At 42.4% G+C, this 72,089-nt stretch overlaps 4 protein-coding genes across 4 annotated transcripts; all 4 read right to left on the bottom strand.

The window, feature by feature from the left end:
- Positions 1-16,865: 16,865 nt before the first annotated feature.
- On the bottom strand, positions 16,866-30,549 carry LOC135484944 (uncharacterized). The gene is made up of 2 exons (XM_064766654.1): positions 30,474-30,549; positions 16,866-19,918 (listed from the first exon to the last, which is right to left on the bottom strand). Exon 2 carries the CDS (start codon positions 19,904-19,906, stop codon positions 18,362-18,364), a length of 1,545 nt encoding a protein of 514 aa, XP_064622724.1. The 5' UTR covers positions 19,907-19,918; positions 30,474-30,549; the 3' UTR covers positions 16,866-18,361.
- Positions 30,550-38,501: 7,952 nt separating this feature from the next.
- LOC135484762 (uncharacterized) lies at positions 38,502-66,056 on the bottom strand. Its single transcript, XM_064766439.1, has 4 exons — positions 66,002-66,056; positions 41,900-42,056; positions 39,522-39,693; positions 38,502-38,766 (listed from the first exon to the last, which is right to left on the bottom strand). Exons 1-4 carry the CDS (start codon positions 66,054-66,056, stop codon positions 38,581-38,583), a joined length of 570 nt encoding a protein of 189 aa, XP_064622509.1. The 3' UTR covers positions 38,502-38,580.
- LOC135484902 (uncharacterized) lies at positions 47,339-71,085 on the bottom strand. The gene is made up of 2 exons (XM_064766600.1): positions 71,001-71,085; positions 47,339-50,093 (listed from the first exon to the last, which is right to left on the bottom strand). Exon 2 carries the CDS (start codon positions 50,079-50,081, stop codon positions 48,543-48,545), a length of 1,539 nt encoding a protein of 512 aa, XP_064622670.1. The 5' UTR covers positions 50,082-50,093; positions 71,001-71,085; the 3' UTR covers positions 47,339-48,542.
- On the bottom strand, positions 55,137-56,320 carry LOC135484274 (uncharacterized). Its single transcript, XM_064765589.1, has 2 exons — positions 55,619-56,320; positions 55,137-55,423 (listed from the first exon to the last, which is right to left on the bottom strand). The coding sequence occupies exons 1-2, from the start codon at positions 56,064-56,066 to the stop codon at positions 55,137-55,139; spliced, it is 735 nt and encodes a 244-aa protein (XP_064621659.1). The 5' UTR covers positions 56,067-56,320.
- Positions 71,086-72,089: the final 1,004 nt, after the last annotated feature.

Raw genomic sequence — 72,089 nt, 5'->3', positions numbered from 1 at the left:
TGTGAAAATGGCATAGAGCTGGGACGGTATGGTCAGTTGTCAAAAAGTCAGCAACAGAGATTGGAGGCAGGTCCTCTACATCCTTTATGACAAGTGAGTACAAGAGTGATCTGTGCTGCTCGGGTATCTTCTGCAAAATGCTTCCTGTTGCATCAAAATATAGATCCAACTGGCCATTTTTGGACAAGTCACACATCAGGTCAACTTGCCTCCGGGAATACAAATGAACGTAGAATGGGTCCGCAGAAATGTTCTGAATATATCCCATACCTGGAACATCTCCATCTTCATCCAAATACACGCGTTTTAGCAACATCACCTCTTGAATGAAATCATGATGAAGGATTTCCTTCGCCACTATTTCTGACACCGCTTTGCGCAGAACGACCTGTGATGGACAGCGCGTCAGATTGCCAGCCTCCAGTTCTTCTTGAGGAGCATCAGCTAAATTTTCATAGAATTGGTTTACCACGCCAATCCGTTTTGCCTCATCCGCCACTGTTCTTCGATTTCTTCCTGTCAATGGCATTCTACTTGGTACAGTTTCGTTCATATCAAAAGGTTTCGCCCCTGTTGTTTCTTCACATTTCGCGCCAAAAGCCACCGAGCTATTTTTAGACGCGTGGACTGGGCGAAACGAGTGTGTCGCCACATCGAAGGCCGAAAAAACATGTTTGAATCAAATATCGACGATGCCAAGCAAATCGAGTCAATGACATAAACACTGTTGTTTGAAAAAATCGAAGCAACGAAATCAACACCTTTTGAGTGCTTTCCGACCCAATTTCCGTGATCACATTTGCTTCCACGGCAGTGAAGTACGGCATGGCGAGGTTGTGGGTTAGCGATGGTATTATCACCCACCCGTTGAGGAATGGCGAGGTTGTGGGTTAGCGATGGTATTATCACCCATCGGTTGAAGCATGGCGAGGTTGTGGGTTAGCGATGGTATTATCACCCACCCGTTGAAGCATGGCGAGGTTGTGGGTTAGTGATGGTATTATCACCCACCCGTTGAAGCATGGCGAGGTTGTGGGTTAGCGATGGTATTATCACCCACCCGTTGAAACATGGCGAGGTTGCGGGTTAGCGATGGTATTATCACCCACCCGTTGAAGCATGGCGAGGTTGTGGGTTAGCGATGGTATTATCACCCACCCGTTGAAGCATGGCGAGGTTGTGGGTTAGCGATGGTATTATCACCCATCCGTTGAGGAATGACGAGGTTACAGGTTAGCGATGGTATTATCACCCACCCGTTGAAGCATGGCGAGGTTGTGGGTTAGCGATGGTATTATCACCCACCCGTTGAGGAATGGCGAGGTTACAGGTTAGCTATGGTATTATCACCCACCCATTGAAGCATGGCGAGGTTGTGGGTTAGCGAGGGTATTATCACCCACCCGTTGAAGCATGGCGAGGTTGTGGGTTAGCGATGGTATTATCACCCACCCGTTGCGGAATGACGAGGTTACAGGTTAGCGATGGTATTATCACCCACCCGTTGAAGCATGGCGAGGTTGTGGGTTAGCGATGGTATTATCACCCACCCGTTGAGGAATGGCGAGGTTACAGGTTAGCGATGTAATTATCACCCACCCGTTGAAGCATGGCGAGGTTGTGGGTTAGCGATGGTATTATCACCCACCCGTTGAAGCATGGCGAGGTTGTGGGTTAGCGATGGTATTATCACCCACCCGTTGAAGCATGGCGAGGTTGTGGGTTAGCGATGGTATTATCACCCACCCGTTGAGGAATGGCGAGGTTACAGGTTAGCGATGTAATTATCACCCACCCGTTGAAGCATGGCGAGGTTGTGGGTTAGCGATGGTATTATCACCCACCCGTTGAGGAATGGCGAGGTTACAGGTTAGCGATGGTATTATCACCCACCCGTTGAGGAATGGCGAGGTTACAGGTAAGCGATGGCATTATCACCCACCCGTTGAAACATGGCGAGGTTACAGGTTAGCGATGCTATTATCATCCACCCGTTGAGGAATGGCGAGGTTACAGGTAAGCGAAGGCATTATCACCCACCCGTTGAAACATGGCGAGGTTGTGGGTTAGTGATGGTATTATCACCCACCCGTTGAGGAATGGCGAGGTTACAGGTAATCGATGGCATTATCACCCACTCGTTGAAACATGGCGAGGTTGCGGGTTAGCGATGGTATTATCACCCACCACTTGAGGAATGGCGAGGTTGCAGGTTAGCGATGGTATTATCACACACCCGATATCACGTTGAGGCTGTTGAAACATCGTGAGGTTGCGGGTTAGCGATGATATAATCACCCACCCGATATCAATTTGAGGCTGTTGGAGCATGGCGAGTTTGCGGGTTAGCGATGGGACGGGACATAAAGTTCTGTCAGGAAGATCATAAGAGATCGTTCCTGACAGAGAGGGAATAGTAACCGGGGGCCGAGAGGCGGCCGGTCCCTGGTTCTTCGCCAGAAAGCCTGGTATGAAAGCCAGGATAACCTCCCCTCCCTCTCTAAAAGCCAGCTTCTTAAAAGAAAGTGCATGGAGCTCTGATCTCCGTTGGGCGGTAGCCAAGGCTACTAGAAAGACCGTTTTGAGTGTCAGATATTTCATGGATGAAATAGACATGGGTTCAAAAGGATGCCTCCTGAGCACCTTAAGGACAACAGAAAGATCCCATTTAGGGGTGTTGTGAAACGGTCTAGGACGCTCTAATAACATTCCTCTGAAAAGATGGGTTATTTGGTCCTCCCAACGAAGATCCCAGGTGCTTAAAACACGGAGGGTAGAAGCGATGGCGGACTTGTACCCTTTTATAGCCGTGACAGATAGTTGTCTTTCCGTGAATAATTCAATAAAGAAATCAACTAATCTGTATATAGAGGGAGAGATCGGATTAACTCCGTTCTCCCTGCACCAGGAAGTGAAGGTAGACCACTTTCCTTGATACACATCAAGGGTTGACCCCCTTTGAGGTGTGGACATGCGTTTGACAGCGATGTCCGAAAAGCCTCTCTGGTGGAGATGCAACTGGATAAGTTCCAGGCGTGAAACTTGAAAAATCCAGGGTTCTGGTGGTAGCATCTCCCCAGGGGGTGCCACAGGAGGTGCTTCCAAGTAGGAAGACTCCTGGGGTGGTCTATCAGGAGCTCCAGCAAGGCTGGGAACCAGGCCTGATTTGGCCAGCAAGGTGCGATGAGAGTTATTCTCACCGGGTGGCTGGTCAAGATCTTGTTCAGGACTGGTTGGATGAGAGGAAGGGGTGGAAACGCATATGCGTTCAGCCCGACCCAAGAGGCTGTAAGGCTGTCGACTTCCAGGGTCTCTTCGTCCGGAAGTGGAGAGTAATAGATGGGAAGGCGATTGTTCAGCCTGGTGGCGAACAGATCTACCTTCGGAGATTGCCAAAGGCGACAAAGGTCGTCTACAATCTCCTGATGGAGTGTCCACTCTGTCTGGACTAGTTTGTCCTGACGGGACAGGGCGTCGGCAAGGATGTTGCGTTTGCCCGGTATGTGTCTGGCACATATCGATACTCCAAGGTCGGCACAAAGATGGTAAAGCTCCCAAGTTAGCTGGCAAAGAATGCCGGACTTTGTGCCTCCCTGTCTCCTGACATATGCTACTACTGTAGAATTGTCGGAGAACAGGGTTACTCTCCGATTCTTCAGGTGAAGGGAAAGAGCCCTCACGGCAAGAAGGACAGCCTTCATTTCCAATATATTTATTGAAAGAATGGTCTCCTCCCTTGTCCATAGACCCCTTATGGACATGTCCCCGCTGTTCAGATGTGCTCCCCACCCGAGTAGAGAAGCATCTGTGAACAGGGACACTTCTGGGGGCGGTGGAGCAAGATCTACACCGCTTTGGAGACGAGTCTCCGACTCCCAGAAGTTCCAGACGTTCTTGAGTAGGTATTGAGGTATCAATACCAACTTGTCTAATGGGTCCCTGTGGGGTTTCCATAGAGACATTAGAAACATCTGGATGGGACGCATATATAGACGGCCAAGAGGGATTTGGTCTGCTGCCGAATTCAGAAGTCCCAAAAGGCTCAAGCATCGCCTTGCGGGAGCTTGAGTCCTTCCTCTGAATTCTGCGACGAGATGAATAATTTTCTTTATCCTGTCTAGGGGGGGCAGCATTTTCCCTATGGCCGTAAGGAACCGAACTCCAACGTAAACGAAGTCTTGGGATGGTATGAATTCTGACTTTGTTTCGTTGATAATCCAACCTGCGGAAACTACTTTTTGCTTTAGAACCTGAAGTTGTTGCAGTAGTAGTTCCCGCGATTTGCAACGGAGTAGCCAATCGTCTAGGTAGTGATGGAGCTTGAACCCCATCACGTGAAAGGGAGCGACGAAGGCTGTGACTATCATCGTAAAAATTAGGGGTGCCGATGCCAGACCGAACGGCAGGGCCCTGAATTGATACGTCTTTCCTTCGTAATGGAATCGAAGGAAGTGTTGATAGTCTGGATGGATCGGTACATGTAAGTACGCATCCGTTAAATCCATCGATACCGCCCAATCGTTGGGCTGTATCGCCGTTGCTATAGACCTGGTGGTTTCCATCCTGAAATGAGGAACATTCAAGAAGGTGTTTAACTTGGAAAGGTCTATGATCAGCCTCCATGTCCCTGCTTTCTTGGGAACCAAGAAAACGTGGCTGTAAAAGCCGGGGGAACATGGATTTTGAAGGACCTGGATAGCTTGCTTCTCCAGTAATGTCGCGACCTCTGCTTGGAGGGCAGAGGCCTTGACTGGGTCCTTCGGTGGCTGAACTGGGGTTGGATATATAGTAGTCGGGGGGGTACGGTTGAAATCTAGCTTCACTCCGTACCTCAACATGTTTGGGACTGGGGACCCCTTGGGGCACCAATCGTCCCAAACGTCTGCAATTTTTTGCAGACGGCCCCCGACTACCGGAGTCGGCTCCTTTTTGCGTCCGGGAGGAGAAAGGAGGGGGGAGTCACTTCTTCCGGCCTGCACCCCTTGGACGAAAGGAGTGCCTAGTCGGACCGGATCCACCCTGGTTAGAGGAAGTATTTTTCCTCTTTCCAGTCCGGCGACCCTCCGCTTCCCGTCGGAAGGATCCAGCAGGAGCAGGCTGACTAGGCGGGGTAGGCCTAAGCAGAACCTGCCTGGCGTACGGGATTGAACCCGATGCCTGCTGGGGCCTCTCTATCTTTCTAGCGTTAGGTAGAGAGGTCTTGGCCCTCTGTGTCGCAGTGGGGGCATATAATTTGTCCCAATCTTTCTGTACTTGAGCCGCCTCTTGTACAGAATCTGCGAACAGGAAAGAACCGTCCATAGGAGCGGTTCTTAAGGCCCGTTCCAGCTGGAGGGATCTGATGACATTGAGAGAGCCCAGTGCGGCGTCTCTACGGAGTAGGACGCTATTTGCTGCGGTCTTGGCGGACAGAGCAATAGCGTGCCTAATCGAATGTGACAAGGATGTCACAAGCGATTTTGTGTCATCAGATAGTGACTCATTATCCTTTAGGGATCTGGCTAGGGCCAGGTTAGTGTGCTCTGCGTAGGAGAGCACCGCTAACGTGTTTTTGGCCAGACCCTCTTGTGCTCTAAGTTCTCGGTAAGCCGAGGAGGAGGTCACCCTAGGCACAAGTTGGTCCAGCTGTACATCGTCCTTTAATATAGAAGTCGATGCTGCAGCTGGACAGCCGGCCGAGCTGACTCGATAACAGTCAGCGCGGTACTGCCTAACGGGAGAAAGTTGTGCCGTGAACAACTTCCCCGGTTTACACCAAGCTTCCGGTCCGGCTGCCGGAAGGACAGGGACGGAAGTACGTTGGTGGGCGCCTTGGGAGTCTCTGATTGTACGCTCCAAAAGTTCAGAGACTGCTACCACCGACGGGGAGGAAGGAAGGAATTCAAGTGCCCGAGTGGAGCCCTGAGAAACCTGTGGATTGGGATCCACTTCCTGTCCCCAAAGTGAAAAGGTCGGTGTTGATAAGGCTGGCAGTTCCGGCGGGGTAGGGCACAGATCCTGCGGGAGGTATGCTCTGATCAAGGATCTGAGTGTCCTCATATCCGACAAGATACTGGCCTCCTCTGGTGACAGCTCCTCCTGATTGGGGGAGCGGTAGCCTGGCTGAGAACTCTCGTTCTCAGAAAGTTCCTCTAAAATAAAGGAGTCGGATGGTGGGTATCCGATGGGACCAGGCGCACCAGAGGAACCGGAACCCTGCTCCAGATGGCTGAGTCTATCAGTAAGACCCGCTACCATCTGGATGAGCTCGGACAGTTGCTGTCCCGACTCGGGTTCCGGACCCGACGTGCGGCTTCTCTCAACGACGGGCGGTTGAGGCGAGGGTTAGCGCATAAGCGAACCCTCGAAGCCGTATGTACGGGCGAATGGGTCTTCCGGAAGCGGAAGATGCCCATATTCTGAACCAGAGTTCAGATGTCCCCTCTGCGTAGCTCGTTCCATGGGAACGACGCCTCTGCTACGAGGAGGGGGTGGCACTTCCGGTTGGTTCCACCTAAGAGGTTGGCCAACGTAGGGAGGTGCCTGCATTTCCGGCAGGACGAAGTCCGAAACCGGAAATGCCCGTTACTCCTTCGCCGGTATGGAGCTACCGGTTGCCCTTTTAGAAGGAGGTACGGAGGGTGGAAACGCTGTTACCGAAGACGCATGGCGTTTCGGAGGTGGCGTTATAAAGTCCGTCCCTACTCTACTGTGTCCGTGAGGACTGGGGTTATTTCGCAGTAAAGACTGAGAAAAACCCCCAGTAGAGTCTTCGGTTACTGATAAACGGGAACCCGCGTCAGCAACCGGAACTGCAATCGGCGGACCGAAAGCAGGGTGCTCCCGCGGGTACAAAGGGCTTGTACTCGGGGGAGCGGACGACAGAGGAACCGGAAGGTTCCCTGAGGTCCGGGGTATATTAAACCCTTGGAGACTTACTGGATGTAAGTCTCCCTTGGGGCCACAGACATTGATAATGTCTGATCCCGCATCCTTCGCAGCCTCGGCCGGAACCGGAACTCGACTGACGGAAGGGGAGGTTTGGTAGACCTCCGGGTTATATGCCCGGAAACGGAACCGGAAGAGGGTTTAGGCGTCTTCGCGGCCCGTTTCCCGCCACCAGACGCATTCCTTTGTGGTGAGACAAAGGATACCGTCGGAGGGGTACGCCATATAAAAAATGGTACCAATGACAATAAAAATACTGGAAACCCCAAGTAGGCCAGAAAGGACGCAATTATTAATGGAAAGGAAAACATGCCCACTTGAATTAAACACTATTGTAATGGATCTGAGTCTTGTTCATTACAATAGAGCGGAGAATAGCCTACGTAAATCTACCCTACCAAGATCAAAATAATGGAGCCGGTGTGGCGGGGATAGTAGTCCTAGGGCTGATAGTCCGTGTAGCAATAGCCCGCATTGCTAAATGTTTTGGTTAGGGTTAGCGGTACAATAGATCATGCTGCTTAATTGGTCAAATACAATGCTACCGGACTATGACTCCAGGGGGACTATATCCGCTGTCACACCGGGTCGACTAAGCTAGCTAAGAAAGGTCTATAATTAAATAGACTGGACAATACTAATGCCAAGATTAGTTTGGCGGTCTACTCCGTAGGTGAATGAACCCAAAAATCGTCTAGACTTGGCTGGTTGAATTTGGTTTTAAATCGAATTCACGGCAGCTTTGAAAAAACGATGTGCTTCGTAGAAGCACAAGAGTAAAGACTGAATATGGCGGCATGAGATCGGCGCGATCTCGCGGGATCGGTCAGGGCGCCGCCTGGCGGCCGAGCTGTTAACTCAGTTCTCCCTTTAGAAAATTAAAGGGATACTCTTGTGTTTGAGCCCAAATGGAGTAACATGCAAAAGTGTTCCATAGGTAAGTTTGAATGACACAAAATGGGCGAGGATCGTGGAAGGCGTTAGAATATTACCGTGGAGAACTATGTACACGTTCATACAGGAACATTAACTTTTAAACGTATAGATAATGAGAATCGGGGATTACCGAATCCGGTTCCACTCACTTATTCATGGAAATTGAAGATTGATCTCTTGTTTTGTCAATCGCATTGGAATTGTTCATAATATTATGCAAGCACTTGTACGCTGAGGCCCGAGTTTTTGTTTAGAGTGGTGGGAAATAATGAGGATTTCAGTCAGGATAAGGCCTATTTTGTTGGCAATTTCGGTTAATTCGAAAGGTATTCAATGCAAATTAAAGATGTTCCGTAGGGTTTCTTTGGCGTTAAGAATGGATAGGCCTATGGTATAATAAGTTGTTTTTTTTTTTTTTTTGCACATTTTGATATGATGATTGTATCTATTAACAACAATTTCCTGATTTAAATAAATGTATATGTATGTATATATTTCGCAATGGGGACATTGCCTTGTGTCGACGGGGAGGGATGTTAACTAGCTGGTCGTTCCTGGTTATAAAACGCTGTAGTAATTGTTTGTTTGGGAAAACTATGTTAAAAGGATTGTTTACTGGGGCAGCAAGGGTTATGATCATTTGATAATTATAGTACTTTTAGAGACTTAGAAGCCATACGAAAGAACTAGGCCCAGACGTTAAGTATTTGGGATAGGTTCCAAGGGTCCGGGAGATCTGGGGCTCAAGAGGAACGAGGTCTTGAAGGTAGTTACGGACCTGAGAGGAATACCTGATTGGACATATTTGGGGTTGGGTTAATTAACATATGATTGTGAGGGGGTAGGGTTTTTGTTGAGTCAGTTCTCATCTTGATTTCCAAGGGTAAGCCTCGTTTAAGAGAACTCAGGTTTCGATAATAACACTTTCTTGATTATGCCAATGACTATTTTGTTCAATCTAATTAAACAGTTATTACAAAAACAATTCATTTTTAAATCTGTCTGACTCAAGTCTTCTATCGGCTTGAGTTAGGACAAGAATCCAAACATCCTCCCCCACGTTTCATGGTGACTCAGGTGGGATTCTAATTTTAAAAAAAAACAAAACTATTACAACTAAAATTACTAAAAATTTATGGCATACTCGCGAAAAGAAAGAAAGCTTATTGAGATCTCATTATAACGTACAGGCTATGTAACAATAGTCATTGAAGTCGGCAGCAGATCATGCATCTAATCTCATGTTCTGTCCCACGGTATCGCACACATAGCTATTATGAAAGTGTTTAACCTTATTCATTTGACATGATTGCTCCATTCGAGATTAGATCTTACAAAGCCGCAAACTGAATGTTTTCACTTATGCGATCAACACTAGACTGTTAACCTTCTAAAGCAAGGAAATATAACTCGTAACCTCTCTCTGACGTCATTTCTGTATTTCTTTCCACCACCGATACAATAAAGGTAAAAGTTGATACCAAAATTCATCTCCCAGAGACACTCCATTACAAAATACTGGCAATAATACCGCAGACTCCAGTACTCCTCTTGAAGGTCGTACGGCGCCAGGACTTCCGGTATCCTTATGATGACATCAAGAATTCTTAAAGGAATCGACGTTATGACGTATGCAAAGCTGACAAGGAGTAACATCCTGCTCAAGTAGGTAGTTTCTTTCTCTCGGATCTTCTGGCTCTCTTTGCTGAGGCCCATTCTAATGCTTTTCTTTGATGCCCTGTGTAACACTTTAAAAATCCAAAGGTTGCATGATACAATGATAACAAATGGTAAGATTGTTCCAATAGCTAATTGTGCTGTGGTTCCTAGCTTTTCCAGTCCAGGAGCATTCTCTACTGTCATCAGCAGTGTTCCGTGTCCTGAAAAGAACTCGCACCAATGATTATAATTCCATGAAAAAACACCACACCTTATCAACAGTCTAAATGCGCTTTTTACTGCAGGTAGCAGTAAGATGAAGAAAAAACCAAGGCTGCTTATAACGAGTCATCAGCAAAACATCAATGAAATCGCGATATGACAGAGATCATAATAATACACGCTGCATCTACATCAAATCTACACGCGAACAAACCCTACTTCACTGACACGATCAGTATCACAACTACGTTCACACTGAAGGCGAATTGAAACAGTTTTCCGGAGCGCCCTCCGGAAAACGGTTGGGTTAAATCGCTTTCTAGCCGGCCGCGTCACACTTGGCCAAATGCGCATTCAATTCGGATTAAAACGGGTTAAACCGAATGCGCAGTATAGATAAGCTACCTATTATTGCATTGTTAAACTCACTCCCGCGCTCGATCCAAGATGGATGCCACTCTAGTCTCACGAGATCCATACCAAGCGAAAAACGAGGGGTATAAAGCAAACTCGCACACTCAGTGACGAAATTTGAATTAAATTGTAAGGAACAAAATCAGCGGCTCGTTTCAAGATAGTTTTTAACCAAAAACACATAAACATAATTGTCATTAAATAAAAACGATAATTTCAAATTACATTTGCTGGGTCTGTTAGCTGATTGAATGGATGCGCCCATGATCGAGAGCAAACTGTGGCTATGGAAATGTTGGAATGGTCGCGTTTTTTTAATGAGAATTATCTTTATGTATTTTTCGTTAAATGGACAATGGTAACGTCGGAAAATGCTGAGTTCGCATCATTTGGGTGAATGTGAAAAGGCAGGAACATGAGCGGAAAAGCGGGAAGTTACGCTATGCGCAAGCTCATTGCGAATGCAATGCTTAATGCGTATTAAGGGCGTCACACTACGAATTCGAATTGGAATGCGGCTTCATTGCGGCTTCATTGCGGCTTGGTGCACAGTTCTTGGAAAGCAGTCAGAATTGCAGCCATACGTTGGCTCAAAGGTGATTCTTCTCCGTGATGTTGTTTTGAAAAACCTTTTGCTAGGCCTATATTCACCGTCTCATGTTGAGTCATGTCGATAGCATGTTTGTGGGCATTGCGAATAGATGTCAAGATCCGCACACACACAAATTACCTAAAAAATTATATTTCCCTTTATATATTATGTTCGTGCTCAGGTAAATTTCAGATTAACAGCTTTGGCCACACGTCGAGGGTACTCTTCAGGGGTGGTGCGTTGAAATTAGGCCCTGTGGTAATTCCAAGAGTCGGCCAAGACCTACTCCAGGTGGCGGTATCAATAGAGCTGCTAACAAACTTTCTGATGTTACCAGTGTGGACGCGATGTGTCATTAAAGAGTCGGCAGACGGTGAAATGAATGAGAATGCCGCTCTAGAGTCGCGGTTAACCTTTATGCAATATTAAAGCCAGGCGCGCCAAAACGAGCTGGTTTTGTCCAGAATTTAATCATCCGTCAAATGCACTAATTAAGTACCGTGTCTATCTATACAACCGATATTAAGCGAATTCTCTAGGCAAAACAAACACAAAGGAGTCGGGTGATAAAATTATGTTCCTTACCTGTATACTTGTTATGCACATATTTGAAATTAAACATTACGTAGAGATTGAGACCAAATATCACAATGAATGTCACGAAAATGGTCAACCAGGCACGGCGTGTTGTGCAGAGTCTGGGAGCAGCCATGGGAAATCTGACTATGATCAGTCTATCAATGGTCATCTCAGCAAGGTAAAAACCGGAAATGATTGCGAAAGAAAATCCGTTGTACCATACTAACCTGGTTCAAGAAGAAAACTGCTCGGAATAGACGTTTTACTCAACATACCCAGAGGTAGCCAGTGTGATTTAGACACATCTGCCGCGACGTTCACCAGCATGTTGGGCTCATGATCCCAATAATTCACGAACATAAAAATTTTCGTGACGGGCATGAATGGATAGCATTAAACACTCGTCAGATATCACCATAGTTAATCATAATTAGAGCACTTTCACTTTATAAACCCCGAAATATTGTGACGAATGACAAAATTCCGGATTAGGACCATGGCCTATAATGCATGGTATTTTGGCGGGGGGCAAAAATAATAGTAGAATCGAACTCACTGCATGTCTAGCTCGGTCGGAAAATCTGCGTTCCAAACATGGAAAAATGTTCTCCAAGCCGATTCGTTGATGAGGACAATCGTATCAGCCAATGCGAGGGCAGTCATGTAGTTACATGTTGATATTCGCCTGTTGTCCTTTTGTAGTGTTATCACAATGGACATCAAGTTCCCAAAAAGCCCAAAGGCCACGATGACTATCCAGGCGTACTTAACGGTGATGAGGTAAACCCACCGAAGAACCAGCACCTCGGCGCTGACAATCGAAGCTAAAGATGTGTTAGAGACTACTGGTGAGGCTGCCATTGTGACTGCCGCTCCGGCTTGCCCCACCATTCTTGCTGCAACCACGGCGGCAGTTTCAAATGACCATGGTTGTATGTGTTCTTTCAGTATAATGAGAATATATACGTAGTGTTGAGGAAACTGGTGCAATTAAGTGCCATCATTTCTGATGTAATGAAAATGTTGGCGGTGAAGAAATATGAGATTACTTATCGACTTTCCAGCGTTGACGCAAAGAATTAGCTTTGGCATACATGTAAATTTAAATTGGTATAAAGATAATTATATGGCGCCTCGTCTCCACCACCCTAAAATGGTTCTAGAAATTCCCCCTCCCCCAGTCAATTGCCCCCCCCCCCCCCTCCCCGATCGCGACAATTCCCCCCTGAAAATTGCCACCCGGTAACCCCCCCCCCCCCGCGTAAAATTGTCCCCAGTCAAATTGTTCCCCAGTGAAAAATCCCCCTCTGGAGCTGAACTCTTTCTTTACAAGGGTGTTTTCTCCACCGTTTGCACTCCCAAGACTCCCTCCCTCCAGCCAACTCCTATGCAAACCCATCTAAGAGAGGAAGAATTCGACCAGTCGTAGTGAACTCCATTTTTCAAAGTTGTCTGTGTATTGCTATGACTACAAGGAATCTTGAACCAATGTATGATGGAATTGGTGAAACTCAAAGATTCCTTGAATCATTGGTAAGAAACTGATCTTTCACCGCCATGAAAGGTATAATTCATTAAAATATGACGATCTTATGATTTTTTTCTAAGGGCAATATAATACTTGGGGGCAATTTCATGGGGGGGGGGGGCAATTTGGCTGGGGGCAATTTGACGTGGGCAATTTTCTAGGAGGGGTTGTCGGGGGCAATTGACGTTGGGAGATTGTCCGGGGGGAATTGTCCTGATATCCCCTAAAATGTAGTGACGGAACTGTTCTGATAATCAAGCAAGCTGTAGTAACTAAAACTCGGATCCCGTTATGTCAGTTTTCATTGATCATAATAGCCGGTGGAGACAACGTCCACTCTTATGCCCCCTCCCCCTCCCTCCCTCCCTCCAATTAATCGGGAGTTTTGCCAGCTCGTACATGACTTTTCACTTTCACAGCCCACCTCTTTTACCCAGGGGTCAGTGCGCGCTCCTCTGGTCACTTGCACTACCCCTGGTATCATGTTAAGCTGAAACATATTTGATTGGTCAACGAATAACGTTTGAAATGCAAATAAGATGTAAATAATGTTTTGACACTTGGCATATTCATTGCAAATTGAATCAGGGAAAAGGGCGACTTATCAGTCTACATAACCATTTACCCTATTGCGATCACAAATCAATTGGCGGCATAGAACTTTATGGACACGGATGATATATGAGCTAATGCTGATATAAACAATTAATCACCTCTACAAGGACATTGCGTCATTTAGTCTGGCCATGCGGAATAGAACCGGAGAAGCACGTGTTATAAATGCCATTCGCGTGCACTATGAAAATATTATTTCAAAATCCCTTTTGATAATTAATTTTTATATTTAAGTATAAGGCTTCTTTACCTGTATTCACCCTGGAATAATTGCTCAATTTTACAATTATTTGGTCGGCTACAAACGGTTGTTGGTCATGTTGAAACAGTGCTGACACGTAGTGCCCGAATAGACGGGTCATAGGTCAATCGTACTCTGTCACCCCAGATTCTGGCGGTGACTCAGCATATGACGTGCACGAGTTTCCAGGGTCTATGGTGGAGCCATTTTGAATACTAATCAAGTAGACCCCGGATATAGAAGTTGTATCACAGCTTGTATTCAGTTCAACCCATAAACGCGGCAATATTCTCGATTTAATTCTAACCAATCAGCCGGAACGATTTCGTGACACAGAAACATGGCCAGGGATGTACGACTCGGATCACTTTTCTGTTGTATCGAACTTGCGGACTAAAATGCCGCGTCGACGCAGTGTGTCACGTGTTGTCTATGACTACAAGCGTGCAGATTACAATAGGCGACATTCTACAGCGACACTCCTGGGCCGAACTCTGAGTTCTACCTGTGTCATTGGGCAATATGAATAAAAACTAGCATTTCCTTGAAGTAGAGGCAGTATTTGCTTAAAGTAGAACATTATGCTCGTTTTTGTAAACCTTTCTTATGAATGGTCTGTGCTGGTAATCTATTTCAGTTTGTGGTTTGCTTCTATAAGGGGGTCGAGCATCCTGAACTTCAGGGCCTTTCACTTGGCAACTATGACCTTTTTTTTTTTAGTTTTATGTATGCGAGAGGAGCACACGACTGACACTGGTATTCGAGGATGGGGCTCAAGAGGTCTCCTGATGAAAAGATGCGAAAGTGCTAAATGTTCTGAACGCGTTGTCACATTCTCTCGTGTCATCATCATCCGACTCATCTGTCATCTAGTCCTGCATCCGTTAAATACTCTGATACGTTATACATCATAGAGCCTCTACTGCTAAGGGAGAGCCCTTTGCAATTATTTGGAATGATTACTTTGAAAGAAAAAATAGTTCTCCACCTCGCAAGATCGAAGCAGATTTAATGAAGAAGCACTTATCATTTGGTCGTTCGTGCTCAAAGACCCATCTCGAGTATCCTCCGAGTAAATTGTAAATTTCTCCGCTACACGTGGCCTCATTAAATCGATGCAGTGAATGATATGTATCTACACGACATGGCTTTCTTCATGGCAAATACAATTTTCGTGACCAAAACGCATGAAATCAGCCATTCGGAAGATGACAAACCTTTTACTTCAACTTTCAAGTCACCTCCGGAGCAACCTTCAAAAATCGAAGCATTTCCTATCGAGTTAAAAGCCTACGCTACACTTTATTCATATGAAGACAAGCATTTGCTCCCTTTCGAACCAAACTCTAGTTACTAGAAAGTGTTTGCTTTGACTTGTGGCAATATCTTACATTTCCGAGCATTAGCTACGTAGCAAATGCTTCAAAATCGGTAGAGAAAGCAAATGCTAGTTTTTATTCATATGGCCCATTGTTTGGGGTATGATTCTCCGAGTTTGTGGACGTAATGCCAATGTTAATTTGTATTAAATGCTTTATCAATCGCTTGTGCAAAGTCGCCTGGAACATGGTGCAATAATTTTTGACACACATAACAGACGCGACCTTGACTCAATTAGCAAGTACAAAGGAGAGTCACGTGAATTCTTGGCCCCGATATACCTTATGTAAATATATTGCATATATCTTATCCCTGTCACCTCTCTAATATCGTTGGAAAATCAATGACTTGGTTTTTATGCATGATTGTTTTAATGGTGTTCTGGAGTTTGACTCGTCAGCTTTTATTAGCGAGGATTATCACAATTCCGACTCCAACTCCGACTGAAAATCCGAGAGGGAATAGTAGCCACCTTGTACTTGATACTTGTGATTTAAATTATTTGATGGACGCTGTCCCATTGATGAAACTGTAAGAATGGCGTGCGGCGGGCGTAGTGTATTTTCTCACTCCATACAGTCCAGCAAGGTATTCCTGGCTTCTCCACAAGCAGTAGTTCTTGTCCTCTCTCGAAGGTTGTCTTGGCTCTTGTGCGCTAGCTATATCTTCTAAAAATCCTACATACTCATTCTATTATACAAGTGTCTAACTAACATAGGCCTAACTCAACCACTCTAAAGCCCGTAGCACACTAGCCGCCAACTTCGGCGTTCACAGGCGTTTTTTGCCGCAAGAGTCCTGAACGCCTGAATAATCCCTAGTCTGCTACGAACGGCGTCGGCGAACGCCACTTGCCGCCACTTGCCGCCACTTGCCGCCACTTGCCGCCACTTGCCGCCACTTGCCGCCACTTGCCGCAACTTGCCGCAACTAAACGCCACTTGCCGCAACTAAACGCCAAATATCTAACATGTTTGATTTTTGACGATTGTCGCCGCGTTTGAATGCAAGAAGAGGTCAGGTGTGCTACGGATTGCCGCCTGAATTGGCGTCGGCGGCGAGGCTATGGCCAATCAGTATGCGTCTTGATGTCACATGATTTCAAAATGGCAGCCTAAAGTGGCGGAAAAGACGCTACTGGTCGCCGATTCTGGGCAGGTGTGCTCTGACCGGGATCCACTGCCGCCAACTTCGGCGTCGAGAGGCGTCAGCTAAACGATTCTTGTCGCCAAAGTTGGCGGCTAGTATGCTGCGGGCTTAAGCCCATTCAGGATAGGCCATGGTTACCATTGTAAGTTCCATTCCTGATCGTGGTTTGGTCAGTTTCAGACCAGGGCAAGCACGACCGGCCAATCCTTAAAGGGAACATTTCCCACAAAACACTGTCATAATGCGAAGAGGATTTGGCGTCTTATATCGATTGCGCGCATAAACCGCAAATATCGAAGAAGTTTTCCTATCCGTGCCAATTTCTTACGAATAGGAATACGACTTCAATATTCATGATATTAGAGCAAAATAGATTAAAGATGCTGATTCCATTCGCCACGTGTGATGGTTTTCCAGGAGTGGAAACCATCCATAAAATCATTTAAATCGCGGTCGTCCATTTTGGTGGCTACTTTTCGCTCTCGGTGTTTCAGTGGGAGTGGGGATGGTGCTAAATCCTCGCTATTGTTCCATATGCAAGAAGGGGAGACAAATTATTGTTGCGGCAACCGAGATTTTATTTTTATGTCTGTATTTATAAGTTATGTATATGTATGTATACAAGAAATAAATATGTATACAGGAAATAAATAGACTAAACTGCAGGATGTTAAAAAATACTTTAACTTTTTTAAATCTTAAAGGTGACCTGAAACGCTTCTATTAAAATTTTAAACTTGGGGTAAATAATAGGGATAACATAAGAAACACAAGCGCATAAAAATCAAACTACTCATCTTAAAGATATAGCAGTATGTAATGCAAACATTCCCGGTGGTGCAGGAAGAACAAATTAATGATGTAGATTGTGCTGTACTGAAAAAAGAGTTTTGATAGTTTCATGCTTATATTCTAATTACCTTGTCACAGGTATGAGCTTTTCATGAACATGTTTAAATGTACAATTTCAAAATATAGGCATGAAACTATAAAAGCTTTATTTCAGTACAGCACAATGTACATCATCAGTTTGTTCTTCCTGCACCACCTGGAATGTTTGAATGTTCTACCTGCCATAACTTGAAGATGGGTAGTTCGATATTTATGCGGTTTTCACCACTGTGTTTGTTATCTTATGCCCTATTCTTTTTTCCCTTAGTTAGAAAGTGTTGCAGGTGACCTTTAACTTTAAAACTTTAGAACAATGATATAGGGACACACCGTTGGATATGGAAAATAGAGGCTTTGAGAATTTTGTTAGAAAAACACCTTCATGAAACGGTCCAATAGTAATTGCCTAACAAGCCATCCAATTTACATGTCATTTTATTCAACCAGGGCAGGATCGTCAGTAAACAACAAATGTACAGTGCCATGCAATATGAAGGGAAGATATTTCATAAGTCACCAATCACTCAAAAGTCTTGCAATACGGCAAATGACATAATCCCTAAGGTATTCACGGTGACAAGATGCCATATTCTGCTGAGCAACGGATTTTTGTAGTGATTTCATTTTTTAAACCGGAGTCTATTCAACTCTAACACTCAGAGTGTGTTCTGGAGAATATGGGGTACATAATCGCACTTCAGGCCAATTGCTCCGTAATTATGTCAACAATTCCGTATGGTCCGGAACAGGGCCAACTTCAGGGAGAAGCTGAACTCAGCCCCCCATGCCGTCTTTTCCAGAATGCCGTCTTGCAATGTATTAGGGGGTCGCCAGTGGAAAATCTACCTGCTGTTTCAGAAATTGCCTATCTTTTTCAGAGGTCCATTGCATAACACCGACTTGTCACTACAATGCGCATTATACCCCCGCCCCCCCCCAAAAAAAAAATTCTTATAGCCTCTACTTTCCATATCGGAAGTTGCTTTCTGCATACTATAATTGATAAAAAAGTTATTAAGATTTCAAAAAGTAAAAAAAAATTAACACCCTGTATGAACTAAACACTTGCCTGGCGTACCACGCGATATGACACCACTTGGCTAACGTGAAGCAGAAATACAACTTGGGCCCAATGCAGCGCTTCCCCAACCACTACCACCAGTTATAAACATGTATATAACATTAACTTGAAATCGAACCCGTTTCCACGATCACATCGGTAACAGCACTACTGTTCTATTAGGAATCGCTCAAATTCGCCCTTTACCAGTGACAAGTATGTTTCCGCCAGTTCATCGCTCACAATCGTCTTATTGTACGAGATCTCCCACTGGAGCTGACCGTTAAGGCTCGTGATGTTGTGACCAAATGCCGCCGGTTCCCTAGCGCCCTTCAAAAGCTGGATTTTTTTTATGGTAACTTTTCCCTGCCCGCAATTTACGGGTATATGTCCTAAATTGGATGTGTAGAACAGTTCAGGGCATGGATCACATTCGCGGTAATACGCGTTCCGGTCGGACTGGAACCGTTTATAATCTCCTAGGAACGCCTTAACCTCTAACAGTGGTTCGTTTTCGGCTAAGCGTTCCCTTGTTTCTTTCTTGATTGAGGCAGCGAGCTTCCAGAGTACCCCACTTCTGTTTTCACTTGCGACCATTTCTGCATTGAGCTTTATGTTGTTTATAGCAAGGGCTACGTAGGCACCAGAATGCGTTGCGTGGAACCTTGGTGTCGCGTAGCGCCTGAGCTCGACAACGTACTGGGATGGCAGAGACATCGTCCCTAAATCCGCCCCTAAATCCGTCAAGAACATGTATACAGCCATCGCATGGGCAGCAGCGCAGGCCGAATTCATTGATACATTTTGCTGCGCCACTGCCCTTTCAAGTTGTGACACTTGCTTCTGATCGAAAACAAAATCGACCACTCCGGAACAATTTTGTGGGTTACTAGGCTTATGCAACTCACAGAATTTAGCCGCAAGGGCCGCTTGATTTATTTCATTTTCGATTTGAGTATGTTGTCCTTGTCCAGCTCCCTCCTGGTCTAGGATAGATTCGAACTGATCTAAAAGATGCTCGCGAGGAGGCAGGAGAGGCAGACTTTCTATGTCAAGGTCTTCTTTCTGCTCAAAGGATGCTTCCAAATAGTCCTGAAGACTGGGGTACAGACCGCTATGAATTGCGGTACCGTCAGTCAAACAGGCTTGTATGACGAAGATGAACGGGTAGAGAAATCCTTGTTCGGATTTTTCAGGTTGCAGGATCTTGCATCTCCAAAGCAACTGCCCGAAGTCGAACCCCGTTTGTTCTTCGCTGGCCATTATGGCTTTGCTATCACTGGTTTGGAGAATCTCCAAGTCGGGTGCATCGGGAACTTCTGCGAAGTGGTTTTTTCCATCCTTCAAAATGACAGCCATGCGCAGGGCTGCGTGTCGTCTCTGTAAGTTCGCAAAGGCTCTACTAATGTTCTCTGAGGACAACTCCTTCTCCGATTGAACCGACACTAACATCATGATCTGGGCCCATCCCTTGTCACGTCCCGTTTCAAAGAAGAAATCTTCATATTCCCCTAGTTTCCGTTCAATTCTAGGTTCCAACCTGCTGTAACGTACATTGTCATCATTGCCGATGAAGCTTGCGAAGAGGCGAACGGGCCGAGTGGGAGGTCTAGTAAGTGTAACAGGCAGTTTCGCGTTAGCCTGTAGCCCGAGTGGAGCCCATCTTGTGAGAGGTTTGGAACTGCCTACGACTGTGGATATCAAACGAAGCATTCTGCAGCGGTCCTGAAAATACATGTACAATTCAATTGAAAACTTAGTAAAAAGATTCACACTGAATATCTTCTGCTTGTTCCACGATAAAGACCACAAAAAGATCGTAGCCTAATACTGCCTGATAACACGAATAACATGCACTCACTAAATTGTTTGGATTCAACCTTTAAGATGAAGGCGGACTATTGTCTCCAAGAACTGGCGTCTTAAGGAGACCCGTCCTGAATATTTGACGCCAGATGGTCAGTAGACACCTAACCTTTGGTGAGGTTAGCCTCCAGAGGTCCTCGATCTTGACATGCAGTACAGTCGATAGCATCCTGCAAAGGGTCGATCCAGGCATGTCGGAAATCGGAGGATAATCGAAGGAATCGACGAGTCGCTGCGCAATGTCACTCGTGACCCTAGGGGTTTCCAAGTGACACTGTACATCTCCCATTTCACTTTGACGATAGAGTATTGGGAGGAGAAATGGCATTCGTCAACTCCCCTCTTTCCTATGTACTAGGAGTAGTACCCTCCAAACCTTTAGATGACTGACTATTTTCCTCAATACACTCCCAACACTCTCCCAATACTCAATCATCGCGAAGTGAATTTTACAAGACACGTTCGTCTAAATTTAACCAACGGGCGAATAGGCCTGAGAGACTGAAGCCCCTCTAGATAGCACCTAGGAGACTGTAAAGTCAGAGCTAAACTGAGCGAGGGGCTTCCAAGTCTCTCAGGCAGCCATGGAATATAAAATACTTTCCTCCCGGACTAGTGCCGGGGGCCGCAACAGAAACAGGTAACCCAAGAATGATGTCAGAGAGAATCACGCCTACACGAAACGTTACCATCACAAGTATCCTTCCCTACTAGATCGGTACCCTAATGCAAACATTCACCAAGCGAGGCACACAACACACAACCCATACCAAACACAGGGTCTAATACGGCCTTATTCAACGTTGTATTGTTGGGACTGTATGAATAAATCAAACTCTTAACTCTTGGTGTAAATCAACAACTTTTCTCATCAAATTAAACTCGTCTTGAATTGAACCATGTATTCTAGCTGTCCTCCATCTTGCAAGTTCACTCTCACCCAACCAGTGCTGCCACCTATGCCAACTATACTACTACAGGGTGTCAAAAAACATAAACTAAACAATATATGGGGTGTCACAACACGATAAACGTAAATCAAAGCACAGCTGGACATTAACTTGTTAAGTGATCCACGAACAATGCTCGTTGCGCACTTTGATGAAACCTCACGACTAGGATGAATTAAGATAATACGAGCATTCCAAATACTCCAGTTTCTCACTCCCAACGTCCAGCCAGATCTTTACATAGTGCACATTTCTAGGCCGGTAATGGGGGAAATTTTAGTCTTCAAGCCACTATTGCCATTGATGCTGCTGGTCAATCAATCAAGAAACTTACTTCCGTCGTGGGCTTGAACACTGGCTTGCTGCAGTGGACGTTTGGCGTGCGAAACCCGAGTATTATTAGTATACATGTATAAGGATGTGTGAACCATTTATGATAGAATTGCAAGCCGTATGTTACACTATCCCTTCTGTATAGTTCCCAAGGTATGTTCTTGTTGTGTAACTTATTTTCTGACATAGTTTTACGTCTTTCAAATTTCGTGTCAGATCTTTTTGTAATCGGTATTTTTTTACCAGCTTTAAAATCACCGAGTGCTGAGCTGGTGACAAGGACCAGTCACAAAGTCGGTTTTCTATTCATCATATATCACACATCCCCATAAATATCTAAGAAATGACAATTAAAAGGTGATTTTTGTCATGTTTTTAACAAAAAACCCTCTCGTGATGCAAAGACGTCAAGTATGACGTAATTTTTTAGTTGACGGCGATGTCATCTGTTCACATCGCGACCACATCAGGTCTCGTTAGGGAGGGATTTTCTTGGAATATCCTGTAAACGGGCCTGGTCAATTTCTGACAGCGGCCCATCATTATAAAGTGTGATTTTAGGGACATGAGATACATTATATTCATAAAACTGCATATCGTTGGAATGATAAAATTCTCAACTATGTCACTGATGCGCTTTTGATACTTGGACCTTCATGTATAAACAGAAAACGTGACAACTTTACCAGCTTCAGAACGCGTTGATATTGGCATCCCTGTGTGGTGCGTCTATGATATCCTTAAACTCTTCGTAGCACTCAGCAGGAAAAAGGTTTTCCTGGGCCGAGTAGTTAGGCTTCCTTTGCCTCTTTCCAGCTTGAACAACTTTTGCAGTTGCCATTTTGAAGCGTCTGCTCTACAGGCCCTATTATGAATACACACCAAATGCTTAGGCCTAACGCCATGTCCTGAATTGAACCCTTTCCCCATTGTGAAATGAAATTGACCAATGTGGTTTTGTGGTTTCGTAATGAACACACCATTCCAGCCAATGTTTAGCAAGCAACTAGTAAGAATGGTTCTTAGAATGGTTTTATGGAATACAATTAAGTTGCTTGCTAACAAGCAACCAACTGAGCATTTGGAATCTTGCTAAGGCCTAGTAACATACTAAGTTAGAATGCTTTTATGGAATTGGCCCCAGATGTTCAGTTGTTTCAATCTGTAGATTACGAAGGTTTCACGCATTACTATGGATTAGACCACATTTACATGAATATAACCATGCAATTACCGGGATGAGTCCAGGTGCGATTTTTATTGGAATATTCTACTTGGGTATTAAAGGATATTCAATAAGGGAGGTAGTACAGCTGGGACCATCTGGTTTCGATCAGTTCATGATTATGCACAAGAATAATTCTCATTTATATTACTTAATAGTAGGCATACCTTATGCTTTTTCGGGTGTTGTTGCAATAGATTGTATCTTAAGGCTAAAATATTAGCAACATTTTTACAACATTTCCAGTTGCAACAAATGTTGCAAAAATGTTGCGTAGTGTGTACAGAGCAAAACGCGTCTTACAACATCGATACTATAATGCGCGTTGTGGCCGCTGAATAGGAGGCGATTTTTGTTTCAAAATTGGGCCTCGGAAATGCGTCGAATTCTTGCAACTTTTGGCTTCGTAGGTGTGGATCATAAGTAAGAGTGTCACTGAGGGTGTCATACGTCGAATATCTTGGTGGTTTTGGAATTAATAACAACTTTGTGGAGATGACATCAACTGGAGAGCTCCAAGTAATCTCTTCGTCACGAAAATTGCCGAGCCACCTCCCACTTCCGCGATCAACCAATCAGATGTCCTGTTCAAATGGTCACTTCCATGCGCGCATCATCCACCAATCAAAATCGACGTCACTGACGCCAGCATGCAAGATGGCGGCGCCCATCTCTGAAGGAAAAATGAGACAAGACCACTAATGAATATTCATAGGTTGGAGGCCAGGCCTATCTATTAGACGAGTGCATGTTTTTTACTCTCAAGTACATATTTGGAGAGGTATTGAAAAAATATTTGTTGTGGCAAGTCTACAGATATAAAGAAATTATTTGATGAAAAGATTAATTTCGAATTTTGCTAATTGGGTAATAGGGGGCGTGTTTTGAGTTTTTTCTGCCAGTTGGCTGAAAAGAGTGGAAATATCAAAGTCTGTCTAATTTGTCGATTAAAAAAAATTTCCGTGGTCAATCACCATTTTATTTTTCACCATTTACTTGCCCTACTGTCCGGAATAACATAATCTAAATTTCAGATTCACAACACCACGCGTTCTTTGATGCGTCGCGGTCAAACATTGACAATTTAACTGCTAAAAGGCTTAAAAAATCAATTGTGGTCTTGTCTCAAATGAGACAAGACCACTAATGAATATTCATAGGTTGGAGGGTCGAGGCCTATCAATTAGACGAGTGCATGTTTTTGTTGTGACGATCAGTGATCGTTTGTTATTGCGATCAGCTGACTTCTCCCTTGACCCGGTTTGACCCCGTTATTGTATTATTATTTCCGCGCCAAAAAATTGTTTACCGAGATTTTGCGAGATGTTGGCGAGACTTAGGTAACACCCATGGGCACGTGTGTTCAAGACAGCACTTCGACTCCGTCCGCGATTGAGTGAGGATCGCCGCCGGTTCTGTACTATTCTATAGAAGACAACGCCCAGAAGTTCGTAGCGAGATGGTTGAAATGGTTGAAGCAGCGTTGAAATGGTGGTAACGTTTTTATGATTGATTCACGCCGTACTTTACCGATAGAATGGAAAATGCCATAATTTTACCGGTGTGAAGCCTTTCACGCTTTACGTACATTTGTATACGGCCGATGCACTGACCGTGTGTATCGTGCTGTGTTTGTAAACGTATCACCAGTTTGTGTCTTCCTCTCGCTAATGTATAGCTATCTGTGCATTTAATTGACATGGTTTTCTATAGTTTGAGAAGGGGTCTAAAAGGGGGGTGTATTAATGTTTGAAGGTGCATTCTGGTCTTTGCGGACCAGGTGCTTCGAATAGGCTCGCGTAGATCAGGTCGACCTGAGCAACTTTCCACTCCACTCTTTTAGGCCTATTTTCGATGAATGGGCTGTAATGTTGTTGATTCTCGGTTAGAATGAATCGTTATCGTTTAGTATTTTAGTCCATTGGTGTTATTGGACATACTCGAACCTGTTATATAGACTTTAAAAATTATAGACCGTGCGAACGGATTTCTGGAAAACCATTATATAAAACCCAGTTGTATTTTGGGACTAAAAAGATGTTGTGTTAACCCACGGTTTTAATCTGTGTATGTTGACTTCAGGTGACTGTTTGATAGTTATATTGTTAGAAGCCAGTGGGTGTGATTCCATCACTGTCTCTCCGCTTACGCCAGAAGCCGTGTTGACGATTTGGACGAATCCGCCCTGCAGAGATCGAGAAGGACGAGGCCTTGCTGTTGACGTCCCTCCCCGTTTATAGAATACCCGTGGCGGTATAGTATTCTTAATTTACTGGCTAGTTTATTGTTACGACCTGCCGGCTAGTTAGGACTAGTCTGTTGCCATCTGGGCAGAACCGGTTGAGTCGAAGTCATTTATATAGTCCTAGCTAGCGGTCAGGTTGCTTCAGTCAGCCTGAGTCAATGTTACAGACTGTTTGTGTTGTAGCACGCTTTGAGTTGTGAGAAGCATTTTAGTATATATCCCTTAGCGGAAAAAACTTGTATTGATATATTCCCCTTGGTGGGAAGATAATTTGATATATATGTATAATCTACTACGCCCTTCTACTGACGTTCCGGGCTGGAATACCGAAGTCTGCAATCGAACACGAGACGGAGGATAGCCTGTTGTAGATGCCGGAGAAGAGACACCGCAATCGTGTGTAAAACTAGTACGGAGCCGCTGGCTCTAGGCTGAAGCATTTACAGCTGTAGTGAATTGTAGGTATCTTATGATAGCTTGTACCATATAGATATAGAGTCCTCTTCATAAAGTAATTAACCTCTGGCATAGTTCTTATCGTCATCTTGTCAATTCGTTGATCGCCAGAACAGTTTTTAACTCTCAAGTACATATTTGGAGAGGTATTGAAAAAATATTTGTTGTGGCAAGTCTACAGATATAAAGAAATTATTTGATGAAAAAATTAATTTCGAATTTTGCTAATTGGGTAATAGGGGGCGTGTTTTGAGTTTTTTCTGCCAGTTGGCTGAAAAGAGTGGAAATATCAAAGTCTGTCTAATTTGTCGATTAAAAAAAATTTCCGTGGTCAATCACCATTTAATTTTTCACCATTTACTTGCCCTACTGTCCGGAATAACATAATCTAAATTTCAGATTCACAACACCACGCGTTCTTTGATGCGTCGCGGTCAAACATTGACAATTTAACTGCTAAAAGGCTTAAAAAATCAATTGTGGTCTTGTTTCAAATGAGACAAGACCACTAATGAATATTCATAGGTTGGAGGGTCGAGGCCTATCAATTAGACGAGTGCATGTTTTTGTTGTGACGATCAGTGATCGTTTGTTATTGCGATCAGCTGACTTCTCCCTTGACCCGGTTTGACCCCGTTATTGTATTATTATTTCCGCGCCAAAAAATTGTTTACCGAGATTTTGCGAGATGTTGGCGAGACTTAGGTAACACCCATGGGCACGTGTGTTCAAGACAGCACTTCGACTCCGTCCGCGATTGAGTGAGGATCGCCGCCGGTTCTGTACTATTCTATAGAAGACAACGCCCAGAAGTTCGTAGCGAGATGGTTGAAATGGTTGAAGCAGCGTTGAAATGGTGGTAACGTTTTTATGATTGATTCACGCCGTACTTTACCGATAGAATGGAAAATGCCATAATTTTACCGGTGTGAAGCCTTTCACGCTTTACGTACATTTGTATACGGCCGATGCACTGACCGTGTGTATCGTGCTGTGTTTGTAAACGTATCACCAGTTTGTGTCTTCCTCTCGCTAATGTATAGCTATCTGTGCATTTAATTGACATGGTTTTCTATAGTTTGAGAAGGGGTCTAAAAGGGGGGTGTATTAATGTTTGAAGGTGCATTCTGGTCTTTGCGGACCAGGTGCTTCGAATAGGCTCGCGTAGATCAGGTCGACCTGAGCAACTTTCCACTCCACTCTTTTAGGCCTATTTTCGATGAATGGGCTGTAATGTTGTTGATTCTCGGTTAGAATGAATCGTTATCGTTTAGTATTTTAGTCCATTGGTGTTATTGGACATACTCGAACCTGTTATATAGACTTTAAAAATTATAGACCGTGCGAACGGATTTCTGGAAAACCATTATATAAAACCCAGTTGTATTTTGGGACTAAAAAGATGTTGTGTTAACCCACGGTTTTAATCTGTGTATGTTGACTTCAGGTGACTGTTTGATAGTTATATTGTTAGAAGCCAGTGGGTGTGATTCCATCACTGTCTCTCCGCTTACGCCAGAAGCCGTGTTGACGATTTGGACGAATCCGCCCTGCAGAGATCGAGAAGGACGAGGCCTTGCTGTTGACGTCCCTCCCCGTTTATAGAATACCCGTGGCGGTATAGTATTCTTAATTTACTGGCTAGTTTATTGTTACGACCTGCCGGCTAGTTAGGACTAGTCTGTTGCCATCTGGGCAGAACCGGTTGAGTCGAAGTCATTTATATAGTCCTAGCTAGCGGTCAGGTTGCTTCAGTCAGCCTGAGTCAATGTTACAGACTGTTTGTGTTGTAGCACGCTTTGAGTTGTGAGAAGCATTTTAGTATATATCCCTTAGCGGAAAAAACTTGTATTGATATATTCCCCTTGGTGGGAAGATAATTTGATATATATGTATAATCTACTACGCCCTTCTACTGACGTTCCGGGCTGGAATACCAAAGTCTGCAATCGAACACGAGACGGAGGATAGCCTGTTGTAGATGCCGGAGAAGAGACACCGCAATCGTGTGTAAAACTAGTACGGAGCCGCTGGCTCTAGGCTGAAGCATTTACAGCTGTAGTGAATTGTAGGTATCTTATGATAGCTTGTACCATATAGATATAGAGTCCTCTTCATAAAGTAATTAACCTCTGGCATAGTTCTTATCGTCATCTTGTCAATTCGTTGATCGCCAGAACAGTTTTTAACTCTCAAGTACATATTTGGAGAGGTATTGAAAAAATATTTGTTGTGGCAAGTCTACAGATATAAAGAAATTATTTGATGAAAAAATTAATTTCGAATTTTGTTAATTGGGTAATAGGGGGCGTGTTTTGAGGTTTTTCTGCCAGTTGGCTGAAAAGAGTGGAAATATCAAAGTCTGTCTAATATGTCGATTATCAAAAAATTTCCGTGGTCAATCACCATTTAATTTTTCACCATTTACTTGCCCGACTGTCCGGAATAACATAATCTAAATTTCAGATTCACAACACCACGCGTTCTTTGATGCGTCGCGGTCAAACATTGACAATTTAACTGCTAAAAGGCTTAAAAAATCAATTGTGGTCTTGTCTCAAATGAGACAAGACCACTAATGAATATTCATAGGTTGGAGGGTCGAGGCCTATCAATTAGACGAGTGCATGTTTTTTACTCTCAAGTACATATTTGGAGAGGTATTGAAAAAATATTTGTTGTGGCAAGTCTACAGATATAAAGAAATTATTTGATGAAAAAATTAATTTCGAATTTTGCTAATTGGGTAATAGGGGGCGTGTTTTGAGTTTTTTCTGCCAGTTGGCTGAAAAGAGTGGAAATATCAAAGTCTGTCTAATTTGTCGATTAAAAAAAATTTCCGTGGTCAATCACCATTTTATTTTTCACCATTTACTTGCCCGACTGTCCGGAATAACATAATCTAAATTTCAGATTTACAACACCACGCGTTCTTTGATGCGTCGCGGTCAAACATTGACAATTTAACTGCTAAAAGGCTTAAAAAATCAATTGTGGTCTTGTCTCTATTTACACTACATTTTGGGTCAATATAGTGAAAAATTTGAATGTGCTCAAATCACTCTAATTCATTTAGAATATTGTATTGCTGATGATTTAAGGTCAAAACAAGCTAAAACAATGAGAAAAAAACTTAATTTGACCCAAATAAGAGTCAACCTAACCCCGGTCTAAGTTCGGTTTCATTTTTACAAGTCTTGTTGTGTTGCCATTCATTTTGTAATTTCTTTGAAACTACTTAGGCCTTGATTCTGAAAGTTGTGCCCTAAGCAGCAAAGATATTCCTAAATCACATCCTAAAGTTTCAGCTCCATAGCTTGCTTATTCTGGCCAGGGCAGGTCTTTGAATTTGGTGCTGTTGGGTGCAAAACCATGACTTTTTGTCGATTTTGTCCTCTTTCGTCGCTTTGGCACAGTTGTACCACTCTTTGAAATGTCTCTCATTTCTCCAAAAATGTCCAGATATGACTTTCCTTTGTTGGAGAGTTGTGGGATGTCATGTACATTAGTTTGAAAAAATTCTCAAAATGTTATAACCCCTGAAATGTACCTTCATTGAGACAAGACCACAAATGAATATTCATAGGTTGGAGGGTCCAGGCCTATCTATTAGACGAGTGCATGTTTTTTACTCTCAAGTACATATTTGGAGAGGTATTGAAAAAGTATTTGTTGTGGCAAGTCTACAGATATAAAGAAATTATTTGATGAAAAAATTAATTTCGAATTTTGCTAATTGGGTAATAGGGGGCGTGTTTTGAGTTTTTTCTGCCAGTTGGCTGAAAAGAGTGGAAATATCAAAGTCTGTCTAATTTGTCGATTAAAAAAAAATTTCTGTGGTCAATCACCATTTTATTTTTCACCATTTACTTGCCCGACTGTCCGGAATAACATAATCTAAATTTCAGATTCACAACACCACGCGTTCTTTGATGCGTCGCGGTCAAACATTGACAATTTAACTGCTAAAAGGCTTAAAAAATCAACTGTGGTCTTGTCTCAAATGAGACAAGACCACTAATGAATATTCATAGGTTGGAGGGTCGAGGCCTATCAATTAGACGAGGGCATGTTTTTTACTCTCAAGTACATATTTGGAGAGGTATTGAAAAAATATTTGCTATGGCAAGTCTACAGATATAAATAAATTGTTTGGTAAAAAAATAATTTTGAATTTCGACAACCTGGCCATAGGGGGGGGGGGGGTGGTTCCATACGGCCTTCTAAATGTTCAAAGATTTGGCGAAGGGGCTTTTCGGCGCCCGCCTGAAACTATCGTCTGCTGTTTCGATCACCTTGCGAAAAATCCTGAAAGGACAATTTGTACTATTAAGGGCAATATTACCCAGCTGTCGCCTGCCCAGTCACCTCCTATTCTACATAAGTAGTTCCCATCAATAGCAAATTGCACAAAAAAGGAAAAATTCAAAATGTGACTGAATTATCACACTTTTCCGATGTTGACTCCGATTTGACCCGAGTTAGCCCTCCATGCGTCGATCCTCTCTATGTGGACCGATGCACTAGTAAGGCGCTGCCTGGAGCCATGGATCTACACTGTGACGTCTTGCTGTAGATATAGATTTTCTGTGTTGCTAGGAAAATCGGGTAGAGCCCCAAACAACCTCTGTGGCGTATGATGTTACTTGTTATTGTTTGAAGACACAAAAATGCAGTCATGCGTTCACTCGAAATCTTTTCCCAACGTGGCTTCAAACAATACGTAAAAGGGGGAAAGAAAAAGTGTAATTAGCAAGGCTTCACAGCACCCAAAATCTCGGTAAAATAATAATGCCTTCATTAACCTAAGTGACCCTGTTGACGAGTTGATCAAGGTCGAAATGACATTTCAGAATTCCGCTGGCTTCGTGGAGCGGGAAAGAAATTCGCGCGCTAGAAATTCATTGACCATCTCAACGCACAAAGACTAAACAATGATACGATCATCGGGCAAATGACATTATAAGAAAGGGAAATATATGGGAATACCATCTGCTCGGACGCCAGCTCTTCAGTTGCGACGCGACTGTCTCGACTCTATTTTCCGGCTTCAGGGCGCCTGTACAAAAGGCCTATATTATGTGTAACAGGCCTAAAAGACAATGGCTGAGTAGTCTCTGCATAGTATATTCTTCGTATGAATGTATGTCAGAATGTACACGAATGAATTCAAATACCTGCTTCCAATGATATAATATAACTTACCAAAGAATGAAACGGTTTTGTAAATTGCTAAGTCGATTTAGAGCGGTTAGCACAAAGCTCAAGGTATAAAGCAGAAATGTCCATCCAAATTTATATATGTGTAGAAATGACATCAACACCTGACATCAATCATCATGATAATTTGAAATATAATCTACAAGCAATTACCCGCTCGCGTATGGCTGGCGCGAGTGGACAGAATTCAGAATTATGCCACGGCATAAATAGGAATTGTGGTGCACCATGAATTGATTAATCAAAACCTCGGATCTGAGGCAAGACCACCATTGATTTTTTAAGCCTTTTAGCAGTTCAATTGTCAATGTTTGACCGCGACTCATCAAATACTGCGTGGGGTTGTGAATCTGAAATGTTGATATGAAATCCCGGACAATCGGGCAAGTAAATGGTGAAAAGTAAACTGGTAGTTGACCACGGAAATTTTTTGATAATCGACAAATTGGACAGACATTGATATTTCCACTCTTTTCAGCCAACTGGCAGAAAAATCTCAAAACACGCCCCCTATTACCAAATTAGCAAAATTCCAAATTAATTTTTTCATCAAATAATTTTTTTATATCTGTAGACTTACCACAGCAAATATTTTTTCAATACCTCTCCAAATATGAAATTGAGAGTTAAAGACATGCACTCGTCTAATTGATAGGCCTGGACCCTCCAACCTATGAATATTCATTGGTGGTATTGTCGCATCTCGAGAATTATGCCGCGGCTTAAATAGGAATTGTGGACGGAAGTGTCATTTATGGAGGACGGAAGTAAATCGGAATTGTGGTGCACAATAAAACAACCAATCAAAACATCGGATCTCGTGAATTATGCCGCACCATAAATAAACGAGTGCCACTTTCTGATTCGTCTAATTATGCCGCACCACAATTCCTATTGATGCCGTGGCATAATTCTGAATTCTGCCGCGGCATCATTCACGCGATCCGATGTTTTGATTGGTTGATTTATATATATATATAAATGTATTCCTCCTTAAAGAAGATTCTAACTCTTACAGTGAAAGTCAAAAAAAAATACAGGGACATTAATAATACAAGAAAAAAAATGCTATGTACAACAGTTCAATTGCGTTTGAGCAATAACTAGAAGGCACGCTTATAGTAATTTAACATGAGATCATTACATTACGTTATACATGTACATTCCAGCATTTGGCTGTGATCTTTAGGAGGGTCATGTTTACATCAAAGTCTGATGAGCTGAGTTGCTTACCCAGCAAAGTTTCTGTTAGCTCTACATCAATCATGTTCCAAAGAAAGGCACTTATGTCAACTGGGTGATCATTTACAACTTGTTCCCAGAAATCTTCTCTAGGCTGAATAGCCTGAACACCCACAGAAGAAGTGCACCTACGGATCGGTATAGCATTGGTTACAACGGTTGCATTGAGTCTCTACAGTTGTCTCTGACAGTATGTTTAATTTCGCATGAAATGCATAGTCCTGTTCGTGTTTTGGATCTAGCTGATAATCTAATGATGTCTCAATGTTTGCTACTCTTAGGAGATTGTTTTTTACACACTCGGCGGAAAAACGTTTGTTTTCATAATCAAGAACTGACTTGTCAACCAAAGACTTCCAGGTTATGTCTGATGGCGCGAGTTCACCGCTATCGGTGTAAACATTAAGGCGTTCGACAGATCGTATTTTTCCATGACTTTTACAAGGTTTTGAATGTATCCGAGACAGGTTTCGGATCTGTTTTTTCTATTTTTCATTGACTGAAACCTAAAGTCAAAGATTCGTCTGGGGTGAGATTGTTCATGCATCCTTGTCAGTTGTCCGAAGAAAAGAAGACACTGTTTATCAATATAAGCCTTTAGACTTACACTGCCAATCATGGCTTGTGCAGTCACAGTTCTAGTTAACCTGCTGGAACCTTGCATCCTTTTTAGGCAGAACCGATGGGCTCGCTCGAGAATCGTCAAGTCCCTTTCTGACATACTAGACCAGAGTGCGCTGCCATACAATGCCTTTGGCAGACATATCCTGCGGTAAAGTTTATGACTGGAAATCGGGTTGAATTTGTTCAGTTGTATAATTCCCGGCCCTAAGATGCACAGAAGAGTTTTCTTTAGCTTTGCGCGGCTGTGATTGCTATTATTGCGGCGATATTTGTCCTGTATTGTTCCGAGGTGTGTTAGAGTGGTGGCTTCTTTCACTCGATTTTTGCCCAGCCACCAAGTTCGATCGCAGCTGATCGCTTGCCACTGATGTGTGGTCTCACCAAAAACAATAACTTTGCGGTTTTCCGTCGTACATCCACTTGACAGAATATTTAAAGCTGCATGATATCATACAGTCTAAACCATATTTGGCTAACTCGACAAGGGTTAAATCGTCTGAATTTTGTCCACTCGCGCCAGCTATACACGCGTGTGGTAAGCGGAGTGTCCAGTTATTCAAACAACCTATATCACTACTATAATGGAGGTGTAATAGTTCGTAATGTAACTCCTCCGTCAGTTTGGATCCGATGACAACAAAACTTCTCTTGAGAGTCGAGATTCATGCAGAGTCCGTCCTAACGGGCTTAAATATTGGGATTCTACAGCGATTATAGAGAAATTGCACTTTTTGCTTCCATATAAGGGCATGGTCATCATCATACTGTAGACTGTCAAAAGTCAACAGGAGTTATCATTCGCATAATGGGGGTATTTCATGAGTCAACAGTACAGAAATATACCAAAATAAAACCAAATTGCACAACAAATATCAGTGCGAATAATTTTTTTAGGTACCTACTAATGCTATTTATTCTCCCATTTCATGTTAATTTCAGTTGCTTTATTCACATTTAACTGAGAGAAACAACCCCTCTGACCAGTTGATGGCTTTGCAAGTGACCATGTGATCCACCATCTTCACCATATGCAAATCTATACTATAATGCGCGTTGTGGCCGCTATTTAGGAGGTAATTTTTGTTTCAAAATTGGGCCTTGGAAATGCGTCGAATTCTTGCAACCTTTGGCTTCGTAGGTCTGGATCATACGTAAGAGTGTCACTGAGGGTGTCATACGTCGAATATCTTCGTGGTTTTAGAATAAATAACAACTTTTCAGAGAGCACGTCGACTGGAGAGTTCCGCTCATTCTCAAAAGCATACACAAACTTCTCGCATATTCTCCCTGCCACATCAGTATTAGCTTCCAGCACGTATGTAGTGCTATACAACCTGGTCCATGGTGCAAGGTATTAGCAGGGAGATTAATGATTAGCCTGTGTTCTATTTTAGTTCTATTCGAGAAACACTGACCTGAGTGATAAGGCAAATTCTGCAGAGTGGCCTACCGGAACATGCAGTCAGGGTATCAATAAACAGTTATGCCAGGATGGACAAAATATGTACAGTGGCCAGCGCTTGCTCTTTGATTTATTCTTTACTGACTGATGTTGTCAGTTTGAATTGCGTTCTGCATCTCTCCATGCGCCTGGCTTTGGTCCGACAGTGGCATTGGGTACTGGAGTGGGTAGGTGATATGCCTGATATGTGAGGGCCTTATTTGGAACAGGACCTGCTGTCACTGGTCTCAATGCATTGTGCAAAATAGCGTACTCCAATCAATCTATTGGGGGTTGCATGTAGATAGCAGCAATAAGTCCCTAAATGCAGTTCATTTCGTGTTTAACCTTTAATAAAACTTCGGTAACGTTAGAAATTTAATGTGCTCAATCATCGTGCCCATTTAACTAATGTATATTACATTTCAACTTTGCCCGCTCCATGGGTATATGCTAGTATTTCTAAACGCCCACCAATACGCAACGTTATACTAGCCTTTTTGCACACAACAAGATAAGGGAGCTACATGTATTGTGGCTTTGGCGCGTTAAGCATACATGTATAGCCTGTAGACTAATGTATTTTTGGGAGGGATTTAGAACCTATTCTAAGTACAGCAGGTATCCCCGTGGCCCTGATGGGGTGTTAACGTTCTGGTTGAGGGGATATTCCGAGGGACACGATAGGGGCATTGTTTATTGGTGCTGTCCCTTAATTATGAAGGGATTTTCAAATGAAGGTTTCAATACTTGATGTCATGGCATGGCCTATCAAGGAGCTGCTCACAGTGCTGAAGCTCTAGCTTGCCTGTCGACTTAGTGCGTTGCCTGAGACCTTGCTAGGAGGAGCACACATTTTAAAGTTATAGTAGTGATATTGAAATTGGTTCGAGCCATCGGGCAGCCGACATGACATGTGAAGGCCTATCTGAGTTATCCGTCTTCTCCTCCGTATAAAAAGGGGCCTATTGTTGACTATTAAGGAACGAGTCATGTTGACATTGCCTAATCATCTCTATCGGACCTTTGACATATTTTTATATGCAAGCATTAGCACAGGGTCAGAGTCTGTGGACAACTGGTTGGTTTAATTTGTCTCTTCGATATGGCCCCTTTGATATTCCATTTGATTTTCATTGCAATTCAATCTTTCGGCCCATGCAATTCAAGGTAGGCCTATAAATAGCCAATTTCAACCTGCCTGCGCCACGAGTATAATGCTAGTCTCATCAATAAAACTTGGTTTTATGGCTGATAAACAAAGCTCATTTGAAAGAAATATTGCTTTTTTTTAAATAACCTATATTTTCTCCGAATAAACCAGGTTGTTTTAATAAAAACTATAACTATCCCTAATAAACTAGGTTTATGTCCATAAAACTGAAGTTTCGGAAAGAAACCAGGTTTTATGCCCTAAAATATAAGTTTTTCACGAGGATGTGCAACCTCGGCACCATGGGTTGTGCATGCGTCTATGCATGCGCCTGTGCATGCGTATACATGCACTGGGGACGGGTATAGCTAACCTCACCCAGCGAAATCAGTTGTCGGTGGGGTCGAGGCTTAAAAAGGTAGGTTTTTGTAATAAACCAGGGTTTGTTGTTTTTTTAATTAGCTTATTAGACGATAACTTGTTTTTTTTAAGGATAATCCTGGTTGTTTGCTTGATAAACCAAGTTTTATTGAATAAATGGACATTTTGGTGCGAAAACTGGTTTTGTGTTGAAAAACCAGTATTTCATCATGAAATACAGCTTGTTGGGAAAGAACTTACTTAGTCTTATTGAAGAAATATAGGTTGTTTGAATACTAATAACTGGACACTCCGCGGAAAAAACGTAGGTGGTTTAAAAAAAAGTATTTCTTTCATATAAACTTAGTTTAACATCAGCAATAAAACCAAATTTTATTGAAGAAATATAGGTTGTTTGAATAACTGGACACTCTGCTTGCCATACACGCCTGCACTGAGTTTGGGGCATGGGGTGTTCGGTAAAGCTGCCTAATATTTTTTTTTTTGGGGGGGGGCGTGCCGGATTTGATGGAAGGATCGGAATAACCAACAGAGAAACACATTTGTATTACATATTGATTATAATTTGACCTTTATTAGCCCCTTCAAAAGAACAATGTATACTGGCTATTTACAAAATAATGTTGTGAAACGCACTATCATTCGCTTTAAATCTATAATTTTCAATTTTATTGAGGCGCTCTTCAATTCAAGTAAACTGTGATTTGAATTCCGCGCGCTATTTAACTCGCGCGAATTTTCTCCGTGACGTCGCCATGCTTACTTTGTCGCCATTTTTATTTCGGAGGAAAGTCTTTGCAGATTTTTTCTCCTTTCGTTGAAGTGATGTTATCTCTTCTCTGTCCGAGAAACTGGATGAAGCAACTTCAGGCAAAAAAGAGAGAATGAACAGAATCACCCTTACCCCCATTATGTTTATAGAAATTAAGTAAAAGGCTCAGAAAAGTACCTTGAAAGCCATGGCTGTCATTTTAACTTTGTCTCGTTCAGGCTAGACATACACTGATGCGTGTTTAGGAATATCCATGTGTGCGATTGTGTTCAGGGCGAAGTCTCTACTTGGAATATTTGTGAGTTTCCATTATATCTTAAACGCCATTGCTGGTAGCTGGTGAACTGTTGTACTCGATCTTGGTTCGATCTAGGTATTTGGTTGGGAACTATGGACTTTTCATGACAGAGTGTGAAAATGTGAGATTTCTCTAATTTGTAGTTTATCCACCGTAGTGCTGCCACCTACACTGTCTTGAATTAAAGTATGGGAATAGTTATGCTATGAGTTTCTTGATCAAGGTACTTGTTTCTAGGCCTATTATGTGACTCCGGGTAGTAATTTCTTTTGATACTATAAAACGGAGTGTTCTCAATTTTGTATCATTTTATGTTTTTCAGAAACAAAGCTTAAAGAAACCATCCAGTCGTTCACTTCATTATTCCTTCGTATATGTCACAAAATGCTGATTAGATACTTTTAACTGAAGCAACTTCTCCCTGAAAATTTACGGGGAAAGATACTGGGTGAATATTTACCAGTCTGAAGAAATTTTTTAAAAACTGTACATAGAAACACCATTTACTCATAAACTATAGGCGATTTTTTTTTCTTCAAAATGCTAGCTTGCCCTAGCAGTGACCCTTATTCACGCATTGATTGATAAGGTTTTGGGCAGAGAAAAATCAGCAAGTTTGCCTATTCCTTGCACCAAAAAAATGCCTTTGTTTCTCATGATTGGGAAGATTTGTGAACCTGAAAGTCTGTTTACATTTATTCAATATTTGTTACTACCGAATATATATCTTTGATATGAGTATTCAAGCAACATTCTTTATTTTAGTTCATGTTTTAGGTTTCGGACTGGTAAATATTTCAGAAAAAAAATCATCCAGTATCTTGATCTGCCCCTTAACCGAAAGTTAAAAAGCGTGTTCCATTATAGAGTCATTTTGGGATGTCAAGGTTCGGAAACAATTGCAAGATGAGACGAACAGTTGGCATGCCGTCGGGGTCATTAAATCACATGTAAGAAATCCAATGCAAGTTGTCCTGTTACGTTTCACCATCAGAAACTGACCTGTATATATGCACTGGAATACGTTTTGGAGGAGACATGCAACTTGCTCAAGAGCATGTCGATGATTTTGAGGATCAGGCCTATGTCCGATCAAATCCCCGCGGCAAATCTGTAATGACTGCATCCATAATCTTGGGATTTTCTAGTATGATGTGACATTCCGATGGGATTTGAAGAGAATCTGTGAACATGGTGTGACTACCAGAAAGTAAATGTTCACCGTTTTTAAAAAGTATCTCAGAGATAAAATAAGATATTTGAATGCCTTTTTCAGGTGAGTATGGTATATTTAGTTGGTCATATATCTGTTGTATTTGGATGCAACTAATTCCATCCCTTCATTATGTAACAAGCATTTCAAAAAAGGTCCAAAAATCACTTTTCTTATTTATGTGCCTTTTCAAATAGTCACATGAGCCCATAAACTGTGCTTTATGACCATCATTTGTTGGTACTTACCATTCCATAAAATGTGTTCGATAGTCATGACAATTGCACATTTTTGCTTAGGATTTTCAATTTATTTGTTTAATCTCTTCCACACCCCCAGTCCTTCATGCATGAGCTGAGTTGGTCATAAAGACTGCTGACTATGAGGGGTGTTCTCAAAGGTCACCAGCTGTCTGAAAAAACAATCGCCTGTACACTACATGTAGCGATCTAAAACATATCTTCAAAAAGAATGAAAATAAAATAAATAAAAAAGTTACTTTTTGCGCATTTTTAAAATTGCCTGTTACATAATAAAGAGACATGATTAGCTGGTCCCAAATTCAACAAATACATGAACAACTAGATATACCATTCTTTGCTGAAAACCGCATTCAATTATCTTACCTGTGGACATTTACTTTCTTGTAGGACTTTACATGTACTTAAAAGTTATCCGTTTTGGCACTGATTTTGGAGTTGTAGTACCCATTTGGCGTACGTATGAGCGGCTAGAATTAGCTGCCGGCGGACGTGACGCCAAATTCAATGGCAGCATCAGTTTTTATAGAACACGCCCTCGTTTGTTCAGTGAGATGCTGAAATTCCAGATGATCATGTTATAATATTCAACACTATAAGAAATTATATTGAGAAACGCTCGACTGAGGTTAAACACGTATCTTTGGACGTTTAATCTTACAGCCGAAAAATGCCATCGTGATGCTCTAATTCACCTGGAATGCAATTTCAATAAAGTAGCTCGTCTGGCTCTGGGGTAGCGTTCTTGGAGGCATTGTGCCGAGGACTTCCAGTTAGGTTATTCATACTCGGGTTAGTATAACCACGATCTTCAAAATAGGAGCTCGGGTTATTGGAGTTTTTGAATTCAGTCAAATTTAATGTTGATTGGACCGGCGTCGATAAGTCATGTTCCTGAAGAAAACAAAAAGAATATGCTACATATATGTATCAATTATCAAGCTTAGAGTGGGAAACAAAACTGGTTCGAGCATCGAGAATGCAAGCAGAAAAATGTCAGCACTGTCAGTGTCAGTATGCTGCATAATTGGTCAACTCACAAAATACATTTATAAAACGAGTAGAGATTTCCGGATCTGTTATATGTTATTATGAAGTAAGCAGAAGAAATTATCATTGAGGAAAATGGGGTGGCCATTCAGTTTCGAGTCCCGAATGAATTAATGTCGAACTGTGGCCCGAGAACAAAATAGACGACTAAGTGACGATCACCTGAGGGGGAGGGGGTTGAGTTTGTAATGGTTATGATAATCAAATATTTAGTTTTTATATAGCACTTTTCCATGGTTACCTGATGATGGCGCTTTTGAGATAGCATATACACCCCGGTATCCACAGAAATCAAAAAGAGGTTTCAGGGAGCAACCAGAACTCGACCACGTAAACTCAACCAGTAAGAGAACTAAGCATTGACTCGGCCGGGGTCGAACCCATGACCTACTGTTTATGAGGCCGAATATTTTCCACTACGCTACCGCTGCCCCCTTATACTGACCGCTGCATTATCCAAAGGTATACCAGAAATACGGAATAATCGCATGATATGATATCACCGATCGAGCAGACGCGGGTAATATCACATAACATTAGGCAATAAAAATGCATATTCATAACCCATATCAACAAACGGCTACCTCATCAATACACACCTGTGTCGTCCTATCTCTGCGCCATAAATAGATGAGTTTGATGGCAAGAAGAATAAAAGAAAGCAGGATTCCAACTCCAAGAATGATGTATAGGCCAATGAAGTGCGTCCAGTCTAGCGTGATTAAATTTTCATCGCTTGCTCCGCGACACTTACTCGGAAGCTTAAACCACCTGAAAATACAAAACCGAAAACGTATGACACTGTTTTAGTTTGAGAAAAGCGACTTATCAAGGATCTTAACTAGTACCTTTATACGAATAAAACTGTGTAGAAAGAGTTTTGTGTACATTTCTATCCATAGTTCCTGACCTCTTCCTCCCTAATGTTTAGATGACTGACTTATGGACTACATGCACATATACGGGTGACCAAAAAAAACGCATCGAACGTAAAAACCAAGAAATCGTGAAATGCGTCATCAATGTGATTTATAATTTGCACCCACTAAGATATTTGATATCATCTGTTGACGTGAAAAATGACAGAATTCCATTGGCAGCATATATCTCTTGCAATGAGAAAACAAATAATGAACGACCAAGTCAGAAAATGCCGAAAGGTGTATTGTTCCAAAGATTTCTAATGGTTGCGTCAACAATGCCAGCTATTAAAGTTTCTGATTATCACGCGGAGGCGGAAGGCAATAACTAAATTCTGAGCGAGATTGCTTCCGATTTTGCGTTCGTCTGGTTCAGATTGACAACAAAATCATTGTTTGTGAGCGTGTTTTGAATTAAAAGACGCAGAACCGATTTGGTAACAGTGGTGAAGTCACTAGGTTATTATTATGATTATTTCAAGGAAAAATATCATTGTGACACCTGATTATTAATGCCATCATGGGGAATGTCCTTTTTTTATAATCAAAACAGCAAATGACTATGAATATGGGTCAGCAGTATGCTCTTTTCCAAATTTGCCGGCAAGTAACATGAATATCTGGTAATGTATTTGAATAATTGCGAATGCTTATTCAACCACTATTTTTTTTACCGGCTCATGGAATATTTATTTTGAGTGAACCAAAATACGCCTTTTCGCTGGCTATCTATGTGTATGTCATGTTGTTTTGTTTTTTCGCAGCAAAGGAAATATTGGACATCTTCGAAATTGCATCACTGATTGTTAATGTCACTTTCTAGACGCATATGTGCAAAATATTAATTCCATATGTGTGTATATACTCTAGTCCCGGTCCTAAGACACCATATGACTCCGCCCACGTAGGTTGCTTATACTCTCTTGTACACATTAAGAGGTCAGTCCTTGTTAATTCTGAAATACCACCTACTATTAATATTGGAATGTCAAATATACCAATATAGGCCCTATATTAGCCCGATTGGTCAGAAATTCATGCATATTTCCATAAGGTCAATCAAAAGATTAATAAACACCTGTTAGTATGCATGACCTCCATCGCGGAAAATGTATAATTCTAGAAACCAATGACACTTGGAATTGGGCTGTGTTACCTCTCGGCCATGTTTTCTGTACACTCTTGCGACTGACCTCTTAATGTGTAAAAGAGAGTATACTGTATATTGGTCTTTAGATTTTGAAGCGGTTTTATTTAGCAACCAGGTGTGCAAGGGATAGTAGTCCTAGGGCTGATAGTCCGTGTAACAATAGCCCGCATTGCTAAATGTTTTGGTTAGGGTTAGTGGTACAATAGACCATGCTGCTTAATTGGTCAAATACAATGCTACCGGACTATGACTCCAGGGGGGCTATATCCGCTGTCACACCGGTATGCGTGTGACGAATTCAGACTAGAGATGCCGCTTTCTTGCAAATTAGACCATGTCAAGACTGAACCGAGTCGTTCTATCGTGGTACTTCTGTAACCCCACTTTGCTAACAAAAGAAGACCGTTGATCACTTCGACATCGATTTTTATAGTAGCCTCATGCTTTGTTCTAAACCAAATTATATACAATGCAAAATCGACTGCGAGGCCGAAGCTTCATTTATCTGCTAATACCAAGTCATTCTTCTCTTCCTACAGAACGACGTGGCGTTTAAGATGATTGTTTTTTTTTTCGTTGAACATTGGTGGCTTTTATAGCAAGAACCGTTTGGCTTGCTCATGTCGATCCATGCCTGACCAATGATTACAAATTACGTTCCATAGTTAATTAGCCTCGGGAAGTTTTTAAGACGTTATAACAAAAAGCCATTCCTAACAACTAATGATAAATATTGTTTTACTGCGAACGTGACTTGGGGTTGGTCATAAACGTCAATATGTTTCACAATCCTAAAAATGTAAGGACTTTCTTATCAAAAGGACTATCTGATCTCACCCACACACGCATCCAGACTGTCAAGCATTGTTAGTATTGTAAAAAGCATTGAGTGTAGGTGATCGCTCACTTATCTAGGATATTTTGGATCACCCCGTCCTCTTTCAGCTTTAACAGTGCTGTATTGAAATCATCCGCGAGGCTCCAGCCTTTCACCATGGGGAACCCGACGCTTGTAACATCAATAATATCCTCCGATTGCGCGATACTGCATGTTGCATCCTGGCCTGAAAACGATGCATATAATCAGCATTAGAAATTATGAAAATTATTTCGACATGGCTCGCTACAGGGAAACGCGGCAAGTGGGTCTGCCAACGTTATGCAAATACCGGATTAACAGAGGCTTGAACAATTTTAGTTGAAATGAAATTTGCTTCATCCCGCACGATATCTATACATTACACATTTGATAAAATGTTAAAGCCAGTTAAGCATACACCTTGCAACTGTATTATATCATCCATGCCAATGTTCACCCCGGATAATCAAAATCCTGAACTCCAGGAATTACGTGCCAAATCCAGGTTCCAATTCATCTCGTATTCCTGAGTTCCGAGTCACACGATTGGTTATCTAGGAAAACTGCGCTTCCTTCCTTCAATGACGCGATAAAGTTCTAATTCAACATGTGCATTCGGATCTTGGGATCTTGGGGAACACGATATAGCTGAAGTTGCATATTAAAGGTTGCATCTGATAGGCTACAATAAGGGAAAAAGCTTTTGTTTTTCTTGCTTGCTTATTGATGAATATACCGAGGGACTCGGAACTCAAGAATACGAGATGACTCGGAATCTGGACTTGGCACGAATTGCCCGGAGTTCAGGATTTTGATTCTCCGGGATGATGTTTGTGTGAGCTATATTGAGTACGAATTATGATATGTTCTCACTTCAGATTGTTACTCGATGTGTTAAAGATGTACGTGTACACCAGGCGGAACATTTGATTAACATAAATCCATAAAATTGCAGATGTCATGAACGATTCAGAATCCAGAAGTATCAAGGTAGCAGGAAGGGGTGGGCGTTTGTTGTTTCTGAGTGTGAGGGGGTATAGCGGTGTCTGTTGACTGTAGGCATGATGCCAGTCTCTCTTAAAGCACAGTCAACAGACATGTGGTTTCAGTATTAGGTCTTTCATTGTAGCAATGCGAAAATGTAAGTAATTTTGGTTAGGTCCGTTCTTTGATGACCAAGTAGCTTCTAGAGTGACTCAACCACTCTCTTCATTACAGCGGCCGCCTCAGCGCCACCACGCGGGGCCTAATCGTATTAGGCTGAGTAGCTTCGCGCGATATGCACCATTCTGAGAAAACTCAATGAGGAAGTATGCTCATTAGCATAATCTATTCTTAGCTCCAGCTGGAGTTAATATTGCGCAGTGTTTCTTCGGCCCAGATACATTGTGGTGGAAAACGTCTAGTACAAAGAACGCCTGGCTTGCGCTAGGCTAGTAAGTGAAGAAGGTCTGGCTGCGCGAGACTACTGTGATAAAAATGACCATTACAGAGACTCTGAGACGTAGGCATATACTTTTTACAATCAAAAATGCTCTATGCATGCAATAGAATAACCATGCCGTCCCGAGCTTCGCACGATATGGACCATTCTGGTAAAACTCAATGAGGAAGGTATTCTCCTTAGCATAATCTATTATTAGCCCCTGCTCGAGGTAATCTTGCGCAGTGTTGCTTCTGCCCACATACATCGTGCTGGAAAACGTCTCGTACAAAGAAGGTCTGGCATGCGCCAGACTAATAAGTGAAGAACCTCTGGCTGCGCGAGACTTCTGTGATAAAAATTCCCATTGTAGTCTTGCATGCACCGAACTAATAAGTAAAGAACTTCTGGCTGCGCGAGACTACTGTCGATAAAAGTGACAATTGCAGATACTCTGTGACGTAGGCATATATTTTTTACAATTAAAAATGCTCTCAAAAGACGATATGGAATTATTTTTTTATTAACATTTCCTAAACTATATACCTTCTAATTATCCCTTTACATTAATAGGTTGGCGTTAGGTCGCGTGCTTTTCTTTCCTCGTGGCAATATACAGCAAAATAGTTACAACCCCACAATCGCGCTATAAGTCCATAATAGGGCCACGGTGACCCGTTATAAATGTTTCGCCAGCTTCGGTATTTTGCCGCTACGCAGGGCGAGGGGTCCTTGCGTCAAGTGTGTTGACCTCGGTTTTTAAAATGAAGTCGTCGGTTTTCGATCATGATTATTAATTGTGGTATGCCTTTAACACGAAATTAACTCCACCTCTCGCATGATGTTGTTAGGAGCGTCAACTGGTCAAATACTGGCTTTTCGTCGGGATATGTGGTGTGGGGATTATGTAGCCATATCTCAATTCTGAAGAGTGCGGATCAGTCAAGTGTATGTGAAAACTTTAAATCACTTGAGTGAACGTTAAACTTGTCATTCTATTTTTTAAAATCTGACAAATTGTAATTCCGTACCTTTATTGTAGTGCACTGTGAGACTTTCACCAAGGAATAAAGCATTATCTCTCTCTCTAACCAACTTAAGTCCCTCTCTTGTATTCGATAGATAACGAAGCCTCTTGTAAATTCTTTTATATTCGTGCTCGTCGGAATCTCTGAAGAAGCTCTTTATACTTGAGTCTCTTAACGCCCACAGGGTATGTCTGTTTGTGTACGCAAGTGACTTGATTGTGCTCAAGTCACGATTACTGTAGGCTTGAAGGAAGAGCAAAATGACAAAAGGTGAATCCTTTTTGGCCCGAAAGTGTAATATCACAATATGTAATCGAAATCATGATTAAAACAATTCAAAGTTGGCAAAAATACTCTATCAAGAAAAAAAACCCAATCGAGAATAGAATCCAGATTTAGTCAGGTGACTGGTACTCAAAAAGGGGTACTTCGACTCTTTGTAAACAAAAATAGTGTTGTTGTCAATCAGAAAAAAGACTAAACTTTCGAAAAAGTTAAGAAGCATTTGCAGTTTACACCAAGTGCACGGCAAACCTACATGGTTGTATTTGTAAAGATTTTATCAAAGGCGTCCGGTTCACTATTCTTTTCTTATTCCTTATTCCTTTGCCCAATTATCCTTTGAGTGCCAAAACCGTCGTTCGACGTTTTGAACTATTTCTTGAAAAAAACCAAAGATGGACACACTATGCACACTCCTTCGACAAGTCACGATCTATGCACCCGCTTGTGACGTTATCACGTGTGCAGAATGAGCACTGGTAGTCTGGGCTTGGCGCTGACTGCCGAAATTGCCGACACGCGGCGCTGCTAAACAAAGCGCGCAATACCCTCATGGCCAGGGGAATGTTTCACCATCTACCACTCAGTAAAAAGGTAGCATTGATGTTGGAAATGAAAGAGTGAATAAAGAGATACAAAATAAGGTATAATACATAGGTCTTGTTGCTTTATTTCTCGACATGGTTTATTACAAAACCCTGAAAAACCCTTGCATAACTAGCACAGAGCGGTTTATAGGCTTATGCAAGGCTGGCACTGAAATGGTTAATGTCTCGCCTATTTTTGGCAGTCGAGATTAATTGTCGTATTACTTTGGTTTGGCATAATGTTGTTCCTGTTCAGAACAAGATTATTGATTGTTACGTGCTTTACGCCATTTATTTTAAACATTTTTAAAAAAATTGTGTACGTTTACTCCAGCGAATTATTGTAGGAACTGTGTTGTGTCTCCCAGGTCATTTTTGATGTCATGCCAACTCGGTCATGACATCCTCTATTTCACTTATTTCACTTATTTCACTTATTTTCGATCTCAAGTCAGATTTAAAATTCTACTGAATAAAATTTGATTCGAGCTCGATTGTTTCTGTGAAATATGAACGGCATAATTATGTTGATCGTCACTAAACATACGAATATAAATTCGGAGCTTGCCCCGCCATGGATTGAGTAATTGGGTATTTTGGCGCTTTGATTGTACTTTACGCAGGTGTTGATAAAATAAGCTAAGAATGTTTTTTTTAAACATGTAAAATCAGTGACAAGTTGCATGCAGAATCTTGCAAGTTACCTTATCTTAGATGTTAAAAAGCTTGCTAGACGCAAGGGCCCAAAGCGCCGCGTAGCGGCAAAAGAGCGAAGCTGGCGAAACATTTATAACGGGTCACCGTCACTTATTATTGGACTTATAGCGCATTTACGGGGTTGCAACTATTTTGCTTTATAGTGTCACCAGGAAAGAAAAGCATGCGACCTAACGCCGATCTATTTGTATAAAGAGATAATTGGAAGGTATATAGCAGGAAATATCAATAAAATAATCATTCCATGTCGTCTTTTGAGGGCATTTTTGATTGTAAAAAATATATGTGTACGTCACCGGAGTCTCTGCAATGATAATTTTATCACAGCAGTCTCGCGCAAGTAGAAGTTATTTTACCTATTAGTTCTTCACTTATTAGTCTCAATGTCTGGCGCAAAGCCAGACGTTTTCCATTACGATTTCACGCCGATGTTTGACAAGAAGGAGCAGTGCGCGAGATATGCTAATGAGCAGACTTCCTCTCTCGCTTGAGTTTCGGAAGAATGTTCCATATCGCGCTAAGCTGACCACTGCTGACCATGACAGGCGTGCATTGGACAGGTACAGGTTGGAACTGAACATTGAATATGCTGGTGGTGACGCTTTCTGATGAGAAGTTGGTCGTGACTGATGCAGTATCCTTGGACTTGTCCACAGCATCGTTCAATCATTGCTCTCTGAGCTGGCTTGATTCTGTACTTACCCAAATACTGAGACCAAATGCCTGTTGTCTGTGCTTTAAGAGAGACTGGCGCCATGCCTAGTCTCTCTTAAAGCACAGTCAACAGACACCAACCCCCTCAGACTCAGAAACCACAAACGCCCAACACTTCCTGCTACCTTAATACTTCTGGATTAGCTGTGTAGCTTGCCACAACAATAAGAGTGAAGAACCACAGGAACACAGTGAAGACTCTTGTCGGAATCTGGTATGGTGCAAACTTAGTGCCTGTCTGGTTGATGGTACAATAGGCTAACCACGCCATTTCACTCATGGAGTACTTGTCTCTCTTTCCGAGGTTATTCTGCATCGGGTTCCATTGATCAAATCCATACACGACAGTTGATACAATGATAACTCCAAATATTGCCAACCTAACAAGGAGACGAAAATGAAAATGTGTACAACTACATAGCTAAGTTAAAACTCAAATGAGGTTCCACGGTGACGTCACATCATTTTTTCAAAATGGCGAGTCCAATGTAAACAAAGACGCGTGTTTCACTCGACGTTGTTATCGATAAACAATCACGAACTAACACCTAACACCGCGGTGGCAATTAATATCCACCGCGGTGGAAATAATATCGACCGCGGTGGATATTATTTTCCATCCACCGCGGTTGATATCATTTTCCACTGCGGTGGATGGAAAATAATATCCACCGCGGTATAAAAAATAATATTTTTCACCGCGGTGGATATTATTTTCTTTGGCGGTGGTGGGAATTATTATTTTTTTTGAGAATTATTTTTTCGGCGGTGAGAAATAAATCCGACGGCGGTTGTAATTCGAGAGAAAAAAATCGCATTGTAAAAAGAAAAATATTCTAATATATTGAAAATAAACGCATGTCCTCTATGGGCCACCGTATGCTTGGCCTCCTGGGTATACATTTTTATTTTTATGTCTTTATTTATAAGTTATGTTTATGTATGTATACAGGAAATAGATAAGTATACAGGAAATAAATAGACTAGACTACAGGATGTTAAAAATACTTTAACTTTTTAAAATCTTAACTTTAAAACTTTAAAACAATGATATAGGGACACACCGTTGGATATGGAAAATAGAGGCTTTGAGAAATTTGTTAGAAAAACACCTTCATGAAACGGTCCAATTGTTATTGCGTAACAAGCCATCCAATTCTACATGTCATTTTATTCAAACAAGGCAGGATCGTCAGTAAACAACAAATGTACAGTGCCATGCAACATGAAGGGAAGATATTTCATAAGTCATCAATCACTCAAAAGTCTTGCAATACGACAAATGACATAATCTCTAAGGTATTTAATATAACGGATTTTTGTAGTGATTTCATTTTTTTCAAATAACCGGAGTCTATTCAACTCTAACACTCAGAGTGTGTTCTAGAGAATATGGGGTACATAATCGCACTTCAGGCCAATTGCTCCGGAATTATGTCAACAATTCCGTATGGTCCGGAACAGGGCCAACTTCAGGGAGAGGCTGAACTCAGCCCCCCCCCCCCATGCCGTCTTGTCCAGAATGCCGTCTTGCAATGCATTCGGAGGTCGCCAGTGGAAAATCTACCTGCTGCTTCAGAAATTGCCTATCTTTTTCAGAGGTCCATTGCATAACACCCACTTGTCACTACAATGCGCATTATATCCCCCAAAAATTCTTATAGCCTCTACTTTCCATATCGGAAGTTGCTTTCTGCATACTATAATTGATAAAAAAGTTATTAAGATTTCAAAAAGTAAAAAAAAATAAACACCCTGTATGAACTAAACACTTGCCTGGCGTACCACGCGATATGACACCACTTGGCTAACGTGAAGCAAAAATACAACTTGGGCCCAATTAATGCAGCGCTTCCCCAACCACTACCACCAGTTATAAACATGTATATAACATTAACTTGAAATTTGAACCCGTTTCCACGATCACATCGGTAACAGCACTACTGTTCTGTTAGGAATCGCTCAAATTCGCCCTTTACCAGTGACAAGTATGTTTCCGCCAGTTCATCGGTAATAATCGTCTTATTGTACGAGATCTCCCACTGGAGCTGACCGTTAAGGCTCGTAATGTTGTGAGCAAATGCTGTCGGTTCCCTAGCGCCCTTCAAAAGCTGGATTTTTTTAATGGTAACTTTTCCCTGCCCGCAATTTACGGGTATATGTCCTAAATTAGATATGTAAAACAGGTCAGTGCATGGGTCACATTCGCGGTAAAACGCGTTCCGGTCGGACTGGAACCGTTTATAATCTCCTAGGAACGTCTTAACCTTGAACAGCGGTTCGTTTTCGGCTAAGCGTTCCCTTGTTTCTTTCTTGATTGAGGCAGCGAGCTTCCAGAGTACCCCACTTCTTTTTTCACTTGCGACCATTTCTGCATTGAGCTTTATGTTGTTTAAAGCAAGGACTACGTAGGCACCAGAATGCGTTGCGTGGAACCTTGGTGTCGCGTAGCGCCTGAGCTCGACAACGTACGGGGATGGCAGAGACATCGTACCTAAATCCGCCCCTAAATCAGTCAGGAACATGTATACAGCCATCGCATTGGCAGCAACGCAGGCCGAATTCACTGATACATTTTGCTGCGCCACTGCCCTTTCAAGTTGTGACACTTGCTCCTGATCGAAAACAAAATCGACCACTCCGGAACAATTTTGTGGGTTACTAGGCTTATGCAACTCACATAATTTAGCCGCAAGGGCCGCTTGATTTATTTCATTTTCGATTTGAGTATGTTGTCCAGCTCCCTCCTGGTCTGGGATAGATTCCAACTGATCCAAAAGATGCTCGCGAGCAGGCAGGAGAGGTAGACTTTCTATGTCAAGGTCTTCTTTCTGCTCAAAGGATGCTTCCAAATAGTCCTGAAGACTGGGGTACAGACCGCTATGAATTGCGGTACCGTCAGTCAAACAGGCTTGTATGACGAAGATGAACGGGTAGAGAAATCCTTGTTCGGATTTTTCAGGTTGCAGGATCTTGCATCTCCAAAGCAACTGCCCGAAGTCGAACCCCGTTTGTTCTTCGCTGGCCATTATGGCTTTGCTATCACTGGTTTGGAGAATCTCCAAGTCGGGTGCATCGGGAACTTCTGCGAAGTGGTTTTTTCCATCCTTCAAAATGACAGCCATGCGCAGGGCTGCGTGTCGTCTCTGTAAGTTCGCAAAGGCTCTACTAATGTTCTCTGAGGACAACTCCTTCTCCGATTGAACCGACACTAACATCATGATCTGGGCCCATCCCTTGTCACGTCCCGTTTCAAAGAAGAAATCTTCATATTCCCCTAGTTTCCGTTCAATTCTAGGTTCCAACCTGCTGTAACGTACATTGTCATCATTGCCGATGAAGCTTGCGAAGAGGCGAACGGGCCGAGTGGGAGGTCTAGTAAGTGTAACAGGCAGTTTCGCGTTAGCCTGTAGCCTGAGCGGAGCCCATCTTGTGAGAGGTTTGGAACTGCCTACGACTGTGGATATCAAACGAAGCATTCTGCAGCGGTCCTGAAAATACATGTACAATTCAATTGAAAACTTAGTAAAAAGATTCACACTGAATATCTTCTGCTTGTTCCACGATAAAGACCACAAAAAGATCGTAGCCTAATACTGCCTGATAACACGAATAACATGCACTCACTAAATTATTTGGATTCAACTTTTAACTTTTAGTACCCTCCAAACCTTTAGATGACTGACTATTTTCCTCAATACACTCCCAACACTCTCCCAATACTCAATCATCGCGAAGTGAATTTTACAAGACACGTTCGTCTAAATTTAACCAACGGGCGAATAGGCCTGAGAGACTGAAGCCCCTCTAGATAGCACCTAGGAGACTGTAAAGTCAGAGCTAAACTGAGCGAGGGGCTTCCAAGTCTCTCAGGCAGCCATGGAATATAAAATACTTTCCTCCCGGACTAGTGCCGGGGGCCGCAACAGAAACAGGTAACCCAAGAATGATGTCAGAGAGAATCACGCCTACACGAAACGTTACCATCACAAGTATCCTTCCCTACTAGATCGGTACCCTAATGCAAACATTCACCAAGCGAGGCACACAACACACAACCCATACCAAACACAGGGTCTAATACGGCCTTATTCAACGTTGTATTGTTGGGACTGTATGAATAAATCAAACTCTTAACTCTTGGTGTAAATCAACAACTTTTCTCATCAAATTAAACTCGTCTTGAATTGAACCATGTATTCTAGCTGTCCTCCATCTTGCAAGTTCACTCTCACCCAACCAGTGCTGCCACCTATGCCAACTATACTACTACAGGGTGTTAAAAAACATAAACTAAACAATATATGGGGTGTCACAACACGACAAACGTAAATCAAAGCACAGCTGGACATTAACTTGTCAAGTGATCCACGAACAATGCTCGTTGCGCACTTTGATGAAACCTCACGACTAGGATGAATTAAGATAATACGAGCATTCCAAATACTCCAGTTTCTCACTCCCAACGTCCAGCCAGATCTTTACATAGTGCACATTTCTAGGCCCGTAATGGGGGAAATTTTAGTCTTCAAGCCACTATTGCCATTGATGCTGCTGGTCAATCAATCAAGAAACTTACTTCCGTCGTGGGCTTGAACACTGGCTTGCTGCAGTGGACGTTTGGCGTGCGAAACCCGAGTATATTAGTATACATGTATAAGGATGTGTGAACCATTTATGATAGAATTGCAAGCCGTATGTTACACTATCCCTTCTGTATAGTTCCCAAGGTATGTTCTTGTTGTGTAACTTATTTCTGACATAGTTTTACGTCTTTCAAATTTCGTGTCAGATCTTTTTGTAATCGGTATTTTTTTACCAGCTTTAAAATCATCGAGTGCTGAGCTGGTGACGAGGACCAGTCACAAAGTCGGTTTTCTATTCATCATATATCACACATCCCCATAAATATCTAAGAAACGACAATTAAAAGGTGATTTTTGTCATGTTTTTAACAAAAAACCCTCTCGTGACCTCTCGTGACGCAAAGACGTCAAGTATGACGTAATTTTTTAGTTGACGGCGATGTCATTTGGTCACATCGCGACCACATCAGGTCTCGTTAGGGAGGGATTTTCTTGGAATATCCTGTAAACGGGCCTGGTCAATTTCTGACAGCGGACCATCTTTATAAAGTGTGATTTTAGGGACATGAGATACATTATATTCATAAAACTCAGTGCATATCGTTGGAAAGATAAAATTCTCAACTATGTCACTGATGCGCTTTTGATACTTGGACCTTCATGTATAAACAGAAAACGTGACAACTTTACCAACCTTAGAACTGCATTCACCATTTTCACTTTGAAATCATCGAAGGTCAAGGTCGGAGGTTAAAGGTCACAAAAAACTATTTGGTAATAATGTCACATGACACTGGTTTTTTTTAGCAAAGATTAACTATCGGCCAGTACAATTAAGTAAAAAAAACATGGGTCAACCATCTAGTTCTTTTAATATTGAGGAAAATTTGCAGAAAACCTAAAAATGGCAACTCCGAACCCGACTCCATTTCTGGTATCTGGCACCAGCACACCATGACTTCGATGTGTCACAACGCCATTTTTTCCAGGAAATTATTCAAATATCTTGATATCGGCCAAATTGCCAAAGCTTCCCATTTGGAAAAATAGACTGGATGACCCCTTTTCTGTAACAGATGGTCCTGCACGGCCATTTAACCCGAAAACTGACATATTCAAAGTTTATTAGGAACTACGAGTTAGGGGTTGGCCGCGCATGAATACAAAAAACCCCTCCCTAATGAGACCTAAAATCCTCGAAGCGAGGAATAAATTGATGACATCAGAAATAGCAGCAATGAAAGTGTTGCAAAAGAGAAACGCACTTCAACAATAAGGGTCCTGATGACCGAACGAGACAATTTCTCGTGCAGTCTCGATATCATTACTGCATGGGCGGACAGCACACTCATCAGCCATGCGATATTTCTTTCGTGCATCTTTCGCAAATCTTTCTCAAAATACACTCTGCAATGATATCAGGTGAGGCGAGTTCGGTGTTATCTTATAAAAGTCGGTATTTTGTACACTGTCCTTGATTTTGGTGTAGTGTGAATTAATTTTTCGGGGTATTTTTTGCTTTTCCGATGTCTTGTCTGCCGGATCAGTGCACATAGGGTATATGATGAAATGGTGTATTCCTGTTTCGCCTATTCCTGTTCCGCCTATTCCTGTTTCGCCTATTCCTGTTTCGCCTAATTCCTGTTTCGCCTATTCAAATGTATTGCTAACCTCCCCACAGACGTAGGAATATGAACCGTCCCTTACTGACCGACCAAACCCGAGGAGAGCCACATATGTACGCATTGAAACAATACGTCAATGGAGAGAGGGACATAATGAGTTACGTTGATGCCATCAGTTACCTTGTCTGACATAATATCATGATATGTATTTTCCACCGTGTTTGACTTTATATGTGCTGTACCTACATGTATATTATGACATGGGTTTTACAGCTGATTTTGATCAAATAATTATGAGAATGTACAATATTATGTATTTTTATCAAAAACTCATGAATTCAGTTTTCATAAAATAAACGACTGCTTTACTCTACTTAATCTATTAGTTTTTACTGTGTGTCAGTATGGTCCTATGGTCCTATGGTCAAATAAGTCCCGGACTGTCCCCGCTTTCAAGGTGACTCTTTCAAAACGGTCATGGCATAACAAAGTTGATGGCATTTGATTAGTCAAATTGTCATCACATCGTTAACATCATCCAATTGTCCCCTCACATTTTCCCCATAAAATGGACATGCATCCCTAAGGTTCCCCGTGGGAGAGTCGATTTATTGTAGGGGTACTGGAAAGTAGGCGAAACAGGAATAGGCGAAACAGGAATAGGCGAAACAGGAATTTTGTAGGCGAAACAGGAATAGGCGAAACAGGAATAGGCGAAACAGGCATAAACCAGAAAATAGCAGGGGCCAATTCCATAAAAGCATTCTAGGCCTAGTTGGTTGCTAAACTTCATTCCATCTCTAGTTCCATACTAATTCTATTCCATAAAACCGTTCTAAGCTTAGCAAGATTCCTAGTTGCTTACTATTTCTAGAATAGGTCTTGGGTACTTCTAAGTCCTTAGCACCATTATAAAGTCATTTCACCTCAGGACTTCGAAGAGTAAGGATGGCGAGACAGATCCTGGAACTTGCTGCATTAAAAAAAGTTAAAGTTTAGGGTTTATAGTCTGATATCAACTACGATATAGGTTATCATCCGACTTTACACTTTAACCCCAGTCTGTCCTGAAACCTTTCAGTAGACCTCAGATGAGCTGCTCAACCAGCGCTACAATCTGAGCATTTCTGACCGGTACCCATTTATACACCTGGGTGCAGAGAGGCAAGTAAGACATAGAGAATTGCGTAGAGGAATGCGAAGAGAACGCGTTTCCGTGATCGTCGAAACCCTTTGGACATTTTTAGTGATGCAGAACTTGTTAAGAGGTATCGATTCTCGAGGGAGGGGATAATGTTGATAACGGACATTTTTACCCCGGATATTGAACATCCTACAAGGAGAAACTTCGCCCTACTCCCATCTCAGCAGGTGTTGATAGCACTTCAATATTATGCAACTGGCACCTTCCAATATGTTGTTGGGGATCCTCTACAAGTATCTCCGCAAACTGCTTGGCGTGCTATTCATCGTGTGACGGATTCTCTCGCAGAGAAGATATGTGACTATGTGAAATTCCCTGATGCACGAAATATAGCCCAAATCAAGGATGGATTCTATAGGATGAGACGTGTACACTTTCCAGGAGTGATAGGCTGCGTGGACGAAACTCATGTTTGGATGTGTTCTCCACATGAGAACGATATCGACTATATCAACAGAAAAGGATATCATTCAATTAATGTGCAAGTCATTTGTAATCACAAGGGGAAATTCATCAACATCGTGGCAAGATGGCCTGGAGGTGCACACGATAGCAGAATATTGAGGACAAGTCAGATTTTGGATCTCATGGAGAGTGGTGCTATTGATGGGTTCATCCTCGGTGATAACGGATATCCGTGCTGAAGCTGGCTTATGACACCACTTCTGAATCCGCACACCGCTTCTGAGCGGCGTTACAATTCAGCTCATAAGCGTACTAGGGTTTTGGTTGAACAAACGATTGGCAGGTGGAAACGTAGGTTCCATACCTTACACCTCGAAAATCGTTTGAGAAATCCAGAGGATACCTGCAAAGTAATTGCAGCAACAGCTGTGCTGCACAATATCGCAGTGGACAGAAACGAGCCTCAGGTTGATGATGTTGAACCTGGGCGTCGACAGCCTGATCTGGAGGAATATAATGGACAAGCAAATGGACACCGTGAACGTGCCTTATTGATACAGAACAGATTCGAACATTAATAAACAAGAAGATGCAGAGGATATGCTAGTATGGTCACTCTTTAGTTTGAGAACTTACTCCCATGCCTTGTCAAAATATCACCAAAACATGTAAATAGTAGTTGTTGTGGAGTAAGTTGCCGTTGCCGAGTATGGCTCACAGGTGAAAGAATACTTGACCATCGTCTTTGGGCGAGTTCACTTCATTTACTTTCTGCTGCAAAAGCTGAATCTGTAACTTAAGTTTCTTTCTTTTCAATTTAAGATTTTTTTCGTTTGAGAAGTTGTTTTTTTTCTCAATGTGAACTAGATCATCGAATGAGGCGTATTTCCTTGGAATCGTGCTTGACGACGGAGTTCCGGTACGGCTTGTGGTTGCACTTGCTGTCACTTCCTCAGCCGGTTCTGCAGTTTCATTCGATTGGTCGCCATCATTGTCGGAACCTGAAAAAAGAACTTTTTCAATGAAAGGTGACAGAAATATTTCCAACATTATAACTGTTCAACAGTATACTGTATGATCGCAAATTTGTCGGTTATAGTAAATGGTATGTAACTTTAAAAACTGTGTTATTCTGTAGTGTTATTGCAGTGTGTGTTTCTTCCAGCCATCTGTAAACAAAGGTAGTCCTGACTTACCTGCATCGGATGGTAATTGGTCTTGGGATGCCGACACTGTAGCAGGAGTCTCAACACTCTTCAGCCCCTTGAACCCAGGGGTTTCTTCACATAGATCTAGGATTTTCTGCTGGGCTGGGTTGGGCTCAGTTGTGGGTTTTCCACCCCCTGTCTTGTTGCGTGAATTCTTTTTCTCCAGAAGCTTCTCTCGAGATTCCATCTTCAGTTTGGACAGCTTCAGTTTTAGATCATCCTTAGAACGTTCAATATGCGGGAATCTTGTCTTGTGTTGTGAACAGATATTGTCCCATGCTTTTTTCTTCTTCGCGTTGATATTGGCATCCCTGTGTGGTGTGTCTATGATATCCTTAAACTCTTCGTAGCACTTAGCAAGAAAAAGATTTTCCTGGGCCGAGTAGTTAGGCTTCCTTTGCCTCTTTCCAGCTTGAACAACTTTTGCAGTTGCCATTTTGAAGCGTCTGCTCTACAGCCCCTATTCTGAATACACACCAAATGCTCAGGCCTAACGCCATGTCCTGAATTGAACCCTTTCCCCATTGTAAATGAAATTGACCAATGTGGTTTTGTGGTTTCGTAATGAACAAACCATTCCAGCCAATGTTTAGCAAGCAACTAGTAAGAATGGTTCTTAGAATGGTTTTATGGAATACGATTAAATTGCTTGCTAACAAGCAACCAACTAAGCATTTGGAATCTTGCTAAGGCCTAGTAACATACTAAGTTAGAATGCCTTTATGGAATTGGACCCAGATGTTCAGTTGTTTCAATGTGTAGATTACGAAGGTAACACGCATTACTATGGATTATACCACATTTACATGAATATAACCAGGCAATTACCGGGATGAGTCCAGGTGCGATTTTTTATTGGAATATTCTAATTTGGGTATTAAAGGATATTCAATAAGGGAGGTAATACAGCTGGGACCATCTGGTTTCGTTCAGTTCATGATTATGCACAAGAATAATTTTCCATTTATATTACTTATTAATAGTAGGCCTACCTTATGCTTTTTCGGGTGTTGTTGCAATAGATTGTATCTCAAGGCCTGTGTACACTAGTAAAATATTAGCAACATTTTTACAACATTTCCAGTTGCAACAAATGTTGCAAAAATGTTGCGTAGTGTGTACAGAGCAAAACGCGTCTTACAACATCTATACTATAATGCGCGTTGTGGCCGCTAAAAAGGAGGCGATTTTTGTTTCAAAATTGGGCCTCGGAAATGCGTCGAATTCTTGCAACTTTTGGCTTCGTAGGTGTGGATAATAAGTAAGAGTGTCACTGAGGGTGTCATACGTCGAATATCTTGGTGGTTTTGGAATAAATAACAACTTTGTGGAGATGACATCAACTGGAGAGCTCCAAGTAATCTCTTCGCCGAGAAGTCCATCAGTAATCTTTCTGCATTATTACCGTCACGAAAATTGCCGAGCCACCTCCCACTTCCGCGATCAACCAATCAGATGTCCTGTTCAAATGGTCACTTCCATGCGCGCATCATCCACCAATCAAAATCGGCGTCACTGACACCAGCATGCAAGATGGCGGCGCCCATCTCTGAAGGAAAAATGAGACAAGACCACAATTGATTTTTTAAGCCTTTTAGCAGTTAAATTGTCAATGTTTGACCGCGACGCACCAAAGAACGCGTGGTGTTGTGAATCTGAAATTTAGATTATGTTATTCCGGACAGTCGGGCAAGTAAATGGTGAAAAATAAAATGGTTATTGACCACGGAAATTTTTTTTTAATCGACAAATTAGACAGACTTTGATATTTCCACTCTTTTCAGCCAACTGGCAGAAAAAACTCAAAACACGCCCCCTATTACCCAATTAGCAAAATTCGAAATTAATTTTTTCATCAAATAATTTCTTTATATCTGTAGACTTGCCACAACAAATTTTTTTTCAATACCTCTCCAAATATGTACTTGAGAGTAAAAAACATGCACTCGTCTAACAGATAGGCCTGGACCCTCCAACCTATGAATATTCATTAGTGGTCTTGTCGGTCTTGTCTCAAATGAGACAAGACCACTAATGAATATTCATAGGTTGGAGGGTCCAGGCCTATCTATTAGACGAGTGCATGTTTTTTACTCTCAAGTACATATTTGGAGAGGTATTGAAAAAATATTTGTTGTGGCAAGTCTACAGATATAAAGAAATTATTTGATGAAAAAATTAATTTCGAATTTTGCTAATTGGGTAATAGGGGGCGTGTTTTGAGTTTTTTCTGCCAGTTGGCTGAAAAGAGTGGAAATATCAAAGTCTGTCTAATTTGTCGATTAAAAAAAATTTCCGTGGTCAATCACCATTTTATTTTTCACCATTTACTTGCCCGACTGTCCGGAATAACATAATCTAAATTTCAGATTCACAACACCACGCGTTCTTTGATGCGTCGCGGTCAAACATTGACAATTTAACTGCTAAAAGGCTTAAAAAATCAATTGTGGTCTTGTCTCAAATGGAGACAAGACCACTAATGAATATTCATAGGTTGGAGGGTCCAGGCCTATCTATTAGACGAGTGCATGTTTTTTACTCTCAAGTACATATTTGGAGAGGTATTGAAAAAATATTTGTTGTGGCAAATCTACAGATATAAAGAAATTATTTGATGAAAAAATTAATTTCGAATTTTGCTAATTGGGTAATAGGGGGCGTGTTTTGAGTTTTTCCTGCCAGTTGGCTGAAAAGAGTGGAAATATCAAAGTCTGTCTAATTTGTCGATTATAAAAAAATTTCCGTGGTCAATCACCATTTTATTTTTCACCGTTTACTTGCCCGACTGTCCGGAATAACATAATCTAAATTTCAGATTCACAACACCACGCGTTCTTTGATGTGTCGCGGTCAAACATTGACAATTTAACTGCTAAAAGGCTTAAAAAATCAATTGTGGTCTTGTGTCAATGCTGCTTTTCCACCTCGAGACAGCCATTTATTCACAAAATTCATCTTAGGACACAATGTACCCAGCGGGAGACAAGATTTACGCGCACACCGGTGACTTAAACCATCCTGGCGCTAATCGCTGGCTGATATCGAGTACATCACCAGTCTGCACATCTTGGTTTTCCGAGTGAATTGGTTTAGCATTGTGGACGCCTGTACATCATGTGCATGGTTACTGGTCCATATTCTCTGGGTATTTCGCCACCTCTTCCGCCTCCGCTCAACAATGACAGCTAAAATTGCTGCAGAAGCACTCAACACACATCTTCTCTCCTTGGAATCATCCATTTTCCCTCCAAAATACTTATTTCCCTTTGTTCCCACTAAAAAGTTTGCAACAATTTACCAACATGTTGTAAAAATGTTGCTAATTTGTTGCAATTTTGTTGCTAGTGTACACAGGGCCTTGATGCCCTTCAAGGCCCTACCAACATTTTTACAACAATTTTGCAACAAGCCCTTCAAGGCCCTGTGTATACTAGCAACAAAATTTCAACAAATATACCTGCTTCTTGTTCAAGTCACATGACCTCAGGTAGATCACATGACGCAAATCCTTTTTCTGATTGGCTGAAGAGTTTGCAACATTTTTACAACATGCAACAAAGAATTGAATTGCATTTAATTTGCAACAATTTTACAACAATTTTACAACATGTTGTAAGACGCGTTTTGCTCCGAACACACTACGCAACATTTTTGCAACATTTGTTGCAACTTGAAATGTTCTAAAAATGTTGCTAATATTTTACTAGTGTACACAGGCCTTAAGTCACATTAAAATACTCTCGACTCGGCTCTATAATACCAGGTTGATACTACCGCCCAATACCACGTTTATTATGTTTCACAATGATATTCATCCAGATTAGGGGTGTTAGGCCTGTATAAATTCTCGTCAGACCTCATTGGTTGGAATCGTGATTTTGGGTAATCCTATATGTATGATTAACATATAATGGGCGGGCAAGAAATATATGATCTGGTCTTATACAGTCGAGTTGAGAGTATTCACATGTTTGTTAACTTCCTAATATTTGTTCTCCTATTAAAATCAAATACTTCTCCAAGTTTGTTTTTCTTTCTTTTTTCTTTTTTTCAATTTTTAGTAGGGCCTACCCTATGAACTAAGGAGATGTACTCAAAGAAACTCTCTAGGCAGCAGCTTAGTAGGCAAGATAAAGTTACATGAAGTCGCCAATATGGGTCTCTCCCATCTCATAATACGTCAAAACTATCCACGCCTTTACGATGAATATACTGTAGTTTCATGAAAATAACACCACTTCGGGATATTCAAGGCCCGGCCTCTTCTCTCGAGTCTATTCACCAGAGGTAACCAATGAGTGACTTCGCTGGCCCTTGTGATGGCTCAGCCGAGCTGTCACGGTTACGCTAAACCACTTATTACCGCAGCCCTATTGATTCGAAGTGTTGTGGGCCTACTGGTCGATGAGTGCGCATGTGGAATGACGTAAATGGTAAGGCCACTCGCCGACCGTTTATACAGGTTGTCTCATAAAACTGAAGCACCTTTTAGATTGACCCAAACCCCCCCCCCAAAACAAAAAAAGTCCTTATTGAAACTCTGAAGAAAAATCTACAAATGCTTTATTAGTAAAGCAAAGTGATATTCAGGCAATGATAGTAGTCACGAAATTCCGAAGAAAAACGAGGAGCTCATCCTCTGTTTTTCTCCAACCCTCTTTTTTTATTTAGACTCCCTAGGCCTACGTGGGAGAAAACAGAATCGAAGTTTCTAGGATTTGTGGTTTTCTTGAGGAATTCTAGGGCCTCTTAGGCCTATAAATGAAGCCCCACTGAGGGTACCCACATTGCAGACAACCTGTGCGACAATGGATGATGTAGAGCTGCTGAGAAAACGACGCCGGCGCTACACCGTGACAGAAAAACTTGCCTACCTGAGAGACCAGAAGGAGGCACTGGTGAACGGTACGGTGCGCAGTATGAGAGAGTTCGCCGCCCACTATAACATCCCCTGGGAGACGTTTAGAAGGTGGAATCTCGAGGACCTCGAGCAGAAGCAAGAAGAAGGGCATGGCCGGAAGAAGACGGTGATGGAGCCCCGTGATCCGTTATGGCCACAGGTTGAGGACCAGCTTTACCAATGGCTGCAGCAGATGAGAGAGCATCGCCTCGCAGTCTCCGTTCTCGACATTCGAGATAAGGCGTTGGTAGTGTGGCAAAGCTAGTGGAATGAGTTAGCCCAAGATGTCAGAGAAGGGATTCAGCATTGTCGCCCTCAGCTATGGGATTTCAACGCATCCATAGGCTGGGTGGAGTGCTTGATGAAGAGACGCCACGTGTCCCTACGGAAGGTGACCAAGAATACAACGACCGTCCCCGCTGATGCTGCTGCAAGGATCCAGACCTTCCGAGATGCGGTTACTGGGAGCATCGATCGTCTTGATATACAGATGCGGTTCTTCTTTAACATGGACCAAACCTTTGTCCTGTTTGATATGAGAACCATGTTCACGGCAAACACCACGGGGGAGAAGGCCATAGACGTCTGATCATCCAGGTTCAATACTAAGTTGGGATGCACCGTCACCCTCTGCATCGCAGCCTCTGGAGCAAAGTTGCCGGCGTACATCACCTTCCCCAGAAGCGGTTTCGTCCGGGTGTTTGCAGCCCTCCAAGACAACCCACCAGCAGATGTAAAGATTACCCTATCGAAAACTGGTTGGATGAGGGAGGAAACGGCGCACAAGTGGTTAGATGAAGTCTTATCACCCTACATCACCGACAACGAGACCGACCAGTTCCTGTTAATCGTCGATCATTATCAGGTCCACCGGACAGAGAACTTCCGGACGAGAGTCCGCGACATGAGAGGCAGCCTGGATTACGTACCTGCTGGTTGCACATCCCTCGTACAACCGTTAGACGTTGCAGTCATGAAGTCCTTCAAATGTCACGTACGGCGACAATGGAAATCGAGGAAGAAGGACCACACGGACGAAAGAGGAGACTGCCCTCACACCGGCCTGAGAGAGACGTGACCAACATCATCAGAGATGCCTGGGATGGTGTTGATGAGGACGTTATCGTCAACTGATTTGAAGCATCGTTTCAACCAAGGCCAATCGAAGCTGGACCACATGCTATCTTAGAGGAAGAAGAGGAGACTGCCGTGGATGGACCAGAGTTCGTGAATGTAGTCGAGGAGGACATTGTGATGGAATTGAATTGACTGTGGGTGTTGTGAATGATTGTGGGTACTATTCTGAAAGCTGGACAATCTAATAATGTGTATCTTTAGCTTTGAAAAAAAATTGAATCGGGATTTGCATCGTTCTTTTTTATTCCTTCACTGATCACTTCGGACAAGACTGTACATTTAGAGGGATGTTCGGTTTTGTCTCCAGATATGTGACGGACAACTTATCATTCTTACCAATTTCGCACTGCAAAGTATCTTTGAAAGCCCGAAGCTGGTAAGGGATGATAAGACCCGAAGACATGCTCCATTACCTCCCTGAGCAGTGCCTCACTTTGAAAGGGCAGGTCAGTCCCTAAAACCAGCAGAAGCCAATATGTCAGTTGGACTTTTTTCATGGACACCCTGTACACTATCAGCCATTAGCACTGGGACACCCTTTACACTACCAATGACGATTAGTTGAAAATGTTCTGGGACACTCAGTACAATGGGTGTATTCCTGTTTCGCCTATTCCTGTTCCGCCTATTCCTGTTTCGCCTATTCAAATGTATTGCTAACCTCCCCACAGACGTAGGAATATGAACCGTCCCTTACTGACCGACCAAACCCGAGGAGAGCCACATATGTACGCATTGAAACAATACGTCAATGGAGAGAGGGACATAATGAGTTACGTTGATGCCATCAGTTACCTTGTCTGACATAATATCATGATATGTATTTTCCACCTTGTTTGACTTTATATGTACTGTACCTACATGTATATTTTGACATGGGTTTTACAGCTGATTTTGGTCAAATAATTATGAGAATGTACAATATTATGTATTTTTATCAAAAACTCATGAATTCAGTTTTCATAAAATAAACGACTGCTTTACTCTATTTAATCTATTAGTTTTTACTGTGTGTCAGTATGGTCCTATGGTCCTATGGTCAAATAAGTCCCGGACTGTCCCCGCTTTCAAGGTGACTCTTTCAAAACGGTCATGGCATAACAAAGTTGATGGCATTTGATTAGTCAAATTGTCATCACATCGTTAACATCATCCAATTGTCCCCTCACATTTTCCCCGCCATAAAATGGACATGCATCCCTAAGGTTCCCCGTGGGAGAGTCGATTTATTGTAGGGGTACTGGAAAGTAGGCGAAACAGGAATAGGCGAAACAGGAATTTTGTAGGCGAAACAGGAATAGGCGAAACAGGCATAAACCGTACAATGGCCGAAGACCCAATCCCATTATCCCATTCATAGGAGACCTACGAATCGGTTTCAACAACCCAAACAATAAGGATTGGACTCAAAACTGAAGCATATTGGATACGAGGCCTGGACAACCCTCTCTGGAATCCCAGCCAATGATCGGCCTTCTCTACAGCTCTGTTCGCCACCCTATGAGTTAGGGGCGGCGACACCATCTGTTAATGAAGTGGTGTTATTTTCATGAAACTACAGTATTTAGTGGTGAATCAAACACGTCCCAGTGCCCACACTGTGCAGATTCGTCACCTAAATGTGGCCAATTTAGCCCCCCCCCCCCCCCAGCAATTAGCTCAGACAGCAATTAAAGCCTCAAACACGGAAAGGCTCCAGGTATAGACAACATACCGGCGTAGCTTCTGGCTACTGGTGGTGAGCCTGTAGTGAAAGCCTACACCAGGATCGGCATGCAAGAACTGGAGAATGGCCACATGATTAGACAACACCCATTGTCCTCCCACTCCCAAAGAAAGGTAACGTACGGAAATGCCAGAACAATTAGCCTATGTAGCCACCAAAGCTAGACCCTGTTGAAAGTACTGCCGAGGCGCCTACAGCCGCAATCAGAAGCTATCCTCTCCAAAGAGCAAGCTGGTTTCAGGAAGTGTAGATCAACAGCGGAACATATCTTCAACCCGATAGTGTTTTTTAAGTGCAGGAGCTAAGGCTAGGGAATCATATATTCCACACCTACGTAGACTATAAGAAGTGTGTTGATCGTATTGGGCAGTTATGCGGCGGTTCAATAACATCAGAGGCATCATAAACTTTATTGAAGTATTGTACAGGGCATTAACCAGCATGGTTAAGAGAGGAGAGGAATTCAGCGAATGTTCCCCAATATCAGTAGGAGAGCGGATGTGCAACATCTTCCAGGAGAATATCATGTCTGAAGCGCTAATTCACCATCAGTCTCAGAGGGTGATCAGCGATCTCCGCTTCGCGGACGACATCGACCTTATTAATAAAGACATTTTGCAGTACGTTTTACGTGTATGCGAACGTGCACAAAAGTGCGTGGACGTAATAGCCCGCGTTAGTGGATATTTTTGGATTTGGCATGGCGTTTGGCACCTCATAAAATGTCCATGTGGTTCGGCAGGACCTTTCCGCGCAGTTCAACGCGTTTCTCGTGTAAGTCGTTCCACGTGGTTTTCTCACAAAAAAAACAGTAAGGAAACTTACATGTATATCTATTTTCGATTGAGAGGGCAATTACTTTTCGACTTCAAAATAATCTAGTGCACTTTTATAAAAAAATAGCATAGCAAAGGAATTGAACAATTTAAAATAAAAGTACATGTAATTGAATGATAATAATGTGAAAAAAGGAATTGAAAAAAGGATTCCAAATGGAGTCGAACCCACGATGTATTTGGCAAAGTACATACCATGCCAGCAGTGCTACTGAGCGAGCTAAACTGGACAGTTAATCTCGGTAATCATTTTGACCAATAGAAATGAATTAGGTTCGCTTCTCGTCACACCTGAATACCCTCGATAAATATTTCTGAGGCCGACAATACTATTCAAATTCCGGATTTTTGGGATATACTTAGTACGTAACATAATTGGCATTATCATATAGCTCGATAAGAAATGCTCTGTTTGATGAGACAGTTTTGCGAAAACCGTTCTCTAATTTAAGACGAGTATGATAGACAAATGCAACCAAAAAACCTTATCAAAATGATTTTCGTCCGCCATTGCTTGGATGTTTGGTCCCATTCCGGGATGTTTGGTCCCATTCCAGGAGCTCTTTGCTGTTGGAAGGGGATAACACTTCAAATTCTTTTGTTTCCGTTAGCAGACGACAGAGATGCCTCGCTTTGACTGAAAATGCCTCTTTTTCGTGGGATGTTCGGTCCATAACCCAAACCATGGACAAATACCTTACAAGTTCTCTAAAACTCGTAACCCAAGGCCAATTCTATATAAGGGAAAATCCCACTTACCTCGGCCTCGATCAACCTGATCTATAATTCCCAAGTTTTATAGACCTGTACCAGGAGTAGGTGATTTCAATGGAATAACTCGAGGTATTACATACGAGTATTGCGGTTTGGTGTCTTTGGAGGATCGCCGTCACACCCGGTGTAGGCCTATTGTGTCATGCAATTGGCGTGCTTTACTATGAAGACACTGTGTTGGACGTTTGCTATTGTCAGTCGAGCTATACCGACTCATCAGTTTCAATGTTTCTGTACACTGGCTGAGACGGTCTAACCATGTCATTTCATGTAGACCTTCTTGCCGCTTGGCAGTATGAATGTGGTTGGCCGGGTATAGGGTTTACAATGAATATTCGGGGTTAGAAGTAGACAGGTGTTTAGGGCACATGTCCCATGGCACCAGTCAAATGACACGGAATTGTGTTGAAATTGCCAACATCAACAGATTTAGGACAATTATCAATTCTTATTGCGACACAAGTACCGTTGAAAAAACACAGAAAAAGACGCAAGTTCGCAAGAAAAGAATATTACTGTACATTAGTCATCAACATCTAGGAGGGGCAAAAACTCGGGACCCTTGCCCTCCTCTTCCTCTTCAACAACTAGGTCGTTGACTTCTATTTCTACATCATTATTTTGTACTAATCTGCTCGCTTGCCAGGCAAGGCGAACTGCTTCCTCCGTCATTCGACCCCAATCAAGGCCTATCACACGGAGGACCTCTCGACGGGAAATTGGTGGGCAGGTACCATCCTCTTCTGTATTGCATCAACCAACCAGAAATAAGCAGGTCATAATTGTGAGGCATGGTGAATATTAAATGACCAGTTCGAGGTGGAGTTATCTGGTGTCATAGTTCTGGAGATAAGAGTATAAACTATTACAATGAACTACATGTATATCACAGTACCATGCTACTACATATGCCTAATATGGTTGGAATATTTGGCCAAACCATAGGTTTCTAAAATCGAGGAAGTCCAACGCGTTTTTGACGAATGCGCACTTACCTTTCCGCACGTTCACCTCCGTAAGTGTGCCACCACAGGCCTGAAAGACCTGCATTTATACAAAAAGTGATCACCTCATACGCAATAGGCTCACGTAAGGGCCTAGGTCTCTCTCCTGCCAAACTCGGATAATTACATACGATAACAGCCATTAGATATTAGATATGCTGGCTACAGTCACATGAAAACTCCAACGCGCTAAGACGCACGTAATAACGCCCTTGCATCAGGGGCCTATAATCTCTAAAACCTTGTTTTTATGGGTACACATCCAATATTCCAGTGCATGGAATAGATCACGCCTCCCAAATCGCACTATAAAAGAGCTACTAAGATCTATTCAAAGGCATGGCCAATGGGCCTACCACCGAGGCAGAATGACATCTGGCCGACTTCAGTATGACCAATTTCAAGGTGTCCACGGCCAATTAGGACGATCGTTTCGACTGATAGATTTTGTCACCAATTGGGCAAGAGTGGCAGACAGACATTCTGTCTTCTTTCCTATATGTCCTCATGGTCATCCTAGGCCTGTATAAGCGGGTATCTGGTTTCAGTTGCTCACTTTGCCAAATGTGAAGATGGATGGTCAAGAGCCATTGCGAAAACGCCGGAGAAGTTATACAGTTAGAGAAAATAGCCTACTTGCGGGACCTTGAGGCTGCTCTGTTGGACGGAACCGTCAGCAGCATGCGTGAATTTGCAGAACATTATGGAATCTCAATCCGAACAATGCAGAAATGGAATTTGTAAGAACTAGAAGGAAAAGCTGGTGAAGGAAAAGGCAAAGTCCGACACGCAAAAGAGGGGAACGTTGGTCTTTGGCCTGATGCTGAAGAGAGACTAATCGTCTGGTTTAGAGGGGTCAGAGAAAAAAGGCTGCCTCTCGCCGTCGAAGACATCCAAGAGAAAGCTATGTCAATTTTCGAAGACTGGTGGCACGCGTTACCCACTGACGATAGACAAGATTTCATCCGGACTCAACCAGTCATGCACGAATTTCACGCTTCGAACGGCTGGGTTGCGAACTTTATGGACCGGAAGAAAATTTCATTCCGGAAAGCTAACAAAAATACGACCACCCTCCCAGCTGATGCCGCCAATTGTGTGCAAGTGTTCAGAGACACGATCGACCGATTTGAAATTCCGATTAGACTTCTCTTTAACATGGATCAAACGTTTGCCTTGTTTGAGCTACGACCAACGTACACATGCAGCATAAAGGGAGCAAAGTCCGTGGATATCCGCACTTCAAGGTCCAACACCAAACTTGGAAGTACAGTTACTCTTGCAATCACTGCAACCGGCGGAAACGTGGCTGCTCACGTGACTTTCCCAAATAAAGGATTCGTCAGGCAGCTTGCAGCCTTGGCGGACCAAGAGCTACCAGAAAACGTGGTCATAACTTCATCAGCAACAGGTTGGATGAAGGAGGAGACAGCCGAACATTGGTTTGAACACGCCTTCCAACCGTATATAACCGCAGAAGAGGCTGAACAGTTTTTGTTACTGGTCGATCGGTACCGGGTTCATCGAACGGAAAATTTCGGTGTGCAAACTATGAACCTTGGGGGAATCCTCTATTTCATTCCCGCCGGTTGTACATCAATTGTCCAACCCCTGGACCTGACTGTCATGAGATCCCTCAAAAACCATATGCGCAAGAGATGGAACGCATGGAAAAAGAACCATACGGATAGAGAGGGCCGATGCGAACCAATTCAGCTGATGGATGTTGTCAGCGTTGTAAGTGAGGCTTGGGTTTTGAGATGGCATTGCGACCGGTCCCTATTGAAGCTGGGCCATTCCCCAACCTTGAGGAGGAGGAGGAAGATGAGGAACCGGGTCTGGAATTCGTACAGGTTGAAAGGGACGAAATTAATATGGACTGAACTCTTATCATTTGGACGTTGAGCATTATGACATGTAAAAATTAAAGTGTCCGTTTAGGATTTGGGGGTAACTACTGCAAGAGTCATTAATTATTGTTTCAGAATTGTTCTAGTAATCTATGGATAAATGGTGGCAACAGCAATCTTAATTGCGATAAGTAAGTATGCAAGTAGAACAAATGACTCTGAAAGGAGAATCGTGTTTACTTGATTTTTCGACAATGACCCTATCCAAAACCTGTGGAACTCTAGAGTAATTCTTATGTTCGGAACTGGCACCGTAAGCCTAGCATTCGCTAACGTTAACACAGGTTTTCATGTGCACTTTTAGCGTAAAAGGTGGTGTTAACGCTAGGGATTGTGTTATCGGAGCCAGTTCCTAACCTCTCGTGAAAGCACCCTTATATGACAAGTCCATACTATACAAGCGCTAACAGTAACGTTAGTCTTAGGATTTCCTAAAACTCGCATTTATCCCAGATCTCGCCCCAAACCATCCAATCCCAATAAATCAATTCACCGATTAATTTTTGGAGCCACCCTGTATAAAACCGTGAGTTGCAATAGGCCTTCTCACCCAATGGGGTCAATTTCAAATCCAGACTACATGTCGATTTCACGACCCGACAAGCGACTGAGTGAAGTTCCTTCAGACATTCATAGAGAACCCGACCTTAGCCAATCATGGTAAGGTCCAATTGTAAAGACACCATGCATGTGAAATATTTGGGCCGGTCACGCAAAATTTTAATGAGGTGGACACTTGTACCCATAAAAACAAGGTTTTAGAGTACTGTATATAACGCGAACAAGAGTTGGTGAGACACACAATAAGCGTCTGCGAAGTACACATAAACTTCCGGGACGTTCACGGAAAACGACCTGCCAAATGTCTCTGGCTCAACAGAAGACTGGAACAACCAAGCAACAAAGCTGGGAAAAACTAGCGGCCGTATACAATTTCAAAGCATCTCGGTATTAGTTTTCATTCGGGCCATGTATAGTAACATGTAAAGTGAACACGATTTCATGAAAATCTCCACTTATAAAAAAGTTAGAGCCAAAAAACCAGGTCTGTAAAGTCTTTGGTCGGTAGAATAGACCCTACCCATATACGGCATGTAGATTACCCTGGAAGAAACCAAGAACATGGTATCTTGAAAGAAGGAAACCGTTGACCTCTGTTTGAGAGGTACCCATCCCCAACAGGTGATTGATTTCACCTACTTGGGGTCAATCCAAGCCGAGGAAGGTGGCTCAACAAAGGAGGTCAAGGCAAGGATCACAAAAGCAACAGCAGCGCTGGCAAGACTGAAGGAAATTTGGCGTAACTGCACCATCTCAACTGCGACAAAACTCTGTTTGCTTCGCTCGCTTGTTCTATCTGTGTTTCTGTACGCAGCCGAATCATGAACGCTCAAAGCAGAAATTGATAAACATATTGCGGCATTCGAAATGAATTATTATCGGAGACTCTTGCATATCCATTGGTCTACCCATACTGGCAATGTGAGAGTAAGGGATCTAGTGATCGAACGTGAAACATGGCACTTGATTTACAACTGTGAAGAAAAAGAAAGCTCAGGTGGTTCGGTCATGCCACCCGTGTAAAGGGCTCTTTGGCTAATTTTGCTAATTGGGTAATAGGGGGCGTGTTTTGAGTTTTTTCTGCCAGTTGGCTGAAAAGAGTGGAAATATCAAAGTCTGTCTAATTTGTCGATTAAAAAAAAATTTCCGTGGTCAATCACCATTTTATTTTTCACCATTTACTTGCCCGACTGTCCGGAATAACATAATCTAAATTTCAGATTCACAACACCACGCGTTCTTTGATGCGTCGCGGTCAAACATTGACAATTTAACTGCTAAAAGGCTTAAAAAATCAACTGTGGTCTTGTCTCAAATGAGACAAGACCACTAATGAATATTCATAGGTTGGAGGGTCGAGGCCTATCAATTAGACGAGGGCATGTTTTTTACTCTCAAGTACATATTTGGAGAGGTATTGAAAAAATATTTGCTATGGCAAGTCTACAGATATAAATAAATTGTTTGGTAAAAAAATAATTTTGAATTTCGACAACCTGGCCATAGGGGGGGGGGGGGGGTGGTTCCATACGGCCTTCTAAATGTTCAAAGATTTGGCGAAGGGGCTTTTCGGCGCCCGCCTGAAACTATCGTCTGCTGTTTCGATCACCTTGCGAAAAATCCTGAAAGGACAATTTGTACTATTAAGGGCAATATTACCCAGCTGTCGCCTGCCCAGTCACCTCCTATTCTACATAAGTAGTTCCCATCAATAGCAAATTGCACAAAAAAGGAAAAATTCAAAATGTGACTGAATTATCACACTTTTCCGATGTTGACTCCGATTTGACCCGAGTTAGCCCTCCATGCGTCGATCCTCTCTATGTGGACCGATGCACTAGTAAGGCGCTGCCTGGAGCCATGGATCTACACTGTGACGTCTTGCTGTAGATATAGATTTTCTGTGTTGCTAGGAAAATCGGGTAGAGCCCCAAACAACCTCTGTGGCGTATGATGTTACTTGTTATTGTTTGAAGACACAAAAATGCAGTCATGCGTTCACTCGAAATCTTTTCCCAACGTGGCTTCAAACAATACGTAAAAGGGGGAAAGAAAAAGTGTAATTAGCAAGGCTTCACAGCACCCAAAATCTCGGTAAAATAATAATGCCTTCATTAACCTAAGTGACCCTGTTGACGAGTTGATCAAGGTCGAAATGACATTTCAGAATTCCGCTGGCTTCGTGGAGCGGGAAAGAAATTCGCGCGCTAGAAATTCATTGACCATCTCAACGCACAAAGACTAAACAATGATACGATCATCGGGCAAATGACATTATAAGAAAGGGAAATATATGGGAATACCATCTGCTCGGACGCCAGCTCTTCAGTTGCGACGCGACTGTCTCGACTCTATTTTCCGGCTTCAGGGCGCCTGTACAAAAGGCCTATATTATGTGTAACAGGCCTAAAAGACACTGGCTAAGTAGTCTCTGCAGAGTATATTCTTCGTATGAATGTATGTCAGAATGTACACGAATGAATTCAAATACCTGCTTCCAATGATATAATATAACTTACCAAAGAATGAAACGGTTTTGTAAATTGCTAAGTCGATTTAGAGCAGTTAGCACAAAGCTCAAGGTATAAAATGCAGAAATGTCCATCCAAATTTATATATGTGTAGAAATGACATCAACACCTGACATCAATCATCATGATAATTTGAAATATAATCTACAAGCAATTACCCGCTCGCGTATGGCTGGCGCGAGTGGACAGAATTCAGAATTATGCCACGGCATAAATAGGAATTGTGGTGCACCATGAATTGGTTTATGCCTGTTTCGCCTATTCCTGTTTCGCCTATTCCTGCTTCGCCTTTGTCCTGAAAATTCCTGTTTCGCCTATTCCTGATTTGCCTATACCTGTTCCGCCTATTCCTGTTTCGCCTATTCCTTTTTCGCCTATTTCCTGTTTGGCCTATTTCCTGTTTCGCCTATTCCTGTTTCGCCTACTTCCTGTTTCGCCTACTTTCCAGTACCCCTACAATAAATCGACTCTCCCAGGGGAACCTTACGGATGCATGTCAATTTTATGGGGAAAATGTGAGGGGACAATTGGATGATGTTAACGATGTGATGACAATTTGACTAATCAAATGCCATCAACTTTGTTAACAAACCATGCCATGACCGTTTTGAAAGAGTCACCTTGAAAGCGGGGACAGTCCGGGACTTATTTGACCATAGGACCATAGGACCATACTGATACACAGTAAAAACTAATAGATTAAGTAGAGTAAAGCAGTCGTTTATTTTATAAAAACTGAATTCATGAGTTTTTGATAAAAATGCATAATACTGTACAATCTCATAATTATTTGATCAAAATCAGCTGTAAAACCCATGTCATAATATACATGTAGGTACAGCACATATAAAGTCAAACAAAGTGGAAAATACATATCATGATATTATGTCGGACAAGGTAACTGATGGCATCAACGTAACTCATTATGTCCCTCTCTCCATTGACGTATTGTAGCCTTTAACACTATAGTAAGGGACGGTTCATATTCCTACGTCTGTGGGGAGGTTAGCAATACATTTGAATAGGCGAAACAGGAATTAGGCGAAACAGGAATAGGCGAAACAGGAATTAGGCGAA

The sequence above is a fragment of the Lineus longissimus genome, chromosome 3, assembly GCF_910592395.1.
Source record: "Lineus longissimus chromosome 3, tnLinLong1.2, whole genome shotgun sequence".
Classification (NCBI taxonomy): domain Eukaryota; kingdom Metazoa; phylum Nemertea; class Pilidiophora; order Heteronemertea; family Lineidae; genus Lineus; species Lineus longissimus.
The sequence above is the reverse complement of the archived record's forward strand: the minus strand, read 5'-3'. Positions and strand labels throughout refer to the sequence as shown.

What these genes read in the sequence shown, in the direction of transcription:
- LOC135484944 (XM_064766654.1), bottom strand. Translation starts at nt 19,906, where the DNA reads ATGCTTCGTTTGATATCCACAGTCGTAGGCAGTTCCAAACCTCTCACA.
- LOC135484274 (XM_064765589.1), bottom strand. Translation starts at nt 56,066, where the DNA reads ATGGCAACTGCAAAAGTTGTTCAAGCTGGAAAGAGGCAAAGGAAGCCT. An exon ending in CCAATTACCATCCGATGCAG is followed by an intron (nt 55,424 to 55,618) that starts GTAAGTCAGGAC and finishes TTCTTTTTTCAG; the next exon opens with GTTCCGACAATGATGGCGAC.
- LOC135484762 (XM_064766439.1), bottom strand. Translation starts at nt 66,056, where the DNA reads ATGCAGGTCTTTCAGGCCTGTGGTGGCACACTTACGGAGGTGAACGTG. An exon ending in GGAGGTGAACGTGCGGAAAG is followed by an intron (nt 42,057 to 66,001) that starts GTAAGTGCGCAT and finishes CATCGTTTTCAG; the next exon opens with GCCAGGATGCAACATGCAGT. An exon ending in ATCCAAAATATCCTAGATAA is followed by an intron (nt 39,694 to 41,899) that starts GTGAGCGATCAC and finishes TTGTATTTTCAG; the next exon opens with GTGGTTTAAGCTTCCGAGTA.
- LOC135484902 (XM_064766600.1), bottom strand. Translation starts at nt 50,081, where the DNA reads ATGCTTCGTTTGATATCCACAGTCGTAGGCAGTTCCAAACCTCTCACA.